We start from the raw sequence: 72089 nt of genomic DNA, 5'->3' as shown, positions 1-72089 counted from the left end.
CAGTGCGGAGTGTTGGGAGTAAAATCACCTACTCGGCGGTGTGGCAGTTTTTTGTTAAGCCGCCGGAGGAGGTGAACATAGCCATTTCTAGAATCTGTGGGAAGAAAGTGAAGCGTGGCCAGGGTGCCAATGTTGGCACCACGGCCCTGCGTCAACATATGCAGCATCACCATAAAGTGGCCTGCAGGGGAGGGCTGGCAGCCTTAGTCCTGGGGGGCAAATCCAGTCAAGTGGCCCAGTTTTAGCCCCGCCCATTATTAAATACCCCTCCTACATATAATAGGCCAGTCCCAACACACACTGTACAGCTAACATTCTATAGTTGAGGCCTGTCTACACATCATACGGAGAGGGGAGGGTCTGTCCTGGCTGCACTGCCTGCTTATATAACAAGCTACAGCCAGGAAGCTCCTCCGCTCTCCTCCCTCCCCTGATCCTGCTCAAGGCTTGTGGTTCCCCCCACCATCTGCCACCCGCCGGTGGCCTGCTGCCCCCCTTCATCGTCCTCACCCAGCTCTGAATCCTCCTTCTGCAAATGGCAGGAGGAGGAGCCGGAGCATCTCCTCTCCTACATAGCACCACATACCTCTTACATCCAGTGATGTCACCTTTGTTTTAGACGTTCTCTTTCCTCATCTTCTCCATTCAGACCAGACCGCCATGATGATTTTTCTGCCATCTCCCGTCTCTGCAGAGATTGAGAAACAGACATTAGTTTCCTGCCACCCCCAATACTACAGGGAGTGCAGAATTATTAGGCAAGTTGTATTTTTGAGGATTAATTTTATTATTAAACAACAACCATGTTCTCAATGAACCCAAAAAACTCATTAATATCAAAGCTGAATATTTTTGGAAGTAGTTTTTAGTTTGTTTTTAGTTTTAGCTATTTTAGGGGGATATCTGTGTGTGCAAGTGACTATGACTGTGCATAATTATTAGGCAACTTAACAAAAAACAAATATATACCCATTTCAATTATTTATTTTTACCAGTGAAACCAATATAACAGCTCAACATTCACAAATATACATTTCTGACATTCAAAAACAAAACAAAAACAAATCAGTGACCAATATAGCCACCTTTCTTTGCAAGGACACTCAAAAGCCTGCCATCCATGGATTCTGTCAGTGTTTTGATCTGTTCACCATCAACATTGCGTGCAGCAGCAACCACAGCCTCCCAGACACTGTTCAGAGAGGTGTACTGTTTTCCCTCCTTGTAAATCTCACATTTGATGATGGACCACAGGTTCTCAATGGGGTTCAGATCAGGTGAACAAGGAGGCCATGTCATTAGATTTTCTTCTTTTATACCCTTTCTTGCCAGCCACGCTGTGGAGTACTTGGACGTGTGTGATGGAGCATTGTCCTGCATGAAAATCATGTTTTTCTTGAAGGATGCAGACTTCTTCCTGTACCACTGCTTGAAGAAGGTGTCTTCCAGAAACTGGCAGTAGGACTGGGAGTTGAGCTTGACTCCATCCTCAACCCGAAAAGGCCCCACAAGCTCATCTTTGATGATACCAGCCCAAACCAGTACTCCACCTCCACCTTGCTGGCGTCTGAGTCGGACTGGAGCTCTCTGCCCTTTACCAATCCAGCCACGGGCCCATCCATCTGGCCCACCAAGACTTACTCTCATTTCATCAGTCCATAAAACCTTAAAAAAATCAGTCTTGAGATATTTCTTGGCCCAGTCTTGACGTTTCAGCTTGTGTGTCTTGTTCAGTGGTGGTCGTCTTTCAGCCTTTCTTACCTTGGCCATGTCTCTGAGTATTGCACACCTTGTGCTTTTGGGCACTCCAGTGATGTTGCAGCTCTGAAATATGGCCAAACTGGTGGCAAGTGGCATCTTGGCAGCTGCACGCTTGACTTTTCTCAGTTCATGGGCAGTTATTTTGCGCCTTGGTTTTTCCACACGCTTCTTGCGACCCTGTTGACTATTTTGAATGAAACGCTTGATTGTTCGATGATCACGCTTCAGAAGCTTTGCAATTTTAAGAGTGCTGCATCCCTCTGCAAGATATCTCACTATTTTTGACTTTTCTGAGCCTGTCAAGTCCTTCTTTTGACCCATTTTGCCAAAGGAACGGAAGTTGCCTAATAATTATGCACACCTAATATAGGGTGTTGATGTCATTAGACCACACCCCTTCTCATTACAGAGATGCACATCACCTAATATGCTTAATTGGTAGTAGGCTTTCGAGCCTATACAGCTTGGAGTAAGACAACATGCATAAAGAGGATGATGTGGTCAAAATACTCATTTGCCTAATAATTCTGCACGCAGTGTATACTGCAGAAACAGTCCCCCTGGAAATACTACTACCACACAGATAGTGCCCCCAATACTTTACCCGCTATGTCCCCAATACTATACTGCAGAAACAGTACCCCTGGGAATACTACTACCACACCTTAAACAATTATTGGCACATAGTGCTCTAAAAAATAACTGCGCCCAGACACTAATAGTATAAATATAATGTCCCCCAAAAATAATTGTGCTAAGCTGATACTATGCCAGGGTGCCCCCAAAGTAACAGTGCTCCCCAAAATCCCACCAATAGAAATAATTCTCTGTCAGAGCACACTTAGTAGTAATAATGCCCCTATAGTGCCCTAGTAATCATGTTCCTCATAGCCCCCCAGTAGTAGTAAAGCTCCCCATAATACCCCCTAGTAGTACTAATTTTCCCTATAATATGACAGTACATGAAATACCCCTGCTTAGTGCCCGCAGTTGAGCTAATGTCCCCATAATGTATGCCAGTATAAAATACCCCTATATAGTGCCCCAGTAAATGCCCTCATATTGCTCCTCTCCCCCTTCCCCATAGTGTCCCCCATAATATGCCAGTAAAAAAAATGCCCCTTAGTGCCCCCAGCAGATGCCCCTATAGTGCTCCTCTCCCCCACAATGTGCCAGTAAAAAAATGCCCCTTCTTAGTGCCACCATATGCCCCAATAGTGCTCCACTCCCCCATAGTGCCCCCAAATAATGCCCCATAGTGCCGCTCTCCCCTATAGTGCCTCCCATAATGTGCCAGTAAAAAATGCCCCCTTAGTGCCACCAAATGCCATAGTGCCCCCATAATGTTCCAATACAAAAGGTCCCTTTAGAGCCCCCACTTCCCCATAGTGCCCCCAAATAATGCCCCTATAGAAACACCAGATGCCCCATAGTGCTGCTCTCCCCTATAGTGCCCCCCAGAATGTGCCAATAATTTAAAAAAAAAGCCCCTTTAGAGCCCCCCAGATACCCCCATAGTGCTCCTCTCCCCCATGGTGCCCCCCCCCCATAATGTGCTAATAAGAAATGCCCCCATAGTGCCAGCTCCTCCAATAGTGCCAGCTCCTCCAATAGTGCCAGCTCCCATCATAGTGCCAGCTCCCCCCCCCCATAGTGCTAGCTCCCCCATTGTGCCAGCTCCCCCATAGTGCCATCCCCCCCTATAGTGCCAGTTCCCCCTATAGTGCAAGCCCCCCCATAGTGCCAGCTCCCCCCCATAGTGCCAGCTCCCCCCCATAGTGCCAGCTCCCCCATAGTGCCAGCCCCCTTATAGTGCCAGCCCCCCCATAGTGCCAGCCCCCCTATAGTGCCAGCTCCCCCTATAGTGCAAGCCCCCCCATAGTGCCCCCCATAGTGCTAGCTCCCCCATAGTGCCAGCTCCCCCAGTATAGTGCCAGCTCCCCCATAGTGCCAGCCCCCTATAGTGCTAGCCCCCCCTATAGTGCAAGCCCCCCCATAGTGCCCCCCCATAGTGCTAGCTCCCCTATAGTGCCAGCTCCCCCATAGTGCCAGCTCCCCCATAGTGCCAGTCCCCCCTATAGTGCCAGCTCCCCCTATAGTGCCCGCCCCATAGTGCTAGCTCCCCATAGTGCCAGATCCCCCCCCCCCATAGTGCCAGATCCCCCCCATAGTGCCAGATCCCCCCATAGTGCCAGCCCCCCCAATAGTGCCAGCTCCCCCTATAGTGCAAGCCCCCCCATAGTGCCAGATCCCCCACCCCCATAGTGCCAGATCCCCCCCCCCATAGTGCCAGATCCCCCCCCCCACTAAGGCCCCTTTCACACGGGCGAGGATTTCGCGCGGATGCGATGTGTGAGTTGAATGCATTGCACCCGCACTGAATACAGACCCATTCATTTCTATGGGGCTGTTCACATGAACGGTGATTTTCACGCATCACTTGTGCGTTGCATGAAAATCACAGCATGCTCTATATTCAGAGTTTTTCACGCAATGCAGGCCCCATAGATGTGAATGGGGTTGCGTGAAAATTGCGTGGGTTGCGTGGTTATAAGGGAAAATAATAGCATTCTGAATACAGAATGCTTAGTAGGTGATCAATTGAGGGTTAAAAAAAAATAAAAAAATTAACTCACCTTCTCCTCTTGTTCGCGTAGTTCCCGGTCTCTTCTTTACTTCTTAAAAGATGAACTACCGGCTAGGACCTGTGGTGACGTCAGATCACATGCTCCAATCACATGGTCCATCACCCCGGTGATGGACCATGTGATTGGAGCATGTGATCTGACGTCACCAAAGGTCCTTTAGCCCACAGCTCATCATTAAAGAAGTAAAGAAGAGACCGGGAACTACGCGAACAAAAGGAGAAGGTGAGTTAATTTTTTTATTTTTTTTTAACCCTCAATTGATCACCTACTAAGCATTCTGTATTCAGAATGCTATTATTTTCCCTTATAACCATGTTATAAGGGAAAATAATAACATCTACACAACACCTAACCCAAGCCCGAACTTTTGGGTACCAAACATGCGTGATTTTTCTCACGCGAGTGCAAAAAGCATTACAATGTTTTGCACTCGCGCGGAAAAATCGCGGGTGTTCCCGCAACGCACCCGCACATTTTCCCGCAACGCCCGTGTGAAAGAGGCCTAATACTTACCTCCATCAGCAGCGATGCAAGCCTCTTCTGGCCTGTGTCCCTGCTGTGTGCTGCCTGGCTCACGCGTCGCGATGATAATGACGTCATCGAATGCCTGAGCCGGCCTCTGATAGGCTGCAGGCATTAGTGCCTGCGGCCTATCAGAAGAACAGGGGAGGGACACTCCTCTCCCTCCCCTACCCCACAGCACAGCCGCAATTACATCCAGGGCCGCGCCGCCTGTGGTGATCGGCAGTGCGGCCCTGAAGAATAAAAAATAAAAATAATTTTTTTTAACCACCTCAGCCCCCAGTGCTTAAACACCCTGAAAGACCAGGCCACTTTTTACACTTCTGACCTACACTACTTTCACCGTTTATTGCTCGGTCATGCAACTTACCACCCAAATGAATTTTACCTCCTTTTCTTCTCACTAATAGAGCTTTCATTTGGTGGTATTTCATTGCTGCTGACATTTTTACTTTTTTTGTTATTAATCGAAATTTAACGATTTTTTTGCAAAAAAATGACATTTTTCACTTTCAGTAGTAAAATTTTGCAAAAAAAACGACATCCATATAGAAATTTTGCTCTAAATTTATAGTTCTACATGTCTTTGATAAAAAAAAAATGTTTGGGTAAAAAAAAAATGGTTTGGGTAAAAGTTATAGCGTTTACAAACTATGGTACAAAAATGTGAATTTCCGCTTTTTGAAGCAGCTCTGACTTTCTGAGCACCTGTCATGTTTCCTGAGGTTCTACAATGCCCAGACAGTACAAACACCCCACAAATGACCCCATTTCTGAAAGTACACACCCTAAGGTATTCGCTGATGGGCATAGTGAGTTCATAGAACTTTTTATTTTTTGTCACAAGTTAGCGGAAAATTATGATTTTTTTTTTTTTTTTTTTCTTACAAAGTCTCATATTCCACTAACTTGTGACAAAAAATAAAAAGTTTTATGAACTCACTATGCCCATCAGCGAATACCTTGGGGTCTCTTCTTTCCAAAATGGGGTCACTTGTGGGGTAGTTATACTGCCCTGGCATTCTAGGGGCCCAAATGTGTGGTAAGGAGTTTGAAATCAAATTCTGTAAAAAATGACCTGTGAAATCCGAAAGGTGCTCTTTGGAATATGGGCCCCTTTGCCCACCTAGGCTGCAAAAAAGTGTCACACATCTGGTATCTCCGTACTCAGGAGAAGGTGGGGAATGTGTTTTGGGGTGTCATTTTATATATACCCATGCTGGGTGAGAGAAATATCTTGGCAAAAGACAACTTTTCCCATTTTTTTATACAAAGTTGTCATTTGACCAAGATATTTATCTCACCCAGCATGGGTATATGTAAAAAGACACCCCAAAACACATTCCTCAACTTCTCCTGAGTACGGGGATACCAGATGTGTGACACTTTTTTGCAGCCTAGGTGGGCAAAGGGGCCCATATTCCAAAGAGCACCTTTCGGATTTCACTCCTCATTTTTTCCTGAATTTGATTTCAAACTCCTTACCACACATTTGGGCCCCTAGAATACCAGGGCAGTATAACTACCCCACAAGTGACCCCATTTTGGAAAGAAGACACCCCAAGGTATTCCGTGAGGGGCATGGCGAGTTCCTAGAATTTTTTATTTTTTGTCACAAGTTAGTGGAAAATGATGATTTGTTTTTTAATTTTTTTTTTCATACAAAGTCTCATATTCCACAAACTTGTGACAAAAAATAAAAACTTCCATGAACTCACTATGCCCATCAGCGAATACCTTGGGGTCTCTTCTTTCCAAAATGGGGTCACTTGTGGGGTAGTTATACTGCCCTGGCATTCTAGGGGCCCAAATGTGTGGTAAGTAGGTAAATGACCTGTGAAATCCGAAAGGTGCTCTTTGGAATGTGGGCCCCTTTGCCCACCTAGGCTGCAAAAAAGTGTCACACATCTGGTATCTCTGTATTCAGGAGAAGTTGAGGAATGTGTTTTGGGGTGTCTTTTTACATATACCCATGCTGGGTGAGATAAATATCTTGGTCAAATGCCAACTTTGTATAAAAACAATGGGAAAAGTTGTCTTTTGCCAAGATATTTCTCTCACCCAGCATGGGTATATGTAAAATGACACCCCAAAACACATTCCCCAACTTCTCCCGATTACGGAGATACCAGATGTGTGACACTTTTTTGCAGCCTAGGTGGGCAAAGGGGCCCATATTCAAAAGAGCACCTTTCGGATTTCACAGGTCATTTTTTACAGAATTTGATTTCAAACTCCTTACCACACATTTGGGCCCCTAGAATGCCAGGGCAGTATAACTACCCCACAAGTGACCCCATTTTGGAAAGAAGAGACCCCAAGGTATTCGCTGATGGGCATAGTGAGTTCATGGAACTTTTTATTTTTTGTCACAAGTTAGTGGAATATGAGACTTTGTATGAAAAAAAAAATAAAAAAAAAAATAAGCATTTTCCACTAACTTGTGACAAAAAATAAAAAATTCTAGGAACTCGCCATGCCCCTCACGGAATACCTTGGGGTGTCTTCTTTCCAAAATGGGGTCACTTGTGGGGTAGTTATACTGCCCTGGCATTTTCCAGGGGCCCTAATGTGTGGTAAGTAGGTAAATGACCTGTGAAATCCTAAAGGTGCTCTTTGGAATATGGGCCCCTTTGCCCACCTAGGCTGCAAAAAAGTGTCACACATGTGGTATCGCCGTATTCAGGAGAAGTTGGGGAATGTGTTTTGGGGTGTCATTTTACATATACCCATGCTGGGTGAGAGAAATATCTTGGCAAAAGACAACTTTTCCCATTTTTTTATACAAAGTTGGCATTTGACCAAGATATTTCTCTCACCCAGCATGGGTATATGTAAAATGACACCCCAAAACACATTCCCCAACTTCTCCTGAGTACGGCGATACCAGATGTGTGACACTTTTTTGCAGCCTAGATGCGCAAAGGTGCCCAAATTCCTTTTAGGAGGGCATTTTTAGACATTTGGATACCAGACTTCTTCTCACGCTTTGGGGCCCCTAGAATGCCAGAGCAGTATAAATACCCCACATGTGACCCCATTTTGGAAAGAAGACACCCCAAGGTATTCAATGAGGGGCATGGCGAGTTCATAGAAATTTTTTTTTTTTGGCACAAGTTAGCGGAAATTGATATTTTTAATTTTTTTCTCACAAAGTCTCCCGTTCCGCTAACTTGGGACAAAAAATTCAATCTTTCATGGACTCAATATGCCCCTCACGGAATACCTGGGGGTGTCTTCTTTCCGAAATGGGGTCACATGTGGGGTATTTATACTGCCCTGGCATTCTAGGGGCCCTAAAGCGTGAGAAGAAGTCTGAAATATAAATGTCTAAAAAATTTTACGCATTTGGATTCCGTGAGGGGTATGGTGAGTTCATGTGAGATTTTATTTTTTGACACAAGTTAGTGGAATATGAGACTTTGTAAGAAAAAAAAAAAAAAATTCTGCTAACTTGGGCCAAAAAAATATCTGAATGGAGCCTTACAGAGGGGGTGATCAATGACAGGGGGGGTGATCAATGACAGGGGGGGTGATCAATGACAGGGGGGTTGATCAATGACAGGGGGGTTGATCAATGACAGGGGGGTGATCAGGGAGTCTATATGGGGTGATCACCACAGTCATTGATCACGCCCCTGTAAGGCTTCATTCAGACGTCCGGATGCGTTTTGCGGATCCGATCCATCTATCAGTGCATCCGTAAAAATCATGCGGACATCTGAATGGAGCTTTACAGGGGGGTAATCAATGACAGGGGGGTGATCAGGGAGTCTATATGGGGTGATCACCACAGTCATTGATCATGCCCCTGTAAGGCTTCATTCAGACGTCCGGATGCGTTTTGCGGATCCGATCCATCTATCAGTGCATCCGTAAAAATCATGCGGACATCTGAATGGAGCTTTACAGGGGGGTGATCAATGACAGGGGGGTGATCAGGGAGTCTATATGGGGTGATCACCACAGTCATTGATCATGCCCCTGTAAGGCTTCATTCAGACGTCCGGATGCGTTTTGCGGATCGGATCCATCTATCAGTGCATCCGTAAAAATCATGCGGACATCTGAATGGAGCTTTACAGGGGGGTGATCAATGACAGGGGGGTGATCAGGGAGTCTATATGGGGTGATCACCACAGTCATTGATCATGCCCCTGTAAGGCTTCATTCAGACGTCCGGATGCGTTTTGCGGATCGGATCCATCTATCAGTGCATCCGTAAAAATCATGCGGACATCTGAATGGAGCTTTACAGGGGGGTGATCAGGGAGTCTATATGGGGTGATCACCACAGTCATTGATCATGCCCCTGTAAGGCTTCATTCAGACGTCCGGATGCGTTTTGCGGATCGGATCCATCTATCAGTGCATCCGTAAAAATCATGCGGACATCTGAATGGAGCTTTACAGGGGGGTGATCAGGGAGTCTATATGGGGTGATCACCACAGTCATTGATCATGCCCCTGTAAGGCTTCATTCAGACGTCCGGATGCGTTTTGAGGATCGGATCCATCTATCAGTGCATCCGTAAAAATCATGCGGACGTCTGAATGGAGCTTTACAGGGGGTTGATCAATGACAGGGGTGTAATCAATGACAGGGGGGGTGATCAGGGAGTCTATATGGGGTGATAACCACAGTCATTGATCACGCCCCTGTAAGGCTTCATTCAGACGTCCGGATGCGTTTTGCGGATCTGATCCATCTATCAGTGGATCCGTAAAAATCATGCGGACATCTGAATGGAGCTTTACAGGGGGGTAATCAATGACAGGGGGGTGATCAATGACAGGGGGGTGATCAGGGAGTCTATATGGGGTGATCAGGGGTGATCAGGGGCTAATAAGGGGTTAATAAGTGACGTGGGGGGGGTGTAGTGTAGTGTAGTGGTGCTTGGTGGGACTTTACTGAGCTACCTGTGTCCTCTGGTGGTCGATCCAAACAAAGGGGACCACCAGAGGACCAGGTAGCAGGTATATTAGACGCTGTTATCAAAACAGCGTCTAATATACCTGTTAGGGGTTAAAAAAAACACATCTCCAGCCTGCCAGCGAACGATCGCCGCTGGCAGGCTGGAGATCAACTCTCTTACCTTCCGTTCCTGTGAGCGCGCGCGCCTGTGTGCGCGCGTTCACAGGAAATCTCGCCCATCGCGAGATGACGCATATATGCGTGACTCTGCGCAGGGCTGCCACCTCCGGAACGCGATCCTGCGTTAGGCGGTCCGGAGGTGGTTAAAGACGGGCGGCCCAGCGGCCGTTTATTTAGGGCAGCCTGGGGGGCAATTGCCTCCCTGCCCCCCGGCCCAGCCCGCCCCTGGTGGCCTGGAAGAACCGTGGCTCCAAAGTGGTGGTCCAGCCTGCAGCAGCAACCGCTGCATCACCCAGTGGCACTGATGCTCCTACTCCTCCTCCTCATCAGTCATTCCGTTGGCAATCGATCACCGAAGCGATTGCCAAGAAACAACAGTATGCGTGGACCCATCCAACCGGCGCAGAAGTTGAATGTGCTCCTGGCCAAGTTGCTGGTGCTGCAGTTCCTTCCTTTCCAAGTGCTGGACTCTGAACCTTTCAGAGAACTGATGGCTTGTGTCAAGCCGAGGTGGAGAGCCCCAAGCCGTCATTTCTTTGCCAAAAAGGAAGTACCAGCCCTGCACACGTATGTAGAACAGAAGGTGGGCCAGTCTTTGAGCCTGTCGGTGTCTGCCAAAGTGCACAGCAGCGCCGACCTGTGGAGCTGTAACTACGGTCAGGGACAATACATGTCTTCTATAGCCCACTGGGTGAATGTGGTTCCTGCACAGCCACACCAACAACTTGGCCAGGTGACACCGCTTCTGCCTCCACGTTCTCACGCCGTTGGTCCGGCAACAATGTCCGCCTCTGCCTCCTCATACTCCACCGTGTCCTCAGCCTCCAGTGCAGGAACAATTCACAGTGCCCCTCCAGCATACCACATGTGCAGGGCACGGCGGTGTCACGCTGTTCTGCACCTCGTTTGCCTGGGCAAACTGAGTCGCACAGGGGACGAACTGCTCCGTGTCCTTCATCAAGAAATAGAATCCTGGCTTTCTCCACGACAACTCAAAATCTGAACCATGGTGAGTGACAACGGGAGGAACATGGTGTCGGTGCTGCGTCACAGAGGGCTGAGCCATGTGCTCTGCATGGCACACGTGTTCAATCTGGTTGTCAAGCGGTTCCTGATGTCTTCCACCCATCTGCAAGACATCCTAAAAATGGACAGGAAACTTTGCATGCATTTCAGTCACTTGTACACCGCAAAGCACACCGACCTTGAGCTGCAGCAGCAGAACAGCATCCCCCAACATAGGCTGATATGCGATGTTTCCACCCCTTTGAATTCAACCCTCCATATGTTAGACCGACTATACGAACAGAGAAAGGCCATAAACGATTTCTTGATGATCCAAGCGGACAGGAGTACTCCCCTGTGTTACTTCGATGTCAGCCAGTGGCAGCTCATGCATGACACCTGCATTTTGCTCAGGCCCTTTGAGGAGGCCATGTTATTTGTCAGTCGCCAGGACTAAGGGATAAACAACGTCATTCCACTGCTTCATGTCCTGGAACAGATGCTGGTAAATCTGGCTGGTCAGGGGACTGGAGACGTGGCGCCTAGATCTCACGGCCACATGAGCCCTGTGGGGGCTGAACTTTAGGAGGAGGACATTGGAGCACAAGCAATGTGTAGCGAAATGGGTGGTTTTTATACACAGGTGACAGGAGAGGAGGAGCAGTAGCAGCCAAAGGAGCTACAGGGCGATGAGGAAGATGAGGCAGAGGACCCAGACACACCGTGGCATTATGCAGTGGAGATGGAGGCAGGGAGTCCCTTCAAGTCACTTGCACAAATGGCCCAATGCATGCTCACTTGTTTGCGTCGCGACAGTCGAATTGTCAGCATTCGGCAGAGGGATGACTTCTGGCTCTCCACCTTGTTGGACCCTCGGTACCGGTCCAAAATGGGGGCCTTTTTTACACCCAATGAGAGGGAGGACAAACTGAACTACTATAGAGACATCCTATGTAGTCAGTTGGCCGCTGCCTATCTGCGCCATCGTTCATCCTCTCGCAGGTCTGACCGAGGGGCCCTCTGCGCTCACGTTCCTCTGCCATGGCTGCTGTGCTCCATCAGCAGCAACTTGAGTCTAGAGTCGCTAATGAGCAGCTTTATTCACCCGCCTAGTGAAGAAACTACTTACCAGCAGCAGCTAGACCTGGAGCAGGACCTGAACGAGTAGGTGATGGAATACTTGGACAGCACCCTGCCACCCCACATTGAAGATCCGCTGGACTACATGGCAGCCAAAATAGATTTGTGGCTGCAACTGGTAGAGTTTGCCCTGGAAAAGCTGTCCTGCCCGGCCAGTAGTGTGGCATCAGAGTGGGTGTTTAGTGCGGCGGGGGCCATAGTTACCCCAAAAAGAACTCGCCTGTCCACCCAAAATGTGAAGAGACTGACCTTTGTCGCAATAATTCAGGCATGGATCAGCCAGAATTTTCACCCACCAATGCCTGATGCATCAGACTAGATCATCCATGGTGCCACACCAAAACTTTGACAAAAGAGACCAGTTTCTTCTGGTTACCTGCCTCAGCTACTATTCTGATGCTACCACCCGCCTGATGACAACCATCTGATGCCAAGTGCTCCTTCTTTCACCCACAATCTTCAGCTGGTAGTGGTATTGCCACCCACCTCCCCACTCTGTCAACGGGTTACTCTGTGGTTTCCTGTTGCTGCTGCCACCTCACCACTCAGGTCTCCTGATGCTGCTGCTGCCACCTCCACACTGTCATTGTGCCATCCTGTGGCCTCCTCCTGATGCTGCTGCTTAAGCCACCTCCACACTCTGTCAACGGGTTACTCTGTGGTTTCCTGATGCTGCTGCCACCTCACCACTCAGGTCTCCTGATGCTGCTGCTGCCACCTCCACACTGTCATTGTGCCATCCTGTGGCCTCCTGATGCTGCTGCTGCTACTTCCATACTGTCATTGTGCCACCCTGTGGCCTCCTCCTGATGCTGCTGCTGCCGCTACCCCCACACTCGTACTTTTCCCACCCTCCCCACTTCATGACTGGGCCACTATTTTGCCTTTCGGCCTGGCTGACATCATCATTTATTTGACCCTTCTTCTGATCTGTCAGAAGGAAGGAAAAATAAGACGCACAACGGATCCTGTCTATGTAACAGCTGTACGGCCTGAATGACATGGTCCCTATTTTGCATCAGAATTGGCTTATGATTTGGTAGCCAAAAGCAGGAGTGGGTACAAAACACAGAAGACATGCAAATATTCCATTCACGTGTTATCTCTGTTTTGGATCCACTCCTGTTTTTTTTTTGGCTTTAGCAATACTGATGGATTACTGACCAAATGCTGACCGAGTGAAGGCGGATGCTCCCCAGACAGGATCCGTTTTTTGGGGGTTATTTTTCTGACAGATCAGAGGAAGGGCAAAATGATCAGTGACGTCAACACAAACTTACTGCTGACACCCACTCCACTCTGTTGGGGGGGGCTCTACTTGTATAAGAGTTTAATAGAACAGGTTCTGTAGAAATCTATGTGGAATCAGTGAATTGGTGTAAAAGGAGTGCGCTCTTTCACGCAATGGTAGGATCTTGGGCCTCTGCACGGTTCTTTATACCTGACGCACACTTGAGTTATTTGGTCAGTTTTGGCCCTGTATTCTAAGAGCGACGCCTGTCATCTACATGTTATACTGACTCACAGTATTGTTTCACTAACATAGCAGACACCCTATGCATGTTACTGCAAGGCACAGTGTTCTACACCACTATAAAGGCTCTCTGCAACCAGGAAATAGCAATTTTTTTATGCAATTCGCCACAAATAAATTCGGATCGAACCAAATTTTTTCGGAAAATTCGGAGAACCGTCTGAATCGAATTTTTTAGAAATTCGCTCATCTCTAGTGCTGAACTATGACCTGACCTCTAACAACCTCAGGTCAGAGTGTGCACTTGTACGCACTACGTATTGACACTGTACACTGTCAGGACACAGGACAACGTGGCACCCAGAGAATACCAGGGAAGGGTGAGTACTGCCAGTGCACTGGAGTGAGATACATCTAATTTATTACAAGACACACTTCTTAATAAATTGGATGCCTCTCTGGCCTGCCGTGTGCCTGAAACTCAAATATACTCGAGTAAGGGTACTTTCACACTAGCAGCAGGACGGATCCGACAGGCTGTTCACCCTGTCGGATCCAACCTGCCGCTATTTCGCCATGCCGCTGGATTGCCGCTCCGTCCCCATTGACTATAATGGGGACGGGGGCGGAGCTCCGGCGCAGCACGTCAGTACTGCATGTCCGACTTTTTAGTCCGGCGGCCTCTCACCACGCACTGCCGTGCTGCGCCAGAGCTCCGCCCCTATCCCCATTGACTATAGCGGCGGTCCGGCGGCACTGCGAAATAGCAGCAGGATGTATCCGACAGTGTGAACAGCCTGTCGGATCCATCCTGCCGCTAGTGTGAAAGTACCCTTAGAGGCTGGCGTAGACCTGAACTATAATTTACGCTAGTAAATTATAGTAAATCCTATGCCCATCGAGGCCCCCCTTGTCTTGCTAAGCCCCATCCCGTTCCCAAACCACTTAGAAAAGTGTCAAAAATCACAAAAAGTCACAAATTATGGGGCAAATATGGCATGCATCATAATTTTTGACTTTTTAAGCCTTCAGTAGATTTCTCCTTCTGTGTATAAAATCAGAGACACAAAAGGGATGACAGAACCATTTCTGACAGCAGCAACAAGCTGATGGAGAAGTACTGTATTAGTACCACTTATTAATTAATGAAGCTGGATTTGTCTTCTGTAAGGGTACTGTTATGCTTCTGAATTGCTGTATTAGCGGCAGTGGTCAGCAATGCTTTATGTGCTAGCTGCAAGACACTTTTACTGAATATTCTCAAATATAACCAAAATGCACATGAAGGACACAGCCAAATCTTCTCTTTAAATGGCTATGCTTCAAAATTTTATATTCAATGGAAATCTTTGCACGACTCCAGGGGTGGACTGGCCATAGCCCTTCTCATGGCCACTAGCCAGGTACATAAAGATCTGATGTTTTCAGCATTAATTAATATTGGAGCACTAGGCACTTATGCATAGGTGCCCTCCTGAATTCAACAGTTTTGCCATCCTTATGCTTTATGATACAGATAAATACTGTGGTGGCAGCATTTTGTGCTGCCCTGTGGTATTTAGTTCTTCTGGGGCAGTACTACGGTATTGCTGGACCTGCCTACTTTTGTTGTCGCTGCCTACATGTTGGCCCATTCCTATTTGTGTTGCCCCATTTGTATTCTGTTAATTTGGACACACCTACAACTTGGGGCCACTTTTAGAATTTTTTTCCAGGCCCACTTTAAGTTCCCAGTTCGGCTCTGCACGACTCTAAACTTATGACTTTCAACAGAAACCTACTGACCGCATGTATCAGATCGTACAATGGGGGCCCAGATATGTTCTCCCACAAGTCTTATACACTGTTTCCCTTTTAATGATATAGATATAATGATCTTCCACTGCACTGTACAATAGTAATAATTACCTATTTCAATCCTTGTCATCAGTGAGTCTCAGACTCTCACACACACAAATGCTTGGGTCAATTCCCTAGAAGTTAAACAAGCTATTAGCACAGAGAGAACATGAAGGCATTGTGCAGCTTTTTCTTTGGCTGGAATTAAATTCAGGGTTTCCAGTAATGCAAACTACAGTGTTAGGTTACAGTACTGTTCTGACAATGCAGCAGCACACTTACACGCCCCGCAGTAAAACAGCTGGATAAATACTAAATTGGCCATAACCAGGGTACGACAAGCACACTGAGCTCAAGAAGGTATGTGTCATTACATCTAACTCCAAGTTGTCTTTTGCTTCAGTGTACACGTCAGTACCCTGATTCCCAGTGTCAACCTTTGAATGTCAGCAAACATTGCAACTGAGAATGTTTTTTGTTTTGTTAGGATAGTAAAAATAGCTATAGGCTGAGTGGATCTACCATGACATGCCACTCCAAAAGGTAAAAAACAAGAGAGCCTCCATAGGTGACTGCCTGGAGAAGGGATTAGTCTGATCCTAAAATATGTTGCATATGTCTGTACTTTTCTATCACATAACATACATTGCTGTTGGTAAATTTTGGACCAATAGACTCTACCCCAGGAATACCCCTGAACCGGGGGGGGACATTTATAGGTGGGGCTTACAGAAGCCTTGTCCATCTTTAGTCTAGGAAAGCACAAGTTTGCAGGCGCTGTCTCTGAAAATAAGGGTAGGGTGCAAATTTGGGACTATTGTTTCCATGTTTGTCTTTTCTCAGTAACGCAGCATGGCCTTTCACATCACTTTCTCTATAAGTAAAAAAAAAACGCCCTGAAGAAAATGCTAGTGGGCAAAGAAAATTTTTGTAAAATAAACAAAACAAAAAGGGGCTATTTATTACCAAGTGCATTTTCTTTGCTGCATTTTTTGTGCCATTTTTTTTTCAAACAGTGGGGGACATTTACCAACCTATTTACACAACTATTGTGGTGTTAAAAAGTCACAAATAATGGTGCACGCCATATTTCTGCTATCATTTGCAACTTTTTGAACTTTTCTAAAGTGGCAAGAAAGGGCAGGGCTCCAGATGGCGACCAAAATGGTCGCCAATGCACCTTAAGATTTGCAGATGGCGACAAGACTTTTTAGTCTTGTCGCCATTTGCGACTGTACCGCCGCGATCCTGCGCAGCCTAAGTTCTCTTCAGTAGCACACCACAGTGGAGAAGGAAGGAGTCCGTCCTTCTCCACTGTGACGCGGCCGCCACTACCACCAATGGGGAGATAGCAGGGGAGGAGCTATCGCCACTGCGCCACCAATGAATGTAAAACATAAGTGTCGGCAGCGGTATCGCAGACCCGGCACCCGGCCTCAATAACAGGGCATGCGATACGCAGCAATTAACCCCTCAGGTGCCACAGATCGCATGCCCTGTTATTGAGGCCGGGTGACGGGTCTGTTATACCGCTGCAGACAATTGTATGAAAGAGTTAAAGAGGACCTTTCGTGGATCCAAAGAATAAGAACTTAGTAGCAGGCTGAATAGAGCGGCGCCCAGGGATCTAAGTGCACTTACTATTATTCCTAGGCGCCGCTCCGTTCGTCCGCTGTGGCCCCCGGTATTTTCAGCATTTAGAGGAAGGAGGAGGAGACGTCAGTGTCTCTCCTTCTCCATGACAGCAGCGCTGTCCAATCACAGCACAGAACCCAGAGCCAGGGAGAAAAAACCTCCCTCGCTCTGATTGGACAGCGCTGCTGTCACGGAGACGGAGAGACACTGGCGTCTCCTCCTTCCTCTAAATGCTGAAAATACCGGGGGCCACAGAGGACGAACGGAGCGGCGCCCAGGAATAATAGTAAGTGCACTTAGATCCCTGGGCGCCGCTCTATGCAGCCTGCTACTAAGTTCATATTCTTTGGACCCACGAAAGGTCCTCTTTTCAATTCCATTCATTGGTGGCGCAGTGCTCCCCCTCCCCCATTATCACTTGCCACAAGTCCCCCCCCCCCCCCTTCATTGTTATATGGTGGCCACAGGGTCCCATCCCCTTCATTGGTGGCAGTGGCAGATTACACTGCTGGGGCTCAGATTGTTACCATGGCAGCCAGGACGCTACTGAAGCCCTGGCTGCCATGTTCAGCTCCCTGCTGCTGTGTGCACAGAGCACAGGGCAGCAGGGAGATGTGTGAGATTCTATTCACCCTGATAAAGCTCTATCAGGGTGAATAGCACAAGGGCTGAAAAGATCCAGGTTCTAGTCCCTAAGGGAAGAAATGGTTATTAAATAAAAAGTAAAAAAAAACACCAAAATACTAAAAGTTTAAATGGCCCCCTTCCCAGTTTTACATATAAAATTTACAAACAATAAAGAATAAACATATTACATATCGCCATGTCCCAGAAAATGTGCCATGCGATTGGCCAGCGCTGCAGCAAGGGACACGCCTCATACAAAAAATCAGTCCAGTGAGCGCAGACACCGGAGCCTATACCGGGCGAACGGAGCGGCACCCAGACATACTAGTAAGTGCAGGGGGACCCCTGGGCGCCGCTCTGCCCACTGATATAGATGGTTTTTAGTTTGTATACAAGTGAAAGGTCCTCTTTAAAGAGACCAGTCCTGGAGACTTACTGGAAGTTCTCCATGGTATGGAGACTTATAGGCAATGTTCCATGTCGAACAAATATGCAAAAAGGTGTCTTCCAAGAAAGAAAACCATCTTACCAGCAACACCTATTGGGAGTCAAAAAGAGTAGGAGTCCTGTGACAGAGCCTTGAGTGTCACCGATAGAGAGAGGGCAAGGTGAGGAGAGGGTGTGAGTGGGTGACACTGAATGTTTGATTGGTGAGGTATGAGGAGATGCAGAAGAGGGCCAAAACTCTGATGCCTAGGGATGAGAGTTTATAGCAGGTCAATTGTGTGGAGACAGAGGAAATGTCTAGAACGAGGTACAGAGAGTAATGATGCTTGGCTTTGGCAGTTATTAAATCATTATTGATTTCAGTGGAGTGGTGGGATGAGAAGCTAGATTGTAGCGGATCAAAAAGTTGGATGAGAGGTGGGAGGATAGTTCTTAGTTTTGATGCAAACAGAAGTAATGAGATGGTTTGATAGCTAGACAAAGAGGACAGATCTAGAGATGGCTTCTTGAGGAGTACAATAAGTGAAGATTAAGTTACCAAGTATTATTTATACTGTAGCAAAGCTGTGAGAAGGTTATACCGGGTTTGGTAAACATTATGAAGAATCCAAAAAGGTATCAGATAAGAAATTATCATTATGCATATTGTTAAAATAAATCATGTGAAATGAATATTAGCTCTTGAAAATTCAGAACATTTTTAAGAACAAAATGCCATGAATGAAAAAAATAACAGCAAAAGCTCATTGTTAAAACAAGCCACCCAATGCCGATTACTCTGCCATCTAGTGGACTAATCTGATATTTATCAAACATTGCAACTTTCATTGCCCCTATTATTATTATTATTATTATTATTTATTATTAAAGCGCCATTCATTCCATAGCGCTGTACATATGATAAGGGGTGCACATACATAATACAGACAAGTGCACTAAGCAGGAACAAGACGAGTTACAGACTGGTACAGAAGGAGAGAGGGCCCTGCCCGTGAGGGCTTACAATCTACATGGTATGGGAGAAGAACACAGTAGGTGCGGGTTAAGTTGGTCATGGCAGTATAGAGGCAGCAGGGTCACGGGTTGTAGGCTTGTCTGAAGAGGTGGGTTTTCAGGTTTCTTTTGAACGATTCCACTGTAGGTGAGAGTCTGATATGTTGGGGTAGCGAGTTCCAGAGTATGGGGGATGCACGGGAGAAATCTTGGAGTCGATTGTGGGAAGAGGCAATAAGAGGAGAGAAGGAGGTCTTGTGAGGATCGGAGAGTGCGTGTGTGGGTGTATCGGGAAAGTAGCTCAGAGATGTAGGGAGGGGACAGGTTATGGACGGCCTTGTATGTATTTGTTAGTACTTTGAAGTGAATTCGTTGGGCAATGGGGAGCCAGTGAAGGGATTGGCAGAGGGGAGAGGCAGAGGAGTAATAGGGTGAGAGGTGGATTAGTCAGGCATCAGAGTTGAGGATAGATTGGAGGGGTGCGAGAGTGCTAGATGGAAGGCCACAGAGGAGAATGTTGCAGTAGTCTAGGCGGGAGATAATGAGGGCATGTACAAGCATTTTCGCAGATTCAAAGTTAAGGAAAGCACGGATGCGGGAGATGTTTTTGAGTTGGAGGCGGCAGGTGGTGGAAAGGGCTTGGATGTGCGGTCGGAAGGAAAGGGCAGAATCCAAGGTCACTCCAAGGCAGCGGGCTTTGTTGATTGGGGAGAGTGTGCAGCCATTGATCATGATAGATAGGTCTGTTGGGGGGGTTGAACAAGATGGGGGAAAGATTATGAATTCTGTCTTATCCATGTTAAGTTTAAGAAAGCGAGAGGCAAAGAAGGATGATATAGAAGATAGACATTGTGGGATTTTTGATAGTAAGGTGGTGATGTCTGGACCAGAGAGGTAGATTTGTGTGTCGTCAGCGTAGGAGTGATACTGAAAGCCATGGGACTCTATGAGCTGTCCCAGGCCAAAAGTGTAGATAGAGAAGAGCAGGGGTCCTAGGACAGAGCCTTGCGGGACACCAACAGAGAGGGAATGAGACGAGGAGGTGGTGCGGGAATGGGAGACGCTAAACATCCGGTCTGTGAGGTATGATGTGATCCAGGAGAGGGCCAGGTCAGTGATGCCAAGAGATGAGAGAGTTTGTAACAGAAGGGAGTGGTCGACAGTGTCGAAGGCAGAGGACAGGTCAAGGAGAAGGAGGACAGAGTATTGTTTCTTGGCCCTATGGCCTTAGGAACCACACACAATTTTGGGATTTTTCATTGCAGCGTTCCAGAACTAATAACGTCTACACATACCATTTTGGGGTACCTATATGGTAGTGTTTAAATTATATTAACTTAATGTTAGGTCTACAGCCAAAAATCCCATAATTACAGCACATAATGTTTTTTTTTTGTTTCCTTTTTACGTTATTCAACACCACTGTCATGCTCTGTCTTTTACAGGTGACAGTTCTGGGAGCCTTTATCTGGTCCCAGGCTGTCTGTTAGTGACATCAGTCCAGCTATTATGTCAGAAGGGCTGGCAACCACTGCTACAAGGTGTCCTCATCTTGTAAAGTACCACGGACAGGCTACATCACAGCTCTTGATAATCCTAGCTGCAGGGAACCGAGTTTTCTTCTGTCCCAAAAGTTGCAGTGGGAGTGAAGTTGTGTATCCAGCAGGTGGCTACATGATCGCCTGAGGCCCTTGATGTGCTATTACATTAGGGTTGTAAGAAGGGATAAGGGTGGTTTAATATATGATGTTTTGGGGGAAAAGGCCAGAAATTTTGTGGCTGTTTTCCATGCAGTTTTTGAGCCAAGTCCAGAAGACGATTCAAAAGGAATGGGAGATATAAAGGAAGAACCTTTGCCCAAAAAAAATGCAGAGGATTAAAAAAAACTGTTGTAAAAAGCTGGTTTCATACACAGTTTTTGAGCGCGTTTTTTGCAGTAAAAATGCCAGCTACAGATGTTAGCTGAAGGTCTATGGGAAATACGAAATGCAGGACGATGGATTGTCAAATGGTTCTGACAAGAAGCCAGATGTATAGACTGTCGCGTTTGGTCTGGAGTATAAAGCAAGAAGTGCTGAAAAGAAATTACCCTGGAAGCCAAATTTCTGTAGTGTAGCTTTCAAAAAGTCCAAATTAATTCTGTCAAACGCCTTCTCTGTGTCCAAAGATAGGAGCAGAGAACGTGCTTTGAGTTCATCGATAATATCTAGGAGCTCAATAAATCTTCTTGTACCGTCTGATGCCTGTCTGTTTTTGACAAACACTACTTGGTCGTTATTTACTAAGTCTGGAAGGATATTTATTAGTCGATTAGATAATAATTTGGCAAAGATCTTTAGGTCCAAGTTTAGGAGGGATATGGGGTGAAAATTGGCCGGGGTGTCGGGTTTTACCCGATTTAGGTAGTGTCACCATCATGGCCGATAACATTTCTTTGGGTATGGGGTGTCCTGTCAGGAAATGTTGAAAACATTCTCTCATGTGTTCTAAAAGAACTGGTGAGAATGCTTTATAATATTCATTAGTCAATCCATCAGGGCCTGGGGATTTATTTAGTTTAAGGGAGGCCATAACTTCCAATATTTCTTCGTTTTTATATCCTGGTTTAAGGTCAGAAATTGAGTGTATATTAGTTTAGGAAGTGATATCTTGCTTAAGAAAGCATCAATTGTTTCGAGGGTGGGTTGCAGGGTCCTGTGGTCTTTATTCAGGTTATATAATGTGAAGTAATAAGTTGCGAATTCGTTCGCTATATCTTGCAGGTTTATGATTTTTTTGTTGGTTTGCATTGTAAAGAAAAGGGATTCTAGATTTGGCCAATTTATCTTTAATCCTATTTGCTAGAGATTTATTAGCTTTGTTTTCCGCAGTGGTAGTACATTTATTTGGATTTGCGGAGATAAAAATTAAAATCTAGATTGCATTAGGACATATAATTCATGTCTGAGTTCTTTCAGTTGGAGGGATAGGGTTGCCTTAGGGTCTTTTTTATTTTCGTTTTCTAATTGTATGATTTTATTGGTGAGTAGTTCTGTTTTTTTTATGCGTTTTTTCTTTTCAAGGGCGGAATATTTCAAAAAGAGACCTCTCATTACTGCCTTATGTGCACACCATAAGGTTGCCGAGGAAATATCTGGTGTTGAATTTATTTTAAAGTATTCCTGTAAAGAATCATTAAATATCTTTGAGTATTCTGGGTTGTTGAGAAGTTGATTTGGAGAATTGTGTTTTGATAGTAGTAGATGTTGGAGCGACGGAGCATGATCCGACCAGGATATAGTTCCTATATTTGCAACGGTAATATTTTGGAGGAGTATTTTATCTACCAGTATCATGTCCATGCGAGAATATGAGCTATGTGGAATGGAGAAAAAGGTAAAGTCTTTTTCAGATGTGTGTAGGATACGCCAGGGATCAAATAATCCTTCCTTGTGTAGAAGGTCTCTAAAAGAAAGGTCTTTGTCTCGAGTGTCTGGAGGAGATTTATCCGATGTAGGATCTATAACTTTATTGTAATCACCGCATAACACTAATATGCCACGTTTCAGGGGACTTAAGGTAGTGAGAAATTTGTTAAGAAACCGGGTTTGAGATTTATTAGGAGCATATATCGAGGCAATAGTGTAGATTTGGTTATCGATTGAGCAGATTATAATGATATATCTGCCATGAGTGTCCGCATGGGATGAGATAAGGTTAAATGAGATTGTGTGTTTAACCGCTATCATGACACAAGCTTTCTTTTGGATAGGATGTGAGTATTTAGTCTACAAGGTGCAGATGGAGACTAAATATGGGGGAATCTTTTGTTATGAATTCTAAAGTTGTCTTTAGCTAGTAGATGTGTTTCTTGAATGCAGACAATGTCGCATTGCAGTTTACCTACTTCTTTCCATAAACTGGATCTTTTAACCCTTTCAGGACCAAGCCATTTTTCACCTTAAGGACCAGGCTATTTTTTGCAAATCTGACCAGTGTCAGTTTATGTGTGAATAACTTTAAAATGCTTTTACTTATCCAGGCCGTTCTGAGACTGTTTTTTCGTCACATATTGTACTTCATGACACTGGTAAAATGGAGTCAAAAAATTTCATATTTTTTTATAAAAAAATACCAAATTTACCAAAAATTTCGAAAAATTTGAAAACTTCCAAGTTTAAATTTCTCTACTTCAATAATACATAGTAATACCTCCAAAAATAGTTATTACTTTACATTCCCCATATGTCTACTTCATGTTTGGATAATTTTGGGAATGATATTTTATTTTTTGGGGACGTTACAAGGCTTAGAAGTTAGAAGCATTTTTCAGAGAATTTCCAAAACCCATTTTTTAAGGACCAGTTCAGGTCTGAAGTCACTTTGTGAGGCTTACATAATTGAAACCACCCAAAAAACACCCCATTTTGGAAACTACACCCCTCAAGGTATTCAAAACTGATTTTACAAACTTTGTTAACCATTTATGTGTTCCACAAGAGTTATTTGCAAATGGAGATGAAATTTCAGAATTTAAATTTTTTTGCAAATTTACAATTTTAATCCATTTTTTCCAGTAACAAAGCAAGGGTTAACAGCCAAACAAAACTCATTATTTATGGCCCTGATTCTGTAGTTTACAGAAACACCCCATATGTGGTCGTAAACTTCTGTACGGGCACACGGCAGGGCGCAGAAGGAAAGGAATGCCATACGGTTTTTGGAAGGCAGATTTTGCAGGACTGTTTTTTTTGACACCATGTCCCATTTGAAGCCCCCCTGATGCACCTCTAGAGTAGAAACTCCATAAAAGTGACCCCATCTAAGAAACTACACCCCTCAAGGTATTCAAAACTGATTTTACAAACTTTGTTAACCATTTATGTGTTCCACAAGAGTTATTTGCAAATGGAGATGAAATTTCAGAATTTCAATTTTTTTGCAAATTTACAATTTTAATCCATTTTTTCCAGTAACAAAGCAAGCGTTAACAGCCAAACAAAACTCATTATTTATGGCCCTGATTCTGTAGTTTACAGAAACACCCCATATGTGGTCGTAAACCACTGTTCGGGCACACGGCAGGGCGCAGAAGGAAAGGAATGCCATACGGTTTTTGGAAGGCAGATTTTGCAGGACTGTTTTTTTTTACACCATGTCCCATTTGAAGCCCCCCTGATGCACCTCTAGAGTAGAAACTCCATAAAAGTGACCCCATCTAAGAAACTACACCCCTCAAGGTATTTAAAACTGATTTTACAAACGTTGTTAACCCTTTAGGTGTTCCACAAGAATTAATGGAAAATAGAGATTCAATTTCAAAATTTCACTTTTTCGGCAGATTTTCCATTTTAATATTTTTTTCCCAGTAACAAAGCAAGGGTTAACAGCCAAACAAAACTCTTTATTTATGCCCCTGATTCTTTAGTTTACAGAAACACCCCATATGTGGTCGTAAACTGCTGTACGGGCACACGGCAGGGCGCAGAAGGAAAGGAACACCATATGGTTTCTGGAAGGCAGATTTTGCTGGATTGTTTTTAGACACCATGTCCCATTTAAAGCCCCCTGATGCACCCCTAGGTTAGAAACTCCAAAAAAGTGGCCCCATTTTGGAAACTACGGGATAAGGTGGCAGTTTTGTTGGTACTATTTTAGGGTACATATGATTTTTGGTTGCTCTATATTACACTTTTTGTGAGGCAAAGTAACAAAAAATAGAAATTCAGAAATTTAATCTCCATTTGCCATTAACTCTTGTGGAACACTTAAAGGGTTAACAAAGTTTGTAAAATCAGTTTTGAATACCTTGAGGGGTGTAGTTTCCAAAATGGGGTCATTTTTTGGAGTTTATACTCTAGGGGTGCATCGGGGGGGCTTCAAATGGGACATGGTGTCAAAAAACCAGTCCAGCAAAAACTGCCTTCCAAAAACCATATGGCGCTCCTTTCCTTCTGCGCCCTGCCGTGTGGCCATACAGCAGTTTACGACCACATATGGGGCATTTCTATAAACTAAAGAATCAGGGCAATAAATATTGAGTTTTGTTTGGCTGTTAACCCTTGCTTTGTTATGGGAAAAAATGAATTAAAATGGAAAATTTGCCAAAAAATAGCTGTTTTGGCACTGTTTTTATTTTTTATTATTTACAACGTTCATCTGACAGGTTAGATCATGTGCTATTTTTATAGAGCAGGTTCTTACGGACGTGACGATACCTAATATGTATACTTTTTTATTTATTTAGGTTTTACACAATAATATCATTTTTGACACACAAAAAAAACATGTTTTAGTGTCTCCATAGTCTGAGAGTCATAGTTTTTTCAGTTTTTTGACGATTGTCTCAGGTTGGGTATCATTTTTGTGGGATGAGATGACGGTTAGATTGGTACTATTTTGGGGTGCATATGACTTTTTGATCGCTTGCTATTACACTTTTTGTGATGTAAGGTAACAAAAAAATTGCTTTTTTTACACCGTTTTTATTTAATTTTTTTTACAGTGTTCACCTGAGGGGTTAGATCATGTGGTATTTTTATAGATCAGGTTCTTACGGACATGGCAATACCTAATATGTCTACCTTTTTATAATTTATCAGGGTTTTACACAATAATATCATTTTTGAAACAAAAAAAAAATCATGTTTTAGTGTCTCCATAGTCTGAGACCCATAGTTTTTTTTATTTTTTGGGCCATTGTCTCATGTAAGGGCTCATTTTTTGCGGGATGAGGTGACGGTTTGATTGGTACTTTTTTGGCGTACATGCGACTTTTTTGATCACTTTTATTACCTTTTTTGGGAAGTAAGGTGGGCAAAATTTCAATTTCCTCATAGTTTTTATTTTTTTATTTTTATGGCGTTCACCGAGTGGGGAAAGTAACATGACCGTTTTATAGATCAGGTCGTTACGGACGCGGCGATACCTAATATGTGTAGTGTATTTTATTTTTATTTTTTTATTCAGTGATAAATGGTTTTTTTTGAAACTTTTATTAACTTTTTTTTACTTTTTTATTTACCCAGACCCACTTGGTTCTTGAAGATCCAGTGGGTTTGATGTCTGTATAATACAGTACAGTACAATATATATTGTACTGTACTGTAGTTTACACTTGTCTGAACAGATCTATGCCTTTTAGCACAGATCTGTTCAGCACCATGGACAGCAGGACGCCTGAGAGGCGTCCTGTTGCCATGGGGACCTTCCCTGTCTGCTCAGTACTGGTCAGAACTGCGCAGACGGGGAAGGGTAAGCACAGGGCTGAGGGGGTCTCTGGGGGCTCTCTCCCTCTCCCATCGGGGGGCTGCAAAGGCACAGCAGCCCCCCGATGGGAGAGGGAGGGAGCTCCTAGCGCTGTTAACCTTTTCCATATAGCGGTCCGTACGGACCGCTGTATGGAAAGGGTTAAACGGCTGACATCGCATCGCAGATGTCAGCCGTTTATACCAGGGTGCCAGCAATGTGCTGGCACCCTGGTATACCCACTAGACGCCAACGATCATTCAAGGGGAGGCGGGCGGGGGATCGCGATCCCGCCTGCCGCACCGCCCGCCTCCCACACCTTACCGCACCGCCTGCGACACGCCCCCTGCACCACCCGCCCACATAATATCATTCAGGGGTGCAGGGGGGGTGAAACTGCAGAAAGCGCTACAAACCGCAGGTCTGAATTGACCTGCGGTTTGCAGCGATCGCCGATAGGGGGGGTCACAGGACCCCCCTCGGCATTGACCCAAGGTGCCTGGCTGTGTGTAACAGCCGGGATCTCAGCGCTGTCACCATGTCTGCAGACATGGTGACAGTTAAATGCCATGACGTGTATACTCATCATGGCGCGCTAAGTAGCAGTGCTCCATGACGAGTATACTCGTCGTAGGTCGGGAATATTTTCACACTATCTCCTTCTCTGATCGCTTCCCTGACAGGAATTGGGGCGATCAGAGAAGGAGAAGAACATAGTCCCTCCCTAACCCCCCCTTACCTGCCCCGATGCGCTGCGATTGGTCCCTCTGCAGTAATGGACCAATCACAGCGATCGCGGGCGGGTCAGAGCTACAATACAGCTCCTGCCGGCTTCTCTGGTTGCCTAGCAACCCCAGCACGCCGGCTTCACTGAAGCTTCAGCGCTTCGCTCCCTGCGCTGACAGTGAAACCCGATCACGTACATGCATGTGGGGATGCGGTGAGGCACCACATTCCCCCACGTACATGTACGTGATGTTGCGTGAAGGGGTTAAAGGGGGAATTTAGCCCTTTGACATTTAAGGAGGATATTTTGAGCGTCATGTTGAAAATATATTTGTGTGCTTTTATAGATCTAAATGAGTGTAAGGTATAAACCAAATTGATGATAACCGATTGGATTCAAGAGTGTCATACTGTGTTGTGCCCTCAATTGGTACATTAGACATAATGCCCTCATAACATATAAAACCAATAACAATTAAACTAAGAATTGCAGGGTATCTAAGGATTCCCAAATAGTCGCCAATCCCCCTCACATTTGCCATGTTTAGGGCTGGAGAGGTTGTGCAGAGTTATGGCAACTAGTTGTGAACAAAGTTTAAACAATTATAGTATCAGAACGATACTAAAGTAATTTACGAATGGTTCGGCTAAACAGGTTCGGTTGGCTCCGGCAAGCCAAAAGTTATATAGTCTAAAACGGATCTTTCCCTTATTTTGGAAGAAAATTATAAGTCAGCTGTGGAGGGAGAAATATATAAATGGGAGAAAAAAATAACAGAACCCGGAAGAAACGCAGGGCTGAGAAACCCTGATTTGGGGTAGAGGAGGAGGTACTTCAAGGAAAATCAAAAGTTCCACCTTTATCTTTATACTACAGTCCATTCCTGCATCAGGGTTGGAGGTTTCTGCTTTTCTGGAGATCTGTCTCCCTCTTGTGGTAGATGAGGAAACCATTTCTTCAGCAGTTCTGCAGCTTGTGCGGGAGATAATAGCACATGGTTAGAATCATTTTTGCTGACTATCAATTTGACTGGAAAACCCCACCAATATGGGATTTTATTTTCTCTGAGTATGGCGGTGTATTTAGCAAATTCTCTTCTTCTCGCTAGTGTTGCAGGAGACAGGTCAGCATAGAGTGAGATATGTTTAAACCTCTCAGGCATATCTTTTTTTTACATCCTGCTTCCCTTAGCAAGTAATTTTTGAAGTGAAAAAAATGCAGTCTCACCAGAACATCTCTCGGTATATTTGGAGGCATTGATCTTGGTTTAGGAACCCGTGGGCTCTGTCGATGAGGAGATCCCTTTCCGAGGTGCCTGGGAGGATTGCAGTGAATATGTCTATCAAGAAATCTTGAAGCAGATCATTTGTGACAGTTTCAGGAATGTTTCTAAGTCTAATATTGTTCCTTCTGGAACGGTCTTCCAAGTCTGCTGGTTTTAATTTGATGGCAGCTACATCATCTTGTGTTTCCTTATATGAGTCCACCATAGAGTTGTGAGCTTCTTTCAACTTTTCCATCTTTTCTTCTAAGTGGGCAGTGCGATCTCCAATCGCTGTAATATCAGACCTAATGGTGTTTAAGGCTGATTATATATCTAAATGTATGGAGCTTTTGAGGTCTGCCATGAGCTCCTGCATGACAGATACAGTAATAATGTCTTCCCTTACAGGCCTGACATTGCTGTCTGGATTGGTCTCAGGAGAGGAATTTGAGGGAGACCCCCCCATAAGGAGAGTTAAGTTTTCTTGCCGGGGGAGAGTTGTCTGAGGCTCCTGTAGTTATGTGCTGCCTGATGGCGCGCTTTGGCTGGGAGCTAGAAGCGTCTACAGCTTCTTCATGTGAGGGACGGGCGCCATCTTGGATCTGTGCCGAGGAGAAGGAGGTGAGTTTCGCTGGGGAACCGGCTGTCCTTGTCATTGTGGAGTCTCCTGGAGAGGTAGGTAGACTATTTGGAAGCGTTTGAGCTGCGTGTGAGGAGAGGGATTCGCTTTCAGAGCGGTAATGTAGCTGTAGCTGCCGGAGCACGAGCGGGACACGTCCTCTCAGCTCTGCATCAGGCCATGCCCCTACATCAGATTCATCAACAGTGTGTGTGTTCAGGTAATACATCTCTTGCACAATGCCTTGGGTTAGAGACCAGGAAAACATACCACTGAATCCAGTCAAATAAATAGCTAGCCAGCCAATCTAACATGCTAGATCCAAATCTGCTTTTGGATTGCAACTCTCTGCTCTGGCAACAAGGGGGCAGGGGACCTGCTTGCACCAATAGGACAGATGGAACCCCATGATTCTTTGAGATTGATAAACAGCTTCCAATGTTTGAACACAGTTTTTGTGTGGATTAAGTTAAATGTTCTGGACTGAAGTTTTGCTGTTTGGCCACAAGAGGCCGCTGTTTCTTTAACACAGCTAGCAGCATTTTGGTGTCTGCCTCCAGAGCGGAATGGAGGCTGAACCGAGGCAAACTGATGCATTCTGAGCGGATCCTTATCCATTCAGGATGCCCTGAAACGGATCTCACAAGCGGACCCAGAAACGCCAGTGTGAAAGTAGCCTTAGTAAAATTCAGTTTTTGCAAAAGCTGGTGTCAGAGTTGCTTTTCTCGTTTGTGACTTTGCTATATCCTGGGGAGCCTACCCCGGTACACAGCTTACAATTCAACCCCTTTAGAGTATGGTCACATGGTCAGGTTTCTGCATGCAGTTTTGTAAGCCAAAATCGGGAGTGGATCATAACATGAGATAAAGTATAAAGGACAGATACAACTTATCCTCTTTTTTTAATCCACTCCTGGTTTTGGCATCCAAAACCGCATGCAGAAACCTGACCGCATGGCTGTACCCTTAATGAAGGGAACATGTATCATAGTCTAAGTTATGTTATCAACTCAACTTCATTTTCCCCCCCAGAATACTCTTCAGCAGTTTTGCAGCTTTTCAACGTGTAGATTTTCAATGACTCAGCAGCAAAAAGAGAAAGATACACATCCTGCAAATTTGTTGTAAAGTGCATTTTTCCCTGTGATTGAACACATGCTTTATGTTTTTGACATTTGCACTGACAAAAAATATGTAGTGCATGGTTAAAGTGAAGGAGAGAATAAAGATAAATGCAATTTTGTAAGAAAAAACCTGCGTCAGGTAACTACCCAGCAATGACAGCACGCTTCCAAAGTAATGCTTCTATTCACTGGTAAGAGAAATGAGCTGTCATGGTCCTGATAGACTATCTGATATTGAATTTCAGCTTTACTCTTGTGTCTTATAAATTTAGGAAATCTTAAAGGGGAGTTCAATGAACAAAAAGTAAAATTAAGTAGCGGCAGGAGGTGCGAAAATAAATGCCCCAGGCCACAGGATATATAGCCCTGGTATACACCAATCTACCATTACATTAAAATCATGAAAAACATTATCTTGTGACAACTGTCAAGGGAGAGGATATATTAGGCAGCAAGTGAAGTCAGTACTTTAAGTTAATGGGCATCTGTCAGCAGATTTGTACCTATGACACTGGCTGACCTGTTACATGTGCACTTGGCAGCTGAAGGCATCTGTGTTGGTCCCATGTTCATATGTGCCCGCATTGCTGAGAAAAATAAAGGTTTTAATATATGCAAATGAGCCTCTAGGAGCAACAGGGGCGTTACCATTAATCTTAGAGGCTCTGCTCTCTCAATGCAACTGCCACGTCCTCTGCACTGTGATTGACAGGGCCAGACAGAGTAAACGTCATCATGCCTGGCCCTGTCAATCAAAGTGGAGAGGGCGTGGGGGTTTCATAAAGAGCAGAGCCCCTGTTGCTCCTAGAGGCTCATCAATAAGTAAATCCCGGAGCATAGCTTTAACTTCATCATAACAACTAATTGGTGGCCCACTGTCTGATCTTACCATACTGTTCTGTTTACAACAAAGTACACATTTCCATCAGATTATCTCCTATTATTTTGTCAGAATCATATTTTGGCTGACAATTTACAACATTTATAACATTCTGCCTCCGTTTTTCTTATCCATCAACTAACGGCCTCAATGATTAAAAAATAAAAAATAAATCATGACGTATCCTGTAATAAATGATCATGATGGGACTAATGAGGGGTTCGGCAAACATTAAATAAAAAACACAGTGCAACAGCACTATGCAAACACAAATAATGTACAATAATGCCAGATATTCTAGTGCTAATGCCACGCTTATTTTGCTAATTTGAGACTCTTGGCAAATATATTTTGTACAAAATTATTTGGGCCCGTCTGCTGGTGTCAAGGCGATCTCTGTAAGACGGGAACCTAACACTAAATACTACCTGTTATCTGCCACATTAAAATTCAGGGAGTGCAGGTTCCACATGCATGCTGGGTCCACTCTGCCATTTACCATTTTGGCCCCCATTAAATCCAGGGAATGCAGATACCAACATGCATGCTGAGCCCACTCTATACCTCTCTAATGAGGGGTGCGGCAAACATTGGCATCAGTTTTATACTTATGCAAAAATCATACTGCTAAGACCTGCTGGTGGATGCAACGTGAGCTCTAATGTGTCTTTCTTTAAACAGGATCTGCCGCTGAGTTAAATACATTCATGGTTAGAGCTTTAAGGTAAACTGCTTATTGGGATTTAGAATGTCTATTTCATGTCTTATAGATCACACATTTCTGAAATACACAATATTTTATGATTTGAGTGCTGTAGTGCCTATGGGAGTCAGTGGACACATTCCAGCGCTGTGCTGCCTCTGGTCGGAGCTTGGCTTCATTCCTCTCATTCCATAGCTGCTCAGGATTAGTGTCTCCACTGTCGTCTAAAAAGGGAGGACCCAATGTATTTTTTTTTCTTTGAGCCAATTATCAGTGGTTGTTTCTTTGAATGAGACACCCTTTGGCTAGACACTTACTAGTCAGAAAGTCATTTCTAGTAGTGAAAGGGTCGTCTGACAAACCTTATCTTCTTTACCGCCACACTGCCCTCCAGGTAAAGTACGTTAGATGTGCTCACCTTCATATCCTAGCAATGACTTATCTCCACAAGGTGTGAGTCGGAGAGGTCATTCTTCATTGTTTGAAGACTGATGACTAATGATTTACACCAGTAGGTGACCATTCCTGTCTCAGGACTTCGACTTCTTTAGCTAGATAACATTTTGGGACATTTCTTCTGTTCGTACCACCGCCATTTACTAAAGAAGATCTGTGATATTTGTGACTGATTTTGTACATATTGGGGTTCTTAACTGAGCTACTTTTTTGTGCAGTTTTCAGTCTTGTTTGCCACCTTTTTCTCATCGTATCCTGATTCAGTGTTCTCCATAATGATGCTGCAACAGATTTACAGTATATACACTATAGTGTTCTTATTATACTGATGGACTGTTTTATTGGGGCAATTGAATGTTGTATGTGTCCTATGTGACCAGGGGCAGACTGGGAACTTAAAGTGGCCCTGGAAAAACACCTAAAAGTGGCCCCATGTTGTAGGCACGTCGTCCAAATTGGCAGAAAATGGCACAACAGAAGTAGTTGGGGCTAGCAATAATGTAGTGTAGAACAAAATACCACCCAAGCAAAACCACAGTGCAGCAAAACATACTGCCACGCACGACAAAGTATGAAACTGTTTGATCATCCTGAGGACAGCAATACAATTCAATTCAGGGATGCACCTGCGGCCTCTGGCCAGATGTATAAGTGCCTGATGCTCCTACATTAATTAATGCTGAGAGCATCGGATCAGATTATATACTTTTCTGGCAGCCATGAGAAGTGCTTGGGCGCTATCATTTTAGCATTCATTACAGGGGTTGTCCAATAACAACTATCACAGAATGCGTATGTGATAAGTCTTTGATTGCTGGTAGTTCAACCACTGGGACCCAACTGACTGCAAGAACTGGGGTCCTGAGACTCCTGTTTGAACGGAGCGATGATCACAAATGCACTGCTTCTCCATTCATTCTGTATGGGACTGCCGAAAATAGCCAAATACAGTGTTGGGCTGTCTCCAGAAGTCTCATAAAGAAGGACTGGAGCGGGAGTGTCCATGTGTGACCGCTGCTTTATTCATAGTTACATAGTACAGTTGAAAAAAGACATCAAGGGATGGGAGAGGATGTGAATTAAGGGAAAGGGAGAGAGAACACAGAATTCTACACAGTTTATAAGCATTAAAGGGGTTTGTCTCCCTTCAGTAAATGGCATATACCATGTAGAGGAAGTTAATACAAGGCAGTTACCAATGTATTGTGATTGTCTATATTGCCTCCTTTGCTGGCTGGATTCATTTTTTCATCACATTCTATGCTGCTCATATCCATGGTTATGACCACCCTGCAATCCAGCAGCGGTGGTCGTGCTTGCACACTATAGGAAAAGGTGCTGGCCTCTCTGCCAGAGTACACATAGGCTGGTGCTTTGTCCTATAGTGTGCAAGCACGACCACTGCTGCTGGATTGCAGGTTGGTCGTAACCATGGAAACGAACAGTGTATGATATGATGGAAAAATTTATCAAGACAGCAAAGGAGGCAATATGGACAATCACAATACATTAGTTAGTGTCTTGTATTAACTTTATCTACATGAAAAATGCCATTTGCTGAAGTGAGACAACCCCTTTTGTGTTATTTGATTCTAAGAATTCATCTAAGCCTTTTCTGAAACCATCCAGTGTTCCTGCTGTGACCATGTCCTGAGGTGACTATTTCATGGATTTACAGTTCTTACGGTGAAGAGGTGATTGTCAAGGGTTACACTCTTTGACAACCCTTTAAACTCTGAAACGTATGAGAACTTTAGATTAATTTTATATGAATTTTAACAAAATTTTAGAACAAAATGATGTTCATATTTGGAGATACAATATAAAATTATTTATATATATATATATATATATATATATATATATATATATATATAAAAAAAAGGAAACAAATTGTGGCACCGGAAAAAACAATGTGGGTGCTAGGTCCAGGGATGTAGCTGCTTACCCCATATAATAAAGATGAAAGACGGACAGCACTCCAAGTAAAAGTAGTGGTGTTTATTCACCCATGTGGATGGCAACGTTTCAGCTCATACAAGAGCGCTTGAAAAAGGCTCTTGTATGAGCTGAAACATTGCCATCCACATGGGTGAATAAACACCACTACTACTTGGAGTGCTGTCCGTCTTTCATCTTTTTTATATATATATATATATATATATATATATATATATATTCTAGCTGAAGGACCCGGCTTCACGCGGGTATATTTAATCTATTTCATTTCATGTTTGTGTGTGTCGTTAAAAGATATCAACACTATCCACTATAACAGTGACATCTACAGCACCACGCCCCCAAAACAGTGACCCCCCCAGAGTGCCCCATCCCTTAAAATTGGACCTTCACAGCAGCCCACCCCCTTAACTTTGACCTTTACAGCAGCCTTCCCCTTTAACAGTGACTTTCACAGCATACCACCCCCTTGACAGTGACCTCCACAGGGGCCCGCCCCCTTAACAGTGGCCTTTACTTGATCGGGCGCATGTCCGTTTGAACAGCTGACTCTAAGACAGCAGCACTGTACTGTGAGCTGCAGGGAGAAAGTCACCCTCCCTCCCACCTCTGCAGCTGACAGAAGTTGATTTTTATCGTCATTTTTTCAATCACTGTCGGCTGAGGAGTGGAGGAAGTGTGGCCTGATCAGATCGGGCGTGGCTTAACGGGACCTAAAAGTTGATTTTTAACTTCATTTTTTCAATCTCAGTCGACTGAGGAGTGGGAGGGGTTGTAGCCTAACCTGATCGGGGCGTGTCCTTTTGAACAGCTCACTCTAATACAGCAGCACTGTTCTGTCTGAGTGTGAGCTGCAGGGTGAAAGTCACCTTCCCTTCCACCCCTGCAGCTGACAGAAGTTGATTTTTACTTTCATTTTTTCAATCCTCGTTGGTTCAGCAGTGGGAGGGGCATGGCCTAACCAGATCAGGGGCGTGGCATATCAGGGCTTGGGGGTGGGGTTTTAAGTCTTTTGAGGGTGGACACATTGTGGCAGGGGGCGTGGCTAGGCTCCTTCCTGCAAGAGTGACGCCCCTCTGGGCACCTTACTGGCTCATTTGCATACCAAATAAACTAGTTTTTCAGAGGATAAAAACATCTATTGCTGGAACAAAGGCACATCTGGAAATAAGGTACTAAGTGCTATTAGGCCATGGCTTTACTTCAATAGCAATTATCCTTGTGACAGATTTCCTTTAAAGCTCTCCTACAGCAGTGAAGGAAAATGGCTGGGTTGGGAGACTGGAGGACCTGCAAGCTTCTATTGGCTGATAAGGGTCATTTGACTAAGCTTCTATTGGCTAATGCATTTTTTGGGAATAACTCAGGAACGGTACGTCCTAGAGAGCTGAGACCTGGTCTAAAACCTTCCCAGACACCTGTGTGTACCAAATTTTGTGATTGTAAATGCGATGGTGCGGATTCCTTTAGTGGACATACACACATACACTCAGCTTTATATATTAGAGATATATATATATATATATATATATATATATATACACACACACACATATTACATAAAACTCATATGCATATGGAACACCCACATATACCCTAAAAAACAAACAAGTGTAAAGAATATAAAATCTTTATTTTAAAATATCAAAATAAATTCACATTAACTTTTAGTTTCCTGAAGTTGTACATGCTCTGTTGGTCCCTGCACAGATAACAGAACATATAGAAGAGCAGCCGAGGACTGAGAATGTATTGCACATTGAACAGTTATTAAATGCAGAACAGAGACAGCACATAATATATTTGTGACTACCCATCATTGACAAGAGTTCATTACCCATATTGTACCATAGTACTGTATGTTTCAGAGGTTAAAAAGGCACAAATCATATATGTGATAGCAATGTAGCTCGGGCTCAGCTGGTCGGGTCATCTGGAACATCTGGCGGATCAATAAGTACTTAGCATTATACCTTTTTTAAACCAGAAATACATATAGCTGGGAGGTGAATATATCATATCATGCTTCAAGTGACTCATCAATCTAATGTGTTTTACAGCTAGCCATGCTAGATGTATATTGGTCTCCCCGCCAGTTTTCCCTCTTTCCCCCAATGGCAGATGTTGGGAGAGATAAGGATAGAGCTGTTCCACTTCAACATGCCTGGTCCTTCTGTTCTTAGGAAGATAAGCTGTTGTAATAGGTGATTGAGGGATTGGGTGAGATAGCTGTGAGCTGAAGAAGCTGTTTGGCTGACTGGTAGCTTGTGTGCCTCAAGCCTAATGGTGGGTTTACATGGGGCGAGGAGCAGACGATTATTTGGAAGGAAGCTTTCCTTCCTGACAACTGGCTGCTGGTTCAGTGATGGTGAAGCTCTGCATTTACATGCAGCGCTCACCTCCACGGTATGAGAACGAGTGATCATTCATCCTTATACAGCTGCATTGTTTCTGGGCCCAGAAACAATAATTTAGGTACCTGAACTAACAACAGTTTCACCCGATGAACAACCCTTTCCATCTTTCATTGAGGTCATCTGCTGCACTTTTACACGGTCAGATTGTGGGGAACGAGTGTTCGCAAGAACGTTGGTCCCCGATAATCTGTCCAACTATCGGGATGTGTAAGAGTTACTAAAATTTAAAGATCCCTCAATATATGAGATCATTTCTTTATGTATGAAAAGAAGAGCACACAGTACAGTCCATACCGAGAACTACCTGATTTTCTAATACTGATAAAGTGAAGAGCTTAGGACTATAAGTAATGTTTGTAGTTTATACGGTCCTGCAATTTGTTTACATAAGACTTCAGGAAAACCTCAAGAACTTTTTAAAAGAGGTACCACAATTCAAGAATACTGTCCCAAAAATAAGGAAACTAGTTGAGGTGAATCGGTATGTAGTGTGTAAGTCCACCTTTGCTGAAATTTTCTGCCTTAGACTAACACATTTCTAACAATTCATTTTCAGATACTAATATAACAGGCTGAGAACGTGGAACGCTGAGATCTAACAGGTCTGTCTAATATTTAGTTTCACATTTAAATTGCAATCTATATCCTGAGATTTGAACATTATACAACCCACAAAACAACAGTATCTTAGAAAAGTTGTCTTATCCTATAAGGCTAAAGTGAAAATAGTCCATATTCTTAAAGACAAGTTTGTTTTCCATCAGAATTAAGAGATTCTTCATGACTTTTTCTAGAATCACAAATTCCATTAGCAGCTCATTTTATCAAATATAATAAACAAAAAAAGTCTACCAGTTCAAAAATCACATAAAATATACACAATACAATATCTTACAAGTTCACGTTACCATTTTGCTTGAACAAATATTACACGTCAGTCTATTTCGCAGAGGTCCTGGTGTTGGTGTAGAAAAGTTTTTGCATGGGTCTCAAGCTGTCCATATTGTAAAGCTTCAGCTTAGTGCGTGGAGAGAGAATGCTGAAAGCCTGATGATCCTTGTAAGTAACCAAACTGCCATGCTAATGGTCCGGGAGAATGCTCTGAAAGATTGTCCATCTGATTAGGGAAGCAGGTGCCCCTTACTCCGATGCTGTAGCCACTATGTGAATAGTAAGAGTAAGGGGAGCTTGGCATTGAATTATCCTCTGCTCGGCTTCCATATTGGCACTGTAAATAAGTAGCCTCGGGTGACTGTCTAGGATAGTAAGGAGAGAGGCTTTGCTGAAGATGTGCAGTCTCCCCATAGCTGAACTCTGAGTGTACATCTTGGTGAGACTGAGGTGGCGTTATGTAGGCCTGAGGACTACCATGATTAATCTCTGGCTGGCTGTGCCTTTCATGTTGAAGATGGCATTCTGTGTGGTTGCAGGCCTGTTTTTGCTCTGAACTTGAATGCAGGAACATGGACAGAGTAGATATCCGATTGATTGCTCTCTTCAAAGTTGATATCTTAGATAGTCTTTTCCCACTCAAGTCATGTTTAAGGGTCAGTCGTAACGCATTGAAGGCCTGATTGTAGTCCAGGATCCTCTTTCTTTCTCTGACATTGGCAGCTGTCCGCCTGGCCTTTGACCTCACTGGCCTGGTCCTCTTTTTTGACTTGGTGTCTTCTACTTCACTCTCGCTCTCTTGTATTTGCAATTTTTGTAGAGTCTGCTCATCTGTCTCATTTGTTCCATCTTCTATCTCTTGGTCATCATCAGAGAAGTCTGACTCAATGAGGCTCATTGCAGCTCTCCTCACTTTTCAAGCCCAGCCCTGAGATAAGATTTGTTTACCTTGGATTTCTCTTGTCTTTGCTCTGCTTTTAAAGATTTTGTGATAACTTCAGTCCTTCCACTCCCTCTCTAAAGTCACTCCCTATAAGGGAGGCCTTCTTAAAAAAAAAAATGTAATGTGCCATCTTGTTTTATTATACCTCGTAAGGCTCTAACAGGTAACTAGTATCTTTGTTTTATTACCCGCCTACAGGTAGACAGGGCTGGGCTTGATAGCTTTGTCAAAAAAAAGATCATAGGAAACATGCAAATGCCTGTAGTAAGTACTCTGACATACTGATCTGCCAAATTACACAGCATACATAGTTCTCCTTCTACAACAAATTACAGGTCTTTCCTCTTAATCTATTCTGACTGATCACCTTCAAACTTGTACTGCCAGAGGGGGGCAATAACACATGCATGTAATGCAATTCACACCTTTGTGCTAGAAAGAATATTTTCATGTGAACCGACCCAAAAATTAATTGCATAATATTCATAGATTATTTTATAGTCTTAACAGACATGCTATGAATGAGCAAGAAAGATTACAGAACATTGCCTATGTCACTAGAGGCAGGAATGGGATTTAGCCGGTTCCCTGATCCGTGCTGCTGGCTGAATGCTGATCCTGTGCTCCGTACCGTTGTCAGGCCATCAAGATCAAAATCCCGGAAAAACCCTTTAATGCCCCTTTAATATGGAAGCATATATCAATAAACGAGTAACGTCAGCGTTAAAGGGAGTCTGTCACCTCCATATGGCCATATACAGTGCTTACATTGTCCTATCGCACACCTATACATGAATGTAATGGTACCTTTGTCTTTGTCTTTACACTTGCAGAAGCTGGAAAAACTAACTTTGATTGATATGCAAATGAGCACTCGCAAGTGCCCAGGGGTGGCCTTCGCTGTATTAGTGCCCAGGCTGCTTTGCCTTTTTTCATTGTTCCCCCGCCCCAGCCTTTGCATATGCCCGCCCTCCTATTCCCTTGCGTCATCCTTCGGTCCGGCCGAGATCCCGCGCCTGCGCACTGCCTCCGGGCCGGGGCATGCTCACTGCGATGCCCATTGTTGGCACGGCATCGCTTTAACTACTGCGCATGCTCCAGCGAACGGCGCAAAACCAGCAGCAATGTGGCGTTTGCCGGGGCATGCGCAGTAGTTAAAGCGATGCTGTGCCCACAATGGGCATCGCAGTGCGCAGGCTCCAGCCCGGAGGCAGTGCGCAGGCGCGGGATCTCGGCCGGACCGAAGGATGACGCAAGGGAATAGGAGGTCGGGCATAAGCAGAGGCTGGGGCGGGGGAACAATGAAAAAAGGCAAAGCCCCATAGAAATGAATGGGTCCGCAATTCCGTTCCGCAAAATGCAGAACGAAATTGCAGACGTGTGAATGGACCCTAAGGGGATGATACTGAGCATGTTAGTCCACCTGTGGATTCAGAAGAGGGTGGACCAGAAGGATAAACAGCAGGGGGCACTACTAGAGTAAAAAATATACACCCCCAAAAAAAAACTAACAATATTTTTTATTGTATGTGTATTGCCATAATACTCCATTTGAAGTGATCTATTCATTGCATATTAATACACTATATGGACAAAAGTATTGGGACACTCCTTTGAATTCAGGTGTTTCCTTCAGTCCCATTGCCACAGGTGTATAAAATCCAGCCCCTACCCTAGTCTGCCTTTAAAAACCTTTTTGAAAGAATGGTCCGTTCTATAGATCTCACTAAATTCCGGAGTGGTCCCTGTAATAGGATGCCACCACTGCAACAAGTTAGTGTGTGAAATCTTTTCCCTCCTAGATATTCCACAATCAACTGTGAGTGGTATTATTGTAAAGTGGAAGTGTTTAGGAACCACAGCAACTCACCCACAAAGTGGAGACCACAAAGGGTAACAGAGCTGCGTCATCAAGTGTTGATGCAAATAGTGCATAAAAGTCACCAACGCTCTGCTGACTCAATAACTGCAGAGTCCAAACCTCCTCTGGTATTAGCATCAGCACATAAACTGTGCTAGGAGCTTAATGACATGGGTTTCTATGGCTGAGCAGCTGCATGCAACCCTCACATCACCAAACACAATGGCAAGCATCAAATACACTGTCACTGGACTCTAGAACAGTAGAAACATCTTCTGTAGACTGATGAATCACAATTCTCTGGCAGTCTGATGGACGAGTCTGAGTTTGGTGGATGTAGGAGAACGTTACCTGCCTGACTGCATTGTGCCAACTGTAAAGTTTGGTGGAGGAGATATGTTGTTTTTCAATGGTTGGCCTAGGTTCCTTACTTCAAGTGAAGGGAAATCTTAATGATTCAGAATATCAAGACATTTTAGACAATTGTATTTTTCCAATTTTGTGGGAATAGTTTAGGGAAGGTCATTTTCTGTTCCAGCATGACCCAGTGCACAAAGCAAGGTCCACAAAGGTCTCGTTGAGGGAGTTTGGTTTGGAAGAACATCAGGTAATTGGCAGTACATTTACACCACCAGGTCCTCACTAATGAGCGTTCCTATGGAAAACTTTATGGGGTCCCATTAGTTTGCAATGTATTTTGTGACAAAATTGGGAGATTTATCAAAATGGTGTAAATTAGCACGGCTTAGTTGCTCATTACAACCAATCAATATTCTACCTTTCATTTTTCACAGCTCCTTTGGAAAATGAAAGGTGGAAAAGGATTGGTTGCTATGGGCAACTATGCCAGTTCTTCTACAGTTTGCTAAATCTACACCAGTTTGATAAATCTCCTCCAATGTGTTCTGTGACACTAAATGCATGTAGTAATCATAGAATTCATTTAGTCTTTACTGACATCTTTTTGTCGCACAAAATGTTATTTTTTGACACAATTCATTTTGTTACACAGACACCAAATTTTCATCATTTTGTCGCACAGAATGGTATTTTGTGAATTGATTTTATTACACTGAATTCCTTTTGTGGCACAGAATTAATTTTGTCACACAATTAACAGAATAGTATTTTGTGGCACAAAATTCATTTTGTCACACGGAATGGTATTTTGTGACATAGTATTGATTTTGTTACACGAAGTTCATTCTGTGTCACATAATTCATTTTGTGATACAACACTCATTTTCTCACACAGAATGTTATTTTGTGACACAGAATCACAAAATAAAAACAAAAAGCAGCATATTGGCTGTCATTTATTCCCATTGTGAACAGGAATCAATTTCTCACAGAATGTCATCTTGTTGCACAGAATATTATTTAGTGACACAGAATGTCATACAAAATGTCATTTTATGACAGAAAATTAATTTTGTCACACAGAATGTCATTGTGTCGCAAGGAATGTAATTTTATTACAGAATAATTCAATTTGTCGCACCAAATGAAATTTTGTCGCACAGAATGTCATTTTTTGACAAAGAATTCTACAAAATTAATTTTGTCTATACAAAATGCATTTTGCATAAAAAAATGCACAGTGTAAAAATGGTTCCTCATATAACCTTACATTTATCAGTGTTAAACTTAATTTGACACTTCTCTGCCCAAGCCTCCAATCTATCTAGATCCATCTGCAACAGTATACTGTCCTCTTCCGTGTTAATTACTTTACACAGTTTAGGCTACTTTCACATTTGCGTTTGGAGTGGATCCGTCTGGTGTCTGCACAGACGGATCCGCTCCTATAACGCAAACGCTTGCATCCTTTCAGAACGGATCCGTCTGCATAACTGGTTTTTACAGATCTGATTTTTCACTTCGTGAAAACTCAGATCCGACAGTATATTCTAACACAGAGGCGTTCCCATGGTGATGGGGACGCTTCAAGTTAGAATATACTAAAAGAACTGTGTACATGGCTTATTGTGCGAATCATAGCCCCCTGTAAGAGATCAGGTGCTGCCAGGTAGGAGGGGGCAGACCCCCTCCCTCCCCTGTATTAAATGTGACCAGTGCGGCCCCCCTCCCTCTATATTTGGTGGCCAGTGCGGATTCCCAGTATTAAATGTGACCAGTGCGGCCTCCCCTCTCCCCCCCCCTAATTAAAATCACCCCCCCATCATTGGTGGCAGCGGAGAGTTCCGATCTGAGTCCCAGTTTAATCGCTGGGGCTCCGATCGGTTACCATGGCAGCCAAGACGCTATTGCAGTCTTGGCTGCCATGGTTACTTAGCAATAAATAGAAGCATTATACTTACCTGCGAGCTGCGATGTCTGTGACCGACCAGGCGCTCCTCCTACTGGTAAGTGACAGGTCTGTGCTATAGGCAATGCGCCGCACAGACCTTTCACTTACCAGTAGGAGGAGCTCCCGGCCGGTCACAGACATCGCAGCTCGCAGGTAAGTATAATGCTTCTATTTATTGCTAAGTAACCATGGCAGCCAAGACTGCAATAGCGTCTTGGCTGCCATGGTTACCGATCGGAGCCCCAGCGATTAAACTGGGACTCCGATCGGAACTCTCCGCTGCCACCAATGATGGGGGGGGGGGTGATTTTAATTAGGGGGGGGGAGAGGGGAGGCCGCACTGGTCACATTTAATACTGGGAATCCGCACTGGCCACTAATGAATATAGAGGGAGGGGGGCCGCACTGGTCACATTTAACACTGGGGAGGGAGGGAGGGGGGCCGCACTGGCCACCAATGAGTTAAATACAGGGGGGGAGGGGGGGTCTGCCCCCTGCTGCCTGGCAGCACCTGCCAGGCAGCAGGGGGCAGTCATGTACACAGTTCTCAGTATATTCTAACTTGAAGCGTCCCCATCACCATGGGAACGCCTCTGTGTTAGAATATACTGTCAGATCTGAGTTTCACGATCTAACTCAAATCCAATGGTATATTCTAATATAGAGGCGTTCCCATGGTGATGTTGACGCTTCAAGTTAAAATATACCATCGGATTGGAGAAAACTAGTGTAGTCAGCAAAAATTTATATTTTTGTGTGCAACCCTTCTATAAGATCATTCATAGAAACATAGAAACATAGAATGTGTCGGCAGATAAGAACCATTTGGCCCATCTAGTCTGCCCAATATACTGAATACTATGGATAGCCCCCGGCCCTATCTTATATGAAGGATGGCCTTATGCCTATCCCATGCATGCTTAAACCCCTTCACTGTATTTGCAGCTACCACTTCTGCAGGAAGGCTATTCCATGCATCCACTACTCTCTCAGTAAAGTAATACTTCCTTATATTACTTTTAAACCTTTGCCCCTCTAATTTAAAACTGTGTCCTCTTGTGGTAGTTTTTCTTCTTTTAAATATGCTCTCTTCCTTTACCGAGTTGATTCCCTTTATGTATTTAAAAGTTTCTATCATATCCCCTCTGTCTCTTCTTTCTTCCAAGCTATACATATTAAGGTCCTTTAACCTTTCATGGTAAGTCTTATCCTGCAATCCATGTACTAGTTTAGTAGCTCTTCTCTGAACTCTCTCTAGAGTATCTATATCCTTCTGGAGATATGGCCTCCAGTACTGCGCACAATACTCCAAGTGAGGTCTCACCAGTGTTCTGTACAGCGGCATAAGCACTTCACTCTTTCTACTGCTTATACCTCTCCCTATACATCCAAGCATTCTGCTGGCATTTCGTGCTGCTCTATTACATTGTCTTCCCACCTTTAAGTCTTCTGAAATAATTACTCCTAAATCCCTTTCCTCAGATACTGAGGTCAGGACTGTGTCAAATATTCTATATTCTGCCCTTGGGTTTTTACGCCCCAGGTGCATTATCTTGCACTTATCCACATTAAATTTCAGTTTCCAGAGTTCTGACCATTCTTCTAGTTTTCCTAAATCCTTTTCCATTTGGCGTTTCCCTCCAGGAACATCAACCCTGTTACATATCTTTGTGTCATCAGCAAAAAGACAAACCTTACCAGCGAGGCCTTTTGCAATATCACTTATGAAGATATTAAACAAAATCGGTCCCAGTACAGATCCCTGTGGAACCCCACTGGTAACATTACCTTGTTTTGAATGTTCTCCATTGACTACAACCCTCTGTTGTCTGTCACTCAGCCACTGCCTAATCCACTCAACAATATGGGAGTCCATGCTCAATGACTGCAGTTTATTGATAAGTTATTGATAAGTCTTCTATTCATACATATATTGAAGATAATAGGGCCCAATACTGATCCCTGTGGTACCCCACTAGTGACAGTGATCCAATCTGATTGTGAACCATTAATAACCACCTTCTGTTTTCTATCACTGAGCCAGGTACTTACCCACATACAGTTGCAAGAAAAAGTATGTGAACCCATTGGAATGATATGGATTTCTGCACAAATTGGTCATAAAATGTGATCTGATCTTCATCTAAGTCACAACAATAGACAATCACAGTCTGCTTAAACTAATAACACACAAAGAATTAAATGTTACCATGTTTTTATTGAACACACCATGTAAACATTCACAGTGCAGGTGGAAAAAGTATGTGAACCCTTGGATTTAATAACTGGTTGAACCTCCTTTGACAGCAATAACTTCAACCAAACGTTTCCTGTAGTTGCAGATCAGACGTGCACAACGGTCAGGAGTAATTATTGACCATTCCTCTTTACAGAACTGTTTCAGTTCAGCAATATTCTTGGGATGTCTGGTGTGAATCGCTTTCTTGAGGTCATGCCACAGCATCTCAATCGGGTTGAGGTCAGGACTCTGACTGGGCCACTCCAGAAGGTGTATTTTCTTCTGTTTAAGCCATTCTGTTGTTAATTTACTTCTATGCTTTGGGTCGTTGTCCTGTTGCAACACCCATCTTCTGTTGAGCTTCAGCTGGTGGACAGATGGCCTTAAGTTCTCCTGCAAAATGTCTTGATAAACTTGGGAATTCATTTTTCCTTCAATGATAGCAATCCGTCCAGGCCCTGACGCAGCAAAGCAGCCCCAAACCATGATGCCCCCACCACCATACTTCACAGTTGGGATGAGGTTTTAATGTTGGTGTGCTGTGTCTCTTTTTCTCCACACATAGTGTTGTGTGTTTCTTCCAAACTCAACTTTGGTTTCATCTGTCCACAGAATATTTTGCCAGTACTGCTGTGGAACATCCAGGTGCTCTTGTGCAAACTGTAAACGTGCAGCATTGGTTTTTTTTGGACAGCAGTGGCTTCCTCTGTGGTATCCTCCCATGAAATCCATTCTTGTTTAGTGTTTTACGTATCGTAGATTTGCTAACAGGGATGTTAGCATATGCCAGAGACTTTTGTAAGTCTTTAGCTGACACTCTAGGATTCTTCTTCACCTCATTGAGCAGTCTGCGCTGTGCTCTTGCAATCATCTTTACAGGTCAGCCACTCCTAGGGAGAGTAGCAGCAGTGCTGAACATTCTCCATTTATAGACAATTTGTCTTACCGTGGACTGATGAACAGCAAGGCTTTTGGAGATACTTTTATAACCCTTTCCAGCTTTATGCAAGTCAACAGTTCTTAATCATAGGTCTTCTGAGAGCTCTTTTGTGCGAGGCATCATTCACATCAGGCAATGCTTCTTGTGAAAAGCAAACCCAGAACTGGTGTGTGTTTTTTATAAGGCAGGGCAGCTGTAACCAACACCTCCAATCTCATCTCATTGACTGGACTCCAGTTGGCTGACACCTCACTCCAATTAGCTCTTGGAGATGTCATTAGTCTAGGGGTTCACATACTTTTTCCACCTGCACTGTGAATGTTTACAAGGTGTGTTCAATAAAAACATGGTAACATTTACAGTAATTATTTGTGTGTTAATTGTTTAAGCAGACTGTGATTGTCTATTGTTGTGACTTAGATGAAGATCAGATCACATTTTATGACAAATTTGTGCAGAAATCCATAAAATTCCAAAGGGTTCACATACTTTTTCTTGCAACTGTACATACATTTTCTCCCAGTCCAAGCAGTCTAATGTTATGTACTAACCTATTATGTGGCAAGTTGTTTAATGATGTACTGACTTGCACTGTGGAGCTATGACAGTAGTTAAACTGTCCGTTGCATGCAGTGAAGTAGATATTAGGATGCCTACTGGGTCCCTGTGCCGCTACACATATGATATGTCCAAACCTGTCCTGATCTTATTCTAAGGTCAGTACCAAATGAAATGGTCTTCTGCTAGATCATAGGGGCCCTGTTTTATTCGTTTTTTTTATTGTGTCAGAGTTTGGGACCTCCAGAGGGTTCTCTTGTATTCTGGTGGGGCAATACGACACTGTCTACATGCATATTCATTAACCTCTTCATGACCAGCAACATACATGTATGGAGCTAGGAGGGACTTTAACCCCTTCAGGACCCTGCCATTTTTCACCTTAAGGACCAGGCCATTTCTTGCAAATCTGACATGTAACTTTAAAACGCTTTTACTTAGGCCTCATGCACACGCTCCGTTCCGTGGCCCGCCCAAAAAATATAGCAAGTCCTATTCTTGTCCGTTTTGCTTCCATTTTTTGCGGATTCGCGGTTTGTGGACCGCAAAAAAACGGAACGATCGTGTGCATGTAGCCTTATCCAAGCTATTCAGAGATTATTTTCTCATCACATATTGTACTTCATGACAGTGGTAAATTTGAGTAAAAATATTTTATGTTTATTCATAAAAAAAATACCAAATTTACCCAAATTCCAAAAAAGTGACCCCATATTTGAAACTTCGGGATAAGGTGGCAGTTTTGTTGGTACTATATTAGGTACATATGATTTTTGGTTGCTCTATATTGCACTTTTTGTGAGGCAAAGTAACAAAAACTAGCTGTTTTTAATTTTTGTTTTTTACAATGTTCATTTGACAGGTTAGATCATGTGCTTTTTTTTATTGAGCAGGTTGTTACGGACGCAAAAATACCAAATATAACAACTTTTTTGTTTGTTTCAGTTTTACATAATAAAGCATTTTTGAAAAAAATATATTTTTTGTGTCTCCATATTCTGAAAGGAAAAAAAGGAGACAATGCGGCAGCACTCTGCAAATCAGACAAAGTACAACAATGCTTACAAAAATTATGGTGCTAATACTACGCTTATTTATAAAAGCGAGATGCTTGGTCAATGCATTTTGTACAAAACCATCTAAGCCCGTATGCCAAACGTCAAGGCGATCTCTGTTACACGGGTCCTAACACTAAATACTACCTGTTATGCGCCATAATGACCGCCATAAAATTCAGGGAGTGTTGGACCCACATGCATGTTGGATCCACTCTGCCTTTTTCCGTTTTTTGTGCCAAAATGGCCTCCATTACAAGGGATGCAGGTACCGTATAACAGAGATCGCCTTGACGTTTGGCATACGGGCTTAGATGGTTTTGTACAAAATGCATTGACCAAGCATCTCGCTTTTATAAATAAGCGTAGTATTAGCACCATAATTTTTGTAAGCATTGTTGTACTTTGTCTGATTTGCAGAGTGCTGCCGCATTGTCTCCTTTTTTTCCTCAAGGTCTTTGCCATGGCGGCGTGCACCTGCGCACTGGGAGGTGCTGACTAACCCTCTTTTTTTTTCCATATTCTGAAAGCCATTGTTTATTTTTATTTTTGGGCTCATTGTTTTTGGTATGAGATGACAGTTTGATTGGTACTATTTTAGGGTGCATATGACTTTTTGATCGCTTGGTATTACACTTTTTGTGGTGTAAGGTGACAAAAAAATTGCTTTTTTGTCACAGTTTTATTTTTTATTTTTTTACGGTGTTCACCTGAGGGGTTGGATCATGTGATATTTTTATACAGCAGGTTCTTATGGACGTGGCGATACCTAATATGAATACTTTTTTATATTTATTTAAGTTTTACACAATAACAGCATTGTTTAAAACAAAAAAAATCATGTTTTAGTGTCTCCATAGTTTGGGAGCCATATTTTTTTTTTTGGGTGATTGTCTTAGGTAGGGTCTAATTTTTTGTGGTATGAGATGACAGTTTGATTGGTATGATTTTGGGGTGCGTATGACTTTTTGATCGCTTGGTATTTTTGTGATGTAAGTTGACAAAAAATGGCTTTTTTACACAGTGTTTGAAAAACAAATTCCGATGTTCACCTGAGGGGTTAGTTCATGTGATATTTTTATACAGATGAAGTAAAAGAATGCTCCAGCACCGAAGGGCGTTTTGTACAAAATCCCGTTCTTTATTGAATTCTTCACCGAAAATACAGGTACGGACAGCGACAGTGGCACAGGGACCCACTGTTTCCCACGACCTGGTCGTGGGAAACAGTGGGTCCCTGTGCCACTGTCGCTGTCCGTACCTGTATTTTCGGTGAAGAATTCAATAAAGAACGGGATTTTGTACAAAACGCCCTTCGGTGCTGGAGCATTCTTTTACTTCATCTATCTATTGCTGGACTGGCTTGAGTCCGCCCCGTGCACCGTTAATAGGATCGGAAGGTGAGCTGGCTGTAACTTCTTTTTTCATATTTTTATACAGCAGGGTGTTACGACGCGGCGATACCTAATATGTATACTTTTATTTATTTATTTAAGTTTTGCACAATAAAAGCATTTTTGAAACAAAAGAAAATCATGTTTTAGTATCTCCATATTCTGAGAGCCATCATATTTTTACTTTTTGGACGATTGTCTTAGGTATGGTCTCATTTTTTGTGGGATGAGATGATGGTTTAATTGGTACTATTTTGGGGTGCGTATGACTTTTTGATCGCTTGGTATTACACTTTTGTGATGTAAGGTGACAAAAAATTGCTTTTTTTACACCGTTTTTATTATAATTTTTTTACGGTGTTCACCTGAGGGGTTAGGTCATGTGATATTTTAATAGACCTGGTTGTTACAGACACAGCGATACCTAATAAGTCTACTTTTTTATTTAATTGTTTTTTATAGCACTTTTGAAACAAAAAAAATCATGTTTTAGTGTCTTCATAATCTGAGAGCCATAGTTTTTTTTATTTTTTCCCCGACTGTTTTATGTAGGGGCTCATTTTCTGTGGGATGAGGTGACGGTTTGATTGGTACTATTTTGGGGGGTATACGTATTATTGATCGCTTGGTGTTGCACTTTTTGTGATGAAAGGTGACAAAAAAATGAATTTTTTTACACCATTTTTATTTTTTTACGGCTTTCAGGTGAGGGGTGTATCATGTGATATTTTTGTAGAGCCGGTCGTTACGGACGCCTCAATACCCAATATGTCTTCAACTTCTGAGGTCTGATCCCCTCTGTAAAGCATTACAATACAACCTTTTGTATTACAGCTTTTATGCTGACAGCCTGCCTGTGAGACCCAGCCTAAGGGCTGGATTTCACAGGCTTCCGTAGAAGGCAAGCTCCGATGTCTATGGAAGGCATCGGGCTTGCCTTCTCTGCCATCGGGTCCCTGCCACTGCAGCACAGAGACCCGATAGGGAAGCGGAGGGCATACAAGGGGTTAACACGCCGACATCAGTGTTTTCACCGATGCCGGCGTATGCAGCAAGGGCCCGGCTGTCAGTGACTACCGGGTCCGTGCTGCTGATCGGGCGGGCGCAGCTCCTGCACCCGCCCGATCAGCCCGTCGTACATGTACAGCGCTGGTCCTTAAGTCATGTCCACTAGTGCCGTACATGTACAGTGTGGGTCCTCTATGGGTTAAAGATGGTGCCTGCTCGCATACAACAGGGCCTATTGTGACCACTGAATCTGGAGGTGCAAAAACCTGGAAGCATGCTTCGAGCTGTCCTCAGAGAGGATTGGGGGAGCCAGGGTGCGTATGCAGCAGCCTCCGTATTCCGGCATGATACCAGACTGCCGCACATTCGTTCCATAGGAACATAGAGTATTTGTCATAGCCTCCAATGCTAATACATTGGAGTCTGACAGAAGCAATCTGACTGTTGTTTGTTATTGTTCCCTATAGGAACTATAAAAATGTGTAAAAAATAAAAAATAAAATTCAAAATATAAAAGAAAATATATAAAAATTCAAATCATCCCCCTTTCCCCAAAATGAAAATAAAAAGAAATAAACAATAAAAAAATACACATCATGGGCATCGCTGCATGTGTAAACACCGATTCACATGACCATAGTTTTTGTCCACACCTGATCTGCAAAATACATATGGTCCTGTGAATTCACCCTTAAAATGTAAAAATATTTATCCAGTATGGCAAACATCAAAATGGAAAATAAAAGTCAAACTGGCTAATTCATTGTTTTTTGGTTACACACAAAAAAATTACACAAAAAGTAATCAATAGTGGAATTAGAAATAGCAACTTGACCCGCAAAAAAATAGCCCCCATACAGCTATGTGAACGGAAAGATAAAAAAGATATGGCTCTGGAATGGAAGGGAGTGAAAAATGAAAATGCAAAACTGAAAAAAAGCTCTGGGGCTGAAAGGGTTAAAGTGATCCTCCAGTTCAACAACAAGAATTCACATTAGTTGAGGAACACTTACATGGCGCTCTACTTCTCATCTTTTTGGCTGCAATTCTGCCAATTCCTGTGCTCCTCTTTGTCTCCCTAGATGGAGATACCTCTTCTCAGACTACCCACTACCTGGGCTACGGTAGGCCAAGACACTTCCTGCTTGTCTGAATAGCAGAAGAGGAGCTTGGAAATTAGCGGATCTGCATATGAATAGATTAAAAAGCGGGCTCCATGTAAGTGCTCTGGGGATTGCCCAATTAGTATGAATTGTTCTCTTGAGTCAAAGGATTGGTTTAATATGCCCTGCTGGTTCCACTACCATTACCATGACAGAGTGGACCAATGACCAACATACAGCGTTTCCAGTCGTCAGTCTTATAACAATCCAAGCATATTAATAGACATCAGGGGCGGATTGGCCATAGACCTTACAGGGAAATTTCCCGGTGGGCCGATGCCCAGGGAACCAAAGTTTTTGGGGATGTATTTTGTGGAGGACTGTTGTATTTGGCTCTGTTGGGGCTGTATAATGTGCCACAATATGGTATTGCTGGCCCTGCCTTCCGTCAATTTGGAGCCGATTACAAAACAGGGCCACTTTTAGTATTTTTTCCAGGGACACTTTAAGTTCCCAGTCCGCCCCTGATAGACATTCACTACCTGACTCCACGTAACCATGAGTTCTCCAATGACTTAAGGTCCTTTAACGTGCACTAATTTTCAGTCCAAACTGATCAGCCAACAAACTAGCGCTAATCAGAACCTTTATGCAAGTATAGAAATGTTTGGTGGTCCACAGCATATCTTCACATATAATATGCAAACAGTTAAGGTCCCTTTACACGGGGCGATATCACAGCAGATAGCTGGGAAGGAAGAATTCCTTCCCGACAATCTACTGTTTGCTAGCAGAGGAGACCAGTGCATTTACATGCAGCGATCTAGTCCAGAGTATGGGAAGGGGTGATCACTAATGCCATCGCTGTTCCCCATACTGACTCGTTGTTTGCCGGCAGGAGATCATGTTTACACAGTACAATCTGCTGCCGGTAAACATGAGCACAAACGAGCGGATTACCCAATGAACAGGCGTTTCACTTGTTCATTGGCTAATCGGGGGCACATTTACATCTCCCAATCATCGCTAACAAGCGATACTATGAGCACTAGTTAGCAATAATCCGTACAATTATCGGCCTGTGTAAAGGGTATAAAGGATCATAATTATCATTTATCCCCCAGTCAGTTTTAATCGACCCGTGCAAAGGCACTTTAAATGAGCATTGACTGGCACTCGTTATGGCCCTGCATCGTGCTGTGTAAAAGCACCCTTACATTATCACCAGATGTCAATCCAATCCAGTGTTTTCAGAGGGTTTCCTCCGGGTACTCCGGTTTCCTCCCACACTCCAAAGACATACTGATAGGGAACGTAGATTGTGAGCCGCATTGGGGACAGTTGGATGCTAATGACTGTAAAGTGCTGCAGAATATAGTAGCGCTATATAAGTGCATAAAATAAATAAATGATCTAGTCAGTCAATAATCAAGTCAACATGAACCAGATACAGAATATTTTTTGCACCTTGTTGAATCTATAATATGAAAAAAAAAAGGCTGTGCAAAGTAGGTCCTACACAGGCCATAATAAAATGGCCTCATAAGGCATCTAGATCATTGTTTCTTAACCAGCAGTACACATACCCCAGAGGGTACGCTCCGTAGGGTGAGGAGAAACAGCTTCACTAGCATCTGGCAATATTTCACAGCAGCTTGCTAGAGCACTGACGTAATTCCATTCCACATTCAACTGAATTGCCATCCCTGCCATTCACCCACATAGGCCACAGGCCACTTTGGGGGGATATACTACAAGGGGCAATATAATGGGATATTATTACTACTGGGGGCACTGTGGGGGCCTTGTTACTACTGTGGGGCATTATTGTGTGCTTTAATATCAGTGGGGCACAACAGGAAATATTTTAGTACTGGGGCACTATGGAGGCTTTATTACTCCTAGGGTGCACTATAGTGGGTTTATTACTACTGAGGGCATTATAGAGGGCTTTTATAATATTAGGGTCCAGATATAGGAAAATATTTACTACTGGGAAGAACAATGGGGGCTTTATTACTACTGGTAGCATTATGGGGGAATTATTACTACAGGGGGTACTGGCATTATTATCATTATCGGACAGACTATGAAGGGAAGAACTACTGGACACTATTACTAATGAGGGAACTGGGGTAACAAGTAGTGTTGAGCACGAATATTCGAATATCAAATTTTTTTTGCGAATATCGGCACTTCGCTAATTCGCGAATATTTCGAATATAGTGCTATAAATTCGATATTTTGAATATTCGTTTTTTTTTTTTTTTGATTGTTATATTTTTTTCTTTCCCACTTCCCAAAAGTAGTTCTTACCTGTCCTTAGGATTCCTGGCTGCTCCAGTCAGTGACCGTTGCTGCTTCTGCCGACTTCCGTGCTCATGGAGCATCCCCATCACCATGGGAACGTCTCCATACTAGAATGTACTGTCGGATTTGAGAATTACGTTGAAATCGCAATTCGATTAATTCAAGTTCTAATAATCGAATTGCGATTACAACTTACACTGCGTGCAGAATTATTAGGCAAATGAGTATTTTGACCACATCATCCTCTTTATGCATGTTGTCTTCCTCCAAGCTGTATAGGCTCGAAAGCCTACTACCAATTAAGCATATTAAGTGATGTGCATCTCTGTAATGAGAAGGGGTGTGGTCTAATGACATCAACACCCTCTATTAGGTGTGCATAATTATTAGGCAACTTCCTTTCCTTTGGCAAAATGGGTCAAAAGAAGGACTTGACAGGCTCAGAAAAGTCAAAAATAGTGAGATATCTTGCAGAGGGATGCAGCACTCTTAAAATTGCAAAGCTTCTGAAGCGTGATCATCGAACAATCAAGCGTTTCATTCAAAATAGTCAACAGGGTCGCAAGAAGCGTGTGGAAAAACCAAGGCGCAAAATAACTGCCCATGAACTGAGAAAAGTCAAGCGTGCAGCTGCCAAGATGCCACTTGCCACCAGTTTGGCCATATTTCAGAGCTGCAACATCACTGGAGTGCCCAAAAGCACAAGGTGTGCAATACTCAGAGACATGGCCAAGGTAAGAAAGGCTGAAAGACGACCACCACTGAACAAGACACACAAGCTGAAACGTCAAGACTGGGCCAAGAAATATCTCAAGACTGATTTTTCTAAGGTTTTATGGACTGATGAAATGAGAGTGAGTCTTGATGGGCCAGATGGATGGGCCCGTGCTGGATTGGTAAAGGGCAGAGAGCTCCAGTCCGACTCAGACGCCAGCAAGGTGGAGGTGGAGTACTGGTTTGGGCTGGTATCATCAAAGATGAGCTTGTGGGGCCTTTTCGGGTTGAGGATGGAGTCAAGCTCAACTCCCAGTCCTACTGCCAGTTTCTGGAAGACACCTTCTTCAAGCAGTGGTACAGGAAGAAGTCTGCATCCTTCAAGAAAAACATGATTTTCATGCAGGACAATGCTCCATCACACGCGTCCAAGTACTCCACAGCGTGGCTGGCAAGAAAGGGTATAAAAGAAGAAAATCTAATGACATGGCCTCCTTGTTCACCTGATCTGAACCCCATTGAGAACCTGTGGTCCATCATCAAATGTGAGATTTACAAGGAGGGAAAACAGTACACCTCTCTGAACAGTGTCTGGGAGGCTGTGGTTGCTGCTGCACGCAATGTTGATGGTGAACAGATCAAAACACTGACAGAATCCATGGATGGCAGGCTTTTGAGTGTCCTTGCAAAGAAAGGTGGCTATATTGGTCACTGATTTGTTTTTGTTTTGTTTTTGAATGTCAGAAATGTATATTTGTGAATGTTGAGATGTTATATTGGTTTCACTGGTAAAAATAAATAATTGAAATGGGTATATATTTGCTTTTTGTTAAGTTGCCTAATAATTATGCACAGTAATAGTCACCTGCACACACAGATATCCCCCTAAAATAGCTAAAACTAAAAACAAACTAAAAACTACTTCCAAAAATATTCAGCTTTGATATTAATGAGTTTTTTGGGTTCATTGAGAACATGGTTGTTGTTCAATAATAAAATTAATCCTCAAAAATACAACTTGCCTAATAATTCTGCACTCCCTGTAGCACTGCTATATTCCATATTTGTTAATTCTAGCCTAATATTGAATATAGCAGTGCTAAGTTGTAATCGTAATGCGATCAGTACAACTTGAATTAATCGCATTGCGATTTCAACTTGGACCTGGTTTACTATGGTTGGCTTGGTAGAATAAGCGAATATGACAAATGTATTCGCCATAGTCTTCAAAACGAAGATAACGAAGTATTCTCCATCTTCGTTTTAGCTCCATATTCGTCAACTTCATTAATTCTAGCAATCAAATAGGAAAGTTGACTCTAGAGACAGCTGTGTTTAATTCGCTATGCGATTATAATACTTTGCTTTTTTTTTTTTATAAATAGAATCATTATAATAATCGTTAATTTCTAACGATAATTTGTTTTCCCTTAGTCCTAACAGCAGCACAGATGGGGGGGGTTAACTGCCCCTGTGGACTGGTAGGACCGGCGGAATTTTTAATGAGCCCAAGAACCAATAAACGATCTTCAACTCCCTGAAAGGGAGGAGATCACCCCCCCAGCCCACCGTGTTTTTAACAAGCATAATGTATCTAGGGTGGGATATTTGTGTGCTGCTGTTAGGACTAAGTGAAAACAAATTATCGTTAGAAATTAACGATTCCCTTAAGTCCTACCAGCAGCACAGATGGGGAGATAGCAAAAAGAATCCCTTAGGGAGGGTCCTCATGCCTGGCAGAACTAAGAACTGTCTGCCCAAAAGCCGAAAACTCTGCCATCCTAGCATCTATCCTATAATGGGAGATGAAGGTCGACTCAGAGCTCCAGGAAGCCGCCTTACAGATCAACTCTAAGGGGAGAAGTCTTCTCTCCGCAACAGAGGTGGAGACAGCCCTAGTAGAATGGGCTCTCACAAACTCCAGAGGATCTAGAGATTGGGAGACAAAAGCCTCCCTAATGGCTTCCTTGATCCAGCGACTAATGGTAGCTTTAGACGCTTTACGGCCTTTAGACTTACCGGCAAACAGGATGAGGAGATTCTCATCTATCCTGAATTCTCTGGATCTATCCACATAGACCTGAAGGCACCTTGAAATATCCAGCGGGTATCTAGCTGGAGTATCAGAGGAGGAGGCTGAAAAAAAAACTGGTAAAGAGATTACCTGGTTAATATTTTGGAAGGTAGGGATCTTAGGCCTGAAGTAGGGTAAAAACTTCAGGAGTACTCTGTCTTGTAAGAAGATAATGTAAGGGTGAATTGCAGAAAAAGCCTGCAATTCAGAGATCCTTTTGGCTGAAGCTACAGCCAGAAGAAAAACCATCTTTAAAGTCAAAAATCTGAATTCCACCTCCTCCAATGGCTCAAAGGGGGGAGATGCTAGCCCCCTGAGCACTACTGAAAGATCCCACTGGGGAATGGGTTTCAGTATAGTAGGCTTTAGACTTTCAGCTCCCTTCAGGAAGCGTTTGATGAGTGGATCCCGAGAATGTGGCCTGTTAAGACAGGCCGAGATGGCACAAATCTGTACCTTCAAGGTAGCTGGAGAAAGACCTCTATCTAATCCATCTTGAAGGAATTGTAGTATCGCAGGAAGGGGCGGATCTGCAGACGCCACCTGTTTGGAATCACACCATGACATGAAGATTCTCATGATCCTGGAGTAGGCCTTATTTGTAGACTCTGCTCTGGAATGCGACAAAGTTCTCAGGACCGACTCGGAAAGCCCTTCTATGTTGGGAAGGGACTGATCAACCTCCAGGCTGTCAGGTTGAACCTGTGCAGATCTGGGCAGAGGTGAGTGTCCCACGACACCAGGGTCTGCTCCGGGGGGAGTCTCCAGTATTGTCCCCGACTCATCTGAATGAGCTGGGTAAACCAGGATCTCCTAGGCCACAACGGTATGATGGCTATTACCGAGGCCTGATCCTGACGGATTTTCATCAATACCCTCGGTATCATGGAAAACGGAGGGAAGATGTAAGCCAGCCTGAACCTCCACGGTATCGACAGAGCATCTATCGCCAGGGGGTTGTCTTCCCTGTACAGGGAACAGAACCTCAGCACCTTGGCGTTGAACCTGGTTGCCATGAGATCCACCTCTGGCATACCCCATCTGTGAACTAACTGCCTGAAGATCTCCGGATGCAGAGACCACTCCATGGTCGGTAATCCTCGACTTAAGCGGTCCGCTATCATATTGAGGGAGCCTCGAATATGAGTGGCAGATAGATGGGAAAGGTTCGTCTCTGCACACCGAAGAATTACCCCGATCTCTGAAAGAAGGGGCAATGATCTTGTGCCTCCCTGCTTGTTTAAGTAGATAACCGCAGTCATATTGTCTGACTGGACTTTCACTGCTTTGCCCCGAATCTGAGGGGCGAAGTGAAGGAGGGCTAGCCGGATAGCTCGCATCTTGCGAAGATTGGAAGAGAGACGCCGCTCCAGAGGAGACCAAGATCCCTGTACTGGGGATCCGTCCAGGTGAGCGCCCCAGCCTACAAGGGACACGTCTGTAGTCAATATGAGCCAAACTGGTTGGGTCATAGACTTCCCTGCTGGTAGCTGGAACCACCATCTGAGGGAATTCCGGGTTTGACCGGACAGGGAGCACAGGGAATCTAGCCCCGCAGGGCTGCCGTTCCATAAGTGTAAGACCTCCGACTGAAGAGGACGGAGGTGCCATAACGCCCAAGGGACTGCGTCCGCAGCCGCTGACATGAGCCCCAGCATCTTCATGAGAGTCCGAATTTAGACTCGACGAGGGACAAAAAGGACTCTTGCCAGGTCCTGAATCCGCGCTCTCCTTTCTAGAGTCAACTGGAGGGACATCTCCACAGAGTCGACCACGAATCCTAAATAATGGATTAAAGTCGATGGGCTCACATTCGACTTCTGCCAGTTGATAATCCAGCCCAGGCGGAGGAGAAAGGAGATTGCGATCTGAAGATGGTGGGTAAGGACCGGAACTGAAGAGGCTATGAAGAGCCAATCGTCCAGATAAGGAATAATAGTCAGTCCTTGAAGTCTCAAAGCTGCCACCACCGACACCACCACCTTGGTGAAGATAAGGGGGGCAGAAGAGATTCCGAAGGGAAGCGCGGCGAACTGAAAGTGCCTGCGAACCCCTAAAATCTGGACCGCGATCCTGAGGAATTTCCGGGAAGCGGAATGGATCGGGATGTGAAGGTACGCATCCTTGAGGTCCAGAGTAGCCATGACGTCCCCAGGGTTGAGGATATGGCTGACTGACCTTATGGTTTCCATCTGAAACCTGGTTTTCCTTATAAATCGATTGAGGAATCTCAAGTCGATGATCATCCGGAGATCTCCCGTCTTCTTGGGAACCAGGAACACTGGAGAATAAATCCCTAGGCCTCTCTCCCCTGCCGGCACCTCCTCCAGGGCTCCCTTGGAGATCTAGTCCTGAATATAAGACTTTAGGATCTTTTGTTTGGCAGACCCGAAGTTTCGCGTGGCGATAAATCTCTCTGGGGGGGGGGGGGGGGGAGATAAGATCTACCCGGTAACCGGCAGAAATTATATCCTGAACCCAGGGGTCTGCAATCTGCTGGGCCCAAAAGTTTTTGAAGTGGGAGAGACGGCCCCCCACGGGAATCTGGGGGAGGGGCACGGGAAAGTCTAGAGGAGATACTGCAGGGGCAGCAGGGCTTATCAAAGAGCCTCGAGGAGGCCCATAGTCAGGAGGGTTTCGCCTCCCTGGTGGGTTTGCGGGAGCGTCTCGAGAATCTACGAGACGGCCCCCCCCCCCCAATCTCTGCGCCTAGCCTGCTGCCCTGAACGGCCTCCGCCTTTTTTATCCTGTCTGGGGCGTCCCCGAAAGGGCTGCTGGGGGAGACTCTTCCCTTTCTTGTCGGAGAGTCCCTCCATGATCTTGTCCAATTCGGACCCGAACAGCCTATCCGGTTCGAAGGGGAGCCCACATAGATTAAACTTGGACGCGTTGTCCGCGATCCACGGTTTCAGCCATAGTGGCCTGCGGGCAGCTGAAACTAGAGCCATAGTTTTGGCGGCCAGTTTCAACTGCATCTGGGTGGAATCACACAGGAAATCCATAGCCAGATTGACTGACTTAAAAGCTGTCAAGATGTTGTCTCTGGAAACGTCCTGGTCCACGTCTGTCTGGATCTGATTAAGTTTGGAGCGTAAGAAGGAGGCTACTTCAGTGGCCGCAATGGATGTCGATGCGGAGGCAGCAGCCGCCGCGTAACCCCTTCTAAGGGTGCACTCTGCCCTCTGGTCTAGAGGGTCCTGCAGACTAGACCCATCGTCTGCAGGGACCAGAGTGCGCCTGGACAACTTGGCTATTGCCATGTCCACCTTGGGAACGGAACCCCACGATTCCACCAAGGGTTTAGCCATTGGGTACATGAGCTTGAACTTCCTGGTGAGGACTGGACCTTTTTCAGGCTTTCTCCACTCTGTACGCATCACAGAGAGAAGGGTCTCATCCGCTCTAAAGACACGCTGTGTCCGTCCGGCGGGATCGGAGGACTCCCCCAAGTCAACATCCTGGTCCCTCGACCTGATGGATTTTAACAACTTCTGCGTTTTCTCTGGGGGAAAAAAACAAGAAGTTAATTCTTCTTCCTCAGAAGAAGACCCCACCGAACAGGGGGTGGGTCTCTCGACTGGTGCCGCCACTTCCATGGGGGTCTGGGAGGATCCGGGTAGCCTCTCATTAAGAAGGCGCACAACTCCCTTTATGGAATCATCCACGTAGGTCTTGGTCCACTGGAACATCTCCTGCATCGTGGGTTCCGTAGATGCCTGTGTGCGACAACCTTCACACCTTGAATAAGGGCAGTTGTCGTCCAAAGGTGTGTTACAATCGTAACAGGCTGTTGAGGAACGGTTGAGACGTGTGCATATATATCCATGCATGCCTGCAAACACGTGCGGGCATGTATGGTATATATATGCATACATTAACCACCGCATCATGGGGTGATGCCCATGGTGATCCCCAGGGGCTCATGGTGGCCCCTGTGGGAAATATGTGGTCCCTGGAAGCTGTGCCCCCTTATAATCCCCCTTATATTAGTATATATATGTGCCCCCTTATGTCCCCTGTATGTGATGCCCCAGATATATGCGAGGGTGTGTGTATATATAGATATGTGTGTATGTATTTGCACACGTGTCTATGTATATACACTTATGTCAGCATGACAGTATGTATGTGGGCTTATTGCTGCCCATTCATACCCCCGGTTCAAGCATCTGTGGATATATATATGCATATATGCAATTCCAACTGTTATCAACAGAGTTGTTATAGCCTGTAGGATAACAGCTGATTAGCATCTAGTCCCCTTTTGTTCAGGCCCAAAGCAATCAGACGCTTTGGCACCGTTTGTGAGGGGACCTTCTAACCAGAGACATCAAGAACCTGAGAACCTGTTTTTCCACACCTCTGCCCATGGCTAAAACTCCATGCCCCTACTCCCAGCATTTTTGGGACTAGGGGGGGGGGGAGGACTCTGGGGATTGTAGGCAGGCATACGTCACAGTGACACTATGATGTCACATGCCTGAGGAAGGAGGAGGGGGTTGCTTTTGGGCTATAAAACCCTGAACCGGCCAGAGGTGCGCGCTCTTGCAACCAGACTAGATTCAGAGATGCAGGGGAGAGAGCAGCTTCATGATGACCACCTGGATAAGGCCTAAGTATACCTGTGTAGCCCCTACCTACCCCTCACATATCACCCCTGGTCCTGTAACCCCTTACCCTTGCCATGTTACTGGACACCCTGATCCCCCAAACCCTTGCTCCACCGTGTAACCCTTTCCCTACCCTGATTAACCCCTGGTGGTAACCCCTGCTCTAACCCTGCCACCCCCCCCCCCCCCCCCCCCCCCCCACTGTACACTTGCAGGGTATTCACCCTTGCATTGCTGTACAGTTCTGATATTATCCCCATTGTTAACCCTTTGTGTTTGTGGTCGGTTTACACCCCTGTGAGGCCACCATTAACCCTCGTCGTACCCCGTAGGGACAGTGAATAGTCAGGTGGGGTGGGTTACTGATATTTGTGTGTATGATGTATTATTGTAATGTATAGATAGTATGTGGGGTGGAATTTGGGATTGTGTAGTGTAGTTAGGCTTGTATTGTGTTTATTGTAGTACTGTTTCTGTACTGCGGTGTGTACGTCTATGTATATATATTCATATCCATTGATCCATGAATATATATAGATATAATGTATTGCTAGACTGATATAATTGTATTGTGTAATAAATATTCCTTATTGTTCATAATGCAGTGTATGGTGTTTTTAGTAGTCGCCGCCGTAGTATAGTGATAGTAAGGCGCTTGCAGCTAGCGTAGTGATTAGTGTAAAGTATAGCAAAGGTATTGTGTGTTATTATATAAAGGCATAAATGGGCAGAGTTATCACTAGATGGCTCCTCCCATTTATGAATATTAATTATCGATATTTGCATAAATATTGGTGATTAATATTCCCCCTTTACATTGGCGAGCCAGGCCCACTGCGTGGATTTTGCGCTTATTTTTGGTCTTAAGGTTGAGGGTCGCTAGTACTGTGGAGACCACACTACTGGCATCTTGTGGTGAGGCAAGGCGAGGGTATTATTGGGGACACTTCCCTATACCCCGGAGGACGTGTACCACTGACCGTCTACACCGCTTTGTATCTACAAAGAAAGGAACTTTCTGCTGAAGCAGTAAGTTAGAAACATATACTTTATGAATACTATACGGATACGTATGGAATTGAAGCACATTTAGTGACTGTGATTTTTTGCACGTTTACTTTATCTTTTAGAAACCCTCTGACTTCAGTAAGCCCCTGATGAGTTTTCATCGTTATTGAAACGAAACATGGCATGTAGGGTAATATACTGAGGGAATACAGGGAATAGGCCCCATCTAGGGACAGGTTCCGTATGGGGTCGCCCCTGTCGGGGCGGGTACTCCGTGTCGCTGAGGCAGGTCTATGAGTATAGCCCCTAACCATCCATATAGGGAGGGCTCTAGACCAGGGCATTATAGGAGAATGTAATTGCCATATCATCTGAAGCAATTTGGCCAGATTGGCGTATTATCTGAAGCATCTCGGCCACCTGTGCCCGTACCACAAAAGAGTACCACGCCATCCACTACCGAGTGAGTCATACGTCTACAGGACGGGGTAAGATCCACCCATTATCTTACATCTTATAGACGAATCGGGATAGTGGAAATATATGTGTATATATGTGTGTATGTATTACGTCTATGTCCCACTATAACCACCAATGCTTTTAGTGATATTAGAGTAAAAGTTATATTTTAAAGTATACTCAGTCCACATGTGGTAAATACAATTATTGGAGGTGTGACCTATCTCTGCATATATACACCTGTTGCATAGAGATAAATTTTGGTACATAAGTAATTCGGACCAGGTTTCGACATTGCAGGCGCAGCTGGCAGAGAATGTGCAGTCTACTGTTGACCGAGATGCGCAGGTGGCTAGGATAGAGTCACAGTTGGTAGAGCTGCAGAGGCAGAAGGAGGAAATTGAGGCTAAGTTGACTCAGTCTTATACTGAAGTCAAAGCCTTCAAGGAGCGGACTGCCTCTACTGACGTGACGGTAGCCAAATTGAAGGCTCAGGTTGCTGTAAGGTCCCAGCTAATGTCTGGCATGCAACAGGTTATCACCAAGTTGGTGCCTGCCCTTTCTTTTTCCATAAAGCCAGGGTCGGAATCTCCCAAAATGTTGCCCTGTGCAGGGCCACAAGGGGTGAGAGTAGTCTGTGACCGGTCTAATCATCAGGTCAAGCTGGTCCAGACTAACAGAGATTTTTCCCTTACTTTGGGAAAAAGAACTGTGGTGAAGAGTGCGTCCCTGAGGATGGAACAATTCAGGAGAAGGGAGCACGGCTGCAGTGTAGATGGACCTGGGCCATGCAGAGCAAACATCAGATGTTTTGCATGTGGTGGCCTAGGTCACATAGCGAGACACTGCAAAACAGATAGGAACATAACACACAGGACAGGAAACCAAGTCACGTGTTTCAGGTGTGGGAACAAAGGACACATTGCAAGGAATTGCCCTGGTGCAAGTAATTGCAATGTGTCCAACAGTATCAGCCAGGTAACAAATTGGGCAGTGGGGTCTAGTCAGCTTGGCCATAAAGGGGTTACTTCTCGGCAGCATCACCAGCTGCTGAGGGGTCAGAGTGGCCAAGCTAGGCTAGGCAACATTTGACACCCCTGTACTATTTGTTACACCGTGTGTTCCCTGTGTATGTCCATGTTGTGTGTTTTTGTTATCTGTTTGTAAGTTTTTCTTGATGTTGATGGTGGTAGTCCTTGTCTGCGGATGTGTTCTACCATGCTGATTTATGTAGTGGTGTAAGTCCCGTCTGCTGTCTTTGTTTCATTCTGTGTCCCCTTGGAGTGGAACAGTGTTATACTGTGGATCGAGAACGTATAGGTTTGCGAGCAGATAATATCACACGGGAAATCCTGCTGGTCGGGAGAAGGCATAAGGACCTTCTCCATGCAGCACACAAAGGATGATGTGATATTATTCTGGGCAACCAGGGTCTCAGATCGATACAGATAGCACTGTTGTGCTCCAGGTTTTCGGTAGGGCTGTGTTGCGCTGGGGACTGGGGCGGACAGACAACATTGGTGTAATGTTGTGCTGCGCACTTAATTCTAGTCCGGTCAGGTAGCACAGCTCTGATAGGGATTGGACGCAGAGTGTTTGGCAGCAGAATGTGGACTGTGTTCTTGTGTTGTGGGGTCCTGGGGAGCCAGGGCATGCCTATGCCATTGGTTCTGCGGGCCTCCACAAGGCGGGATCACAGGGGGAAATCAGCCTGGGTACACATGAGTGGACAGGGATCCGGTGCCATCAATAACAAGATGGTGCTTTGTCCACAGAACTCCAGTTATCCTAACCTAGTAGGGCGGCCATCCTTATCTGTTGGTGCAGAGGGATGTGCAGCAGAGGACGCTATCCTCTGAAGGTAGGGTGTTCAGACACCAGTGTTGGGATAACGAGGGGTCCTGTGAGATAAAGGGCAGCCCAATACCTTTCTCTACCCATGGGTCAAAGGTATTGGTGCTGGGAATTTTCACATTAATTGCACTGTTAGGGGAGAAATTCCCCTGGGAGCGCCTGGTGTTTTCTTCTGCCATATGTGTGATTTTATATGGAGCGGAAGAAAAACCTAGGAGATGCCACAGAAGAGACCAGCTATTCCCCCTGACACTGTTGTGAAGCTCCAGAGGATCCCACTGGATTTTGGCAACAAAGCGACCTCTGCCTAGAGGTGTTATAGCAATGAAGACTGTGCCACAATCCAGCGGGAGCATTATTTAGGCTCTGGAGGAAGACTTGGGAGACGTTCGGGTGGAAGAACTTATCACTTGTTTCACCCAGTGAAACTTCTTCTGGTTCTGGTCATCGTAATCGGAGGGTCAAGGGACTTATTGACCAAATACACCAGAACCAGACAGAACTTTACAGAACTATCCAGAGGAGGAGGCTCAGGACATAACGCTAACATTGTTCCTGAAGCCAAATATTGTATGGACACACTTTGTTTCCTATGAGGGTTCGGGACGTATAACTTGTACTACCCTGAAACCCCATAGCACATTGTATTTATTGATTGATTGTGTTTATTGTTCGATGGTGTACCCATAGACACTCTAGGTACAAATGTGTGACAGCCTATATTCGGCTGTACACATTTGCATCCTATAGTCGTTTCCCATTGACACAGGGGTCTGCGACCTACCTGTGTCTTTGGAGGTGTAGAGATATGCCAGGTTGCATGAGTCTCTATGGGTACACATACATATAATGATTTTGGTGGTGTTGGGAGGGATGTGACATGTGTTTTGTGTGAATGGGGATAAGATTAGGACACGATAGGGACAGGCATCACTCATTTGCCACCTTGAACCCTGGAACGGTGAGGTTCTTAAGGGAAGGGCTGGATGTGTAGTGTGGCGGAGGTGTTCTCCGCAGTAGAATTCAGGTACTATGACATCACCGCTTAAGAGTTTGACCTGCCTTGTAAAGACCTATTAATCTGTCCACGGGAGAACTGCACCCATCAAGATGGAAACAGACGTTGGATAGAAGAAAGTTGGGACTGAGACTGTGAGGGTGAACCCGCTCCAGATGCCTTGGAGGCGGGCCATACCTGAAGATCGGCAGAACTACCGAGAGACTGTGGGGGTGTGGTCACTCCAAATTGGGGGTGGCCGACACCAAGAGACTGTTAAAGAAAGGCCAGTTAAAGACTGTAAGGGTGAACCCACTCCAGAATTGGGGGGGGGGCGAAGATACCTGAAGATCGGCAGAATTACCGAGAGACTGTGGGGGTGTGGTCACTCCAAAGTGGGGGTGGCCGACACTAAGACTGTTAAAGAAAGACCAGCTAACCAAGAGACTGTGGGTGTGTGGTATCCTAAAGATGTCAAGAAGAAGACAGAAGGGCAGGTCGGAGGAAGCTGGATTGGGGATGTCTAAGTACCTAAAGATCAGTGTGCACTACAGTTCTTCCTGAACTTCCACCAAAGATGGGGTTGAAGGGGGGCAAACATATCTCAACCCGTTCCCCCATTATATTGTCGTATTATATTCCGACAACAGGGGGATTGTTGAGGAACGGTTGAGACGTGTGCATATATATCCATGCATGCCTGCAAACACGTGCGGGCATGTATAGTATATATATGCATACATTAACCACCGCATCATGGGGTGATGCCCATGGTGATCCCCAGGGGCTCATGGTGGCCCCTGTGGGAAATATGTGGTCCCTGGAAGCTGTGCCCCCTTATAATCCCCCTTATATTAGTATATATATGTGCCCCCTTATATATGTCCCCTGTATGTGATGCCCCAGATATATGCGAGGGTGTGTGTATATATAGATATGTGTGTATGTATTTGCACACGTGTCTATGTATATACACTTATGTCAGCATGACAGTATGTATGTGGGATTATTGCTGCCCATTCATACCCCCGGTTCAAGCATCTGTGGATATATATATGCATATATGCAATTCCAACTGTTATCAGTTATTGTTATAGCCTGTAGGATAACAGCTGATTAGCATCTAGTCCCCTTTTGTTCAGGCCCAAAGCAATCAGGCGCTTTGGCACCGTTTGTGAGGGGACCTTCTAACCAGAGACATCAAGAACCTGAGAACCTGTTTTTCCACACCTCTGCCCACTCCATGCCCCTACTCCCAGCATTTTTGGGACTAGGGGGGGGGTGAGGACTCTGGGGATTGTAGGCAGGCATACGTCACAGTGACACTATGATGTCACATGCCTGAGGAAGGAGGAGGGGGTTGCTTTTGGGCTATAAAACCCCGAACCGGCCAGAGGTGCGCGCTCTTGCAACCAGACTAGATTCAGAGATGCAGGGGAGAGAGCAGCTTCATGATGACCACCTGGATAAGGCCTAAGTATACCTGTGTAGCCCCTACCTACCCCTCACATATCACCCCTGGTCCTGTAACCCCTTACCCTTGCCATGTTACTGGACACCCTGATCCCCCAAACCCTTGCTCCACCGTGTAACCCTTTCCCTACCCTGATTAACCCCTGGTGGTAACCCCTGCTCTAACCCTGCCACCCCCCCCCCCCCCCCACTGTACACTTGCAGGGTATTCACCCTTGCATTGCTGTACAGTTCTGATATTATCCCCATTGTTAACCCTTTGTGTTTGTGGTCGGTTTACACCCCTGTGAGGCCACCATTAACCCTCGTCGTACCCCGTAGGGACAGTGAATAGTCAGGTGGGGTGGGTTACTGATATTTGTGTGTATGATGTATTATTGTAATGTATAGATAGTATGTGGGGTGGAATTTGGGATTGTGTAGTGTAGTTAGGCTTGTATTGTGTTTATTGTAGTACTGTTTCTGTACTGCGGTGTGTACGTCTATATGTATATATATATTCATATCCATTGATCCATGAATATATATAGATATAACGTATTGCTAGACTGATATAATTGTATTGTGTAATAAATATTCCTTATTGTTCATAATGCAGTGTATGGTGTTTTTAGTAGTCGCCGCCGTAGTATAGTGATAGTAAGGCGCTTGCAGCTAGCGTAGTGATTAGTGTAAAGTATAGCAAAGGTATTGTGTGTTATTATATAAAGGCATAAATGGGCGGAGTTATCACTAGATGGCTCCTCCCATTTATGAATATTAATTATCGATATTTGCATAAATATTGGTGATTAATATTCCCCCTTTACACAGGCCAAGTGCTTTCTTTTGGCCCCGGACTTCCGCTGTTGATCAGAATCCCTAGGGGAAGCCATAACTGTAACAGAAAAAAGAGACAGGTCATAACACCTACAAACACCTATAAGAGGTGGAAAGAGAGACGATATAGGCGCCCACCAGCACTTGAAGCAATATAGAGCTGGAAGAAAGTATCCAAGCAAAAGCAATATATCAATATCCAATATATGCAAACACAGGGAACTCTGGAGCTAGCTTGTGAAAGCGATGCAACCAGAGACTGAATGACAGGCTCTGGGCGTTTAAAAAGGGGAAGCCCTGCCCCCAGGGCGGACCCTTCCCTGAACAAGCCCAGAGAATAATAGAGCCTTATTTTAGGCTAAATTTGAAACTATATGTTCCCCTCAACTATCCTGACTATACAGGATGTTACAGGAGGAAAAGCGAGTGGTGAGAATGCAAAAAAAACACCGCAACGACGATACAAAAAACTGGAAGTGACGTTGCGCACATGCGCGTCACTTCTGGAAGATGGCGGCGCCCATGGCGCCGCACCTAATGCGGCCAGAAAAAAAGCGGGGCACCGCTAGGCCGCCGAAAACCAGGCGGAAGAAGAGGGGAGGGAAACCCCCCCCCCCTGACGGTACCCTGTTTTAAAATCTAACCGCATTTAAGCCAAATAAAGGCAAACAAAAGGGGGTGATTTCTTCATTACAAACAAGAGCCCCCTCAGCAATCTTCAGCTGAAGATCGTTTATTGGTTCTTGGGCTCATTAAAAATTCCACCGGTCCTACCAGTCCACAGGGGCAGTTAACCCCCATCTGTGCTGCTGGTAGGACGTAAGGGAATCAAGTATTTAACTATTCAATAAAAATAAAAAAAAGCAAAGTAATATAGGCGCATTGCGAATTAAACTTAGCTGTCTCTATAGTCAACTTTCCTATTTGATTGCTAGAATTAGCGAAGTTGACGAATAGGTAGCTAAAAACGAAGATGGAGAGGCGAAACCAAGATGGCGGCGGCCCGGCGCTCGGCCATAATGGCGGGAGGTGAGGCCGACTCTGATGGTGATAGAGACAGTGAGCAAAAGGACGCAGCTGCACCAGACTATCTGCCAATATCTAGAGAGTTCATGAAAGAGCTGCTCAAGGCAGCTTTAGAACCCATACGCCAAAACCTAAAAGAAATAAAACATGACATGCGACAACTGTGTTCCCGGGTGGAAGCATTGGAGGCCGCTCAGAATGCCACAACCGAATTCGGTGATCAAGTATCTCATAACTTAGACAATGCTCAAGCCCATTTTAATTATTTGTATTCCCTGGTCGAGGACCAAGATAATAGAGGGAAAATAAATAACTTCAGACTTAAGGGGGTCCCTGAGTCAGTAAGCCCAGATGCACTGCAATCACGCAGTTTTTTTAACGCTTTGTCTCAACTGAATCACCAGAAGCATTTGGAATGAACAGAATACACTGTGCACTCCGACTGGGTGCCTAAACCTCAGGAGCCCTCCAGGGACGTGATCTGTCGCTTGACAAGCTTTTGGGCTAAAGAGCAAATATTAGCGGAAGCCCGATCTAACAGGGCAATGGAGATCGAAGGATCAGCAGTAACTGTTTTCCAAGACCTCTCTACTATGACTTTGAGGAAACGGCGACTCTTAAAACCCTTATTGAATGTTTTGCAGAGTCGTCGTTTATAGATAGCTACATCCTTTTTGTTTTTTGAGCAACACCCCAAATTGCAAGCACGTTATTGGAGCCCATGCTGATCAGAGGATCTATGTCACGCCCTGCCCTGTGAGAGGCCTGAGAAGATCTGACAGATTGTTCTGTTTCTCTTTGTTGTGGTTTTGGGAAGAATCCCACCTCCCCACAGGTTCTGCTCATTAGCTATTTAGTGGTGCTATTTATACCCGCCTCTCACTATAGCCCTTTGCGGTTTATATTTGCTTCTGGAGTTCTCAACTGGTGTCTGGTGGATCTCCTTCTCCCCGTCCGTCTTAAGTTAAGTCCTACTCCTTCCCTTTTGTTGTGTGTTTTGGCTAGGCCTCAGGTAGACACTTGTTCCTGCACCTTGCGCTAGGAACCGGTTGTCTTATGTCCAGATCCCTAGCTAAGGGTTTTTTTTCAGTTTCAGCTAGGCTTAGGATCCAGCGCATGAGCACTTCCACCCTGAGGATTTGCTCATGTTGTCAGCAGTCAGGAAAAAGCTCAGGGATTGTCAGGTGGTGACCTTTCCCTGTTCCCTAGCTTTGGGGCCTAGCCTGGTGTTTTGTTGCTTTTGTTGTATTTGGTTTGCTTCCCTTTCCTCACCTACCGTGACATTCTTTGGGGCTTTGGACATTTCTAGTCTTGACATCTCAGACTGGTGCCCTGCACATAATGTTGCCTCCCTACCTCCTTTTACCAGTAATGGACTCCTGGCAATCTGTTCCAGCAAAATCGCTGAGATCAGGCCATCAAACAACAAAGACAGATATGAGGAACATTGAATAACATTACAGCTCTACCAGCTCAGAGTGAACGGTCTAATCCTCACTAATATTCATTTTCTAACACCCTTCCTTTTTTTCCTTTTCTTTCTACTTATTTCCATTACTCTTATGTTATATCATAAGATTGTAATTTTCCATGTTCTCTGCTAGTTTTAGTTAATGGCGGAGATGCTTGCGATACAATATGGAGCACTTCTTATTGTCTACAACTAGTTCCGCTCTATAGAAAACTTTATAATGTACAGTCCTGATCAAAAGTTTAAGACCACTTGAAAAATGGCAAAAAATCCTATTGAGCATGGCTGGATCTTAACAAGGTTCCAAGTAGAGCTTCAACATGCAACAAGAAGAAATGGGAGTGAGACAAAACGAGTGAGACTCATCACTGAGTTCATGTTTGGAAGTTGGATTTCTCTTTTGGGGGGTTTAGTTTTTTTTGGGAGATGTGGTCCGAAACTTTTTATCAGCTGAAAAACTGCCTGTTTCAGTTTATTCGTTGTTTTCATTAAATTGAATACCCAAAAAATGTTTTGTCTCACTCCCATTTCTTCTTGTTGCATGTTGAAGCTCTACTTGGAACCTTGTTAAGATCCAGCCATGCTAAATATGATTTTTTTTCCCATTTTTCAAGTGGTCTTAAACTTTTGATCAGGACTGTATATGTATGTGGCCTATTCCTAAATGCCCGCTCTGGTAATTGGGCCACCTTGTACGGACCTCCTCCTAGGTTCAAATGGCGTATGAGTCAGGTTTGCTGACGGTTTACACTGACTACTTTGTTTACGGTTATGTTTTTTGCATTAATTTTTTCCCTTACCTCTTCCCTAGCCTTCCCTTCCCACACCCCAGGGGGTTTCATCTCAGGTACAGATACAGGTCTGAAAATATCGTTCAGTGTTATTGTGTTTTTCTCTACGGCTAATCTACAGGTATGTACCTTTAATGTCAGAGGGCTCAATGCTCCACAAAAAGGAGCCAGATTTGCCACTTTTTACATAAAAAAGGGTAGATGTTGTTTTAATACAGGAATCTTACTTCCGTGTCAACCATATACCGAAGCTGTCTTACCAGTTATACAATCAATGGTTTCACAACCCCTCTCCCCATTCTGCATCGAAAGAGGTTAGTATAGCCTTTCATAGAAAGACACCTTTTGTCCATCATACGACTATGGTTGATGGGGAAGGCAGATATGTCTTTATTAAGGGGACTATAGGCCCTCAATTGTTCACCTTTGGGAATATTTATGCACCCAATACTGCGCAAGCGTACTGGCTAAGTGATGCCATTGCCAGATTTGGAGATTTTGCGGAAGGCACAATTATGCTGGGAGGTGACTTTAATGGCTTTAATGGCTAAGGTGGCTTTGGTCCCATTGACTGTTCGACCGGGTCTTCAACTATGTCTTTGTCATCCCTGCGCAAGGTTAAAAATGCACTTGCTTCCCAAGGAAAAGTGGATGCGTGGTGAGCAATGCACTCAAATGAAAATGATTACACTTATTTTTCAGTTGCTCGACACTCATACCAAAGACTGGATTATATTTTCTTCCCAATCCATTCCCTTCAGCACTGCATCTCCTCACAAATCGGAAGTATACTTTTAACTGATCATGCTCTGGTTTTCTTCACTATTGTAATACCAAATATGCAGAAATCGGAGTTTAGATTGCGATTAAATGAAACTTTGATTAGTGGACCTCATATCACTAAGCTTTCTGATCACTTGGAAGAATACTTCACTTTAAACGAATCCCCTGGCATCTCGGATTCAGTGTTATGGGACGGTCATAAATCTGTCATGAGAGGTAATTTTATCCCTTTGGGGACACATGTCAAAAAACAACGACAGGCGAGAATTCAGTACCTTTCATTACAGATTTCAGCCTTAGAATTACAACACAAGAGATTTCAAGCTGAAGATACCTTGGCACGCCTGGACACCCTGAGATCAGAATTGAAGAACATGTTAAATACCCACACTGCTAAGCTGTTTTTAACTACCCAATATAAATACTATGCCCATGGTAATAAAGCATCAAAAATATTATTATCTCAAATAAAAAATAGGCAAGCTGCTTATTTTATCTCCCTTATCAAGTCTCCCGGTTCACTGACTACTTTGCTTGCTGTTATGTTTTTTGCATAAATTTTTTCCCTTACCTCTTCCCTAGCCTTCCCTTCCCACACCCCAGGGGGTTTCATCTAAGGTACAGATACAGGTCTGAAAATATCGTTCAGTGTTATTGTGTTTTTCTCTATGGCTAATCTACAGGTATGTACCTTTAATGTCAGAGGGCTCAATGCTCCACAAAAAGGAGCCAGGTTTGCCACTTTTACATAAAAAAAGGGTAGATGTTTTAATACAGGAATCTCACTTCCGTGTCAACCATATACCGAAGCTGTCTTACCAGTTATACAATCAAT

General features: G+C 44.3%; 1 protein-coding gene across 1 annotated transcript; it reads right to left on the bottom strand.

Moving 5' to 3' along the window:
- Nucleotides 1-37500: 37500 nt before the first annotated feature.
- On the bottom strand, nucleotides 37501-38392 carry BHLHA9 (basic helix-loop-helix family member a9). Its single transcript, XM_040421784.1, has one exon. The coding sequence runs from the start codon at nucleotides 38349-38351 to the stop codon at nucleotides 37581-37583; it is 771 nt and encodes a 256-aa protein (XP_040277718.1). The 5' UTR covers nucleotides 38352-38392; the 3' UTR covers nucleotides 37501-37580.
- Nucleotides 38393-72089: the final 33697 nt, after the last annotated feature.

This window comes from Bufo bufo, chromosome 3, assembly GCF_905171765.1.
Source record: "Bufo bufo chromosome 3, aBufBuf1.1, whole genome shotgun sequence".
Classification (NCBI taxonomy): domain Eukaryota; kingdom Metazoa; phylum Chordata; class Amphibia; order Anura; family Bufonidae; genus Bufo; species Bufo bufo.
The sequence above is the reverse complement of the archived record's forward strand: the minus strand, read 5'-3'. Positions and strand labels throughout refer to the sequence as shown.

Coding starts and splice junctions, on each gene's coding strand:
- BHLHA9 (XM_040421784.1), bottom strand. CDS start 38,351: ATGAGCCTCATTGAGTCAGACTTCTCTGATGATGACCAAGAGATAGAA.